Source organism: Diaphorina citri, unplaced genomic scaffold (assembly GCF_000475195.1).
Source record: "Diaphorina citri unplaced genomic scaffold, Diaci psyllid genome assembly version 1.1 scaffold896, whole genome shotgun sequence".
Classification (NCBI taxonomy): domain Eukaryota; kingdom Metazoa; phylum Arthropoda; class Insecta; order Hemiptera; family Psyllidae; genus Diaphorina; species Diaphorina citri.
This window is the reverse complement of record NW_007378327.1, coordinates 1-72,089: the sequence shown is the minus strand read 5'-3', so window position 1 is coordinate 72,089 and position 72,089 is coordinate 1. Positions and strand designations below refer to the sequence as shown.

At 37.7% G+C, this 72,089-nt stretch overlaps 4 protein-coding genes, 1 long non-coding RNA gene and 1 pseudogene across 5 annotated transcripts in view; 5 read left to right on the top strand and 1 right to left on the bottom strand.

Annotated features, from left to right (window-relative positions):
• The window catches only part of LOC103512890 (histidine--tRNA ligase, cytoplasmic), a 12,298-nt gene extending 557 nt beyond the window's left edge, over window positions 1-11,741 (top strand). Inside the window, exons 1-3 of the mRNA XM_017445591.2 lie at window positions 1-893; window positions 11,130-11,194; window positions 11,311-11,741. The exon at window positions 1-893 is cut by the window's left edge and continues 557 nt beyond it. Of these exons, the coding sequence (XP_017301080.1) occupies window positions 1-893; window positions 11,130-11,194; window positions 11,311-11,465 (1,113 nt within the window). The 3' untranslated portion in view covers window positions 11,466-11,741. The remainder of the gene's footprint in view (window positions 894-11,129; window positions 11,195-11,310) is intronic.
• Window positions 2,641-6,785, bottom strand: LOC103512889 (tubulin-folding cofactor B). Its single transcript, XM_008477675.3, has 2 exons — window positions 6,624-6,785; window positions 2,641-3,491 (listed from the first exon to the last, which is right to left on the bottom strand). Exon 2 carries the CDS (start codon window positions 3,489-3,491, stop codon window positions 2,766-2,768), a length of 726 nt encoding a protein of 241 aa, XP_008475897.1. The 5' UTR covers window positions 6,624-6,785; the 3' UTR covers window positions 2,641-2,765.
• Window positions 11,742-14,872: 3,131 nt separating the features above from the next.
• LOC103512896 (clavesin-2-like) lies at window positions 14,873-19,557 on the top strand. Its single transcript, XM_026826234.1, has 7 exons — window positions 14,873-14,967; window positions 16,004-16,114; window positions 16,277-16,383; window positions 16,736-16,859; window positions 17,149-17,259; window positions 17,426-17,570; window positions 19,313-19,557. Exons 1-7 carry the CDS (start codon window positions 14,878-14,880, stop codon window positions 19,339-19,341), a joined length of 717 nt encoding a protein of 238 aa, XP_026682035.1. The 5' UTR covers window positions 14,873-14,877; the 3' UTR covers window positions 19,342-19,557.
• A 5,154-nt stretch (window positions 19,558-24,711) lies between these two features.
• LOC103512894 (protein phosphatase PHLPP-like protein) lies at window positions 24,712-69,900 on the top strand. The gene is made up of 21 exons (XM_026826244.1): window positions 24,712-24,921; window positions 30,452-30,605; window positions 31,528-31,737; window positions 32,865-32,880; window positions 33,597-33,675; window positions 33,934-34,244; window positions 35,867-35,930; window positions 36,973-37,283; window positions 40,365-40,443; window positions 40,702-41,012; window positions 52,953-53,183; window positions 53,535-53,700; window positions 54,938-55,068; window positions 63,755-63,901; window positions 65,468-65,659; window positions 66,128-66,406; window positions 66,643-66,853; window positions 67,953-68,063; window positions 68,453-68,550; window positions 68,910-69,119; window positions 69,647-69,900. The coding sequence occupies exons 1-21, from the start codon at window positions 24,739-24,741 to the stop codon at window positions 69,867-69,869; spliced, it is 3,717 nt and encodes a 1,238-aa protein (XP_026682045.1). The 5' UTR covers window positions 24,712-24,738; the 3' UTR covers window positions 69,870-69,900.
• LOC113468931 lies at window positions 25,258-25,375 on the top strand (annotated as a pseudogene).
• A 944-nt stretch (window positions 69,901-70,844) lies between the features above and the next one.
• On the top strand, window positions 70,845-71,132 carry LOC113468927. The gene is made up of 2 exons (XR_003392506.1): window positions 70,845-70,879; window positions 70,972-71,132. It is a non-coding gene; the product is annotated as an uncharacterized LOC113468927 (long non-coding RNA).
• Window positions 71,133-72,089: the final 957 nt, after the last annotated feature.

Below are 72,089 nucleotides of genomic sequence, written 5' to 3'. Positions count from 1 at the left end.
TATTTAGCCATGAATAAAATTTCCAACATCAAAAGATATCAAGTTGCTAAAGTATATCGTCGGGATAATCCTGTTATGTCCAAAGGCCGCTACCGAGAATTCTACCAATGTGACTTTGACATCGCAGGGAAATATGATCCCATGATCCCAGAGGCAGAATGTGTGAGGGTTGTGAGTGAAATTTTATCTTCCTTACCAATAGGAGACTATGTCATTAAATTGAATCACAGATGCCTGCTAGATGGATTATTTGAATCTTGCGGAGTTCCTGCCAAACAATTCAGAACCATTTGCTCTTCAGTTGACAAACTTGACAAATGGAGTTGGGAAGATGTTCGATATGAAATGACACAGGAGAAAGGTCTCTCCAAAATCATTGCTGATAAGATAGGGATTTACGTACAACAACATGGACACAAGGAGTTGGTGGAGAAATTCATGCAAGATGATTTGTTGAAAACGTCAAAATCAGCATTGGTCGGTCTTGCGGCGATAAAGCTTCTTCTCTCCTATTGTGATATCTACGAGCTCACTGATAAGGTTATATTTGATTTAAGTTTGGCAAGAGGTTTAGATTACTACACCGGAATCATATACGAAGCTGTACTAATTGGGGACAGGAAGAAGGGGGAGAGTGTTGGCAGTGTTGCAGGGGGTGGTCGCTATGATAAATTGGTGGGCATGTTTGATCCACGACAGAGGAATGTGCCTTGTGTAGGAATATCAATTGGCGTAGAACGGATTTTCTCCCTTATTGAATCTAAACTGGCAGCTGAGAGAACCAAACTCAGAACAACAGAAGTGCAAGTCTATGTTGCTAGTGCCCAGAAGAATCTGCTGGAGGAAAGAATGCGGATATGTAGTTACTTGTGGAAAAACGGAATCAATGCTGATTGAATGTTGCTTATTTGAGTGTTCTTCTATTGTAACTTTTACAATATCTTTAACAGTTTAGTCAGTATAGCTGAAAATCGCCAAAAATTTGAGGACTACATACCAAATTTCAAGTCTCTAGCTCATACCGTTCCCGAGATATTATTGAAACCCGAAAACCGCCAAAAAGCGGCAAAATACTGCCAAGCGTTGCACCGATCTTAACCAAGTTTCGTGTCGCATCCTCGTCACATTATTTGACAGCTGCATGCCAAATTTTAAGTCTCTAGCTCTTACCGTTCATGAGATATATTGTTTACAGACAGACAGACAGACCGACAGACACACACACACACACACACACACACACACGGACCAATGGCTGAAACTTTGTAATTAGGCTCTACGGACCTCAAAACGTGTTTTGGCACTAAAAACTGACCATCGAAAATTTGACCTGATTACATTACTTTCCTTCCTATAGGATAAGGAAAGTAAAAATAAGGCATGGTCTAAAAATTATTGTGTCAGAGAGACTAGGAAATTAGGGGTCTGTGGTATACATATGTAAGTATTGTATGTGCATCATGGGGTACGAAGGTACTAAATCTCTGTCAACTGGCTTTGCTCTTTTTATCCTAAATTTTCGTTATCTTTGATGTATTCAGAACCCTTCCTGGTTAGAACTGAGAGACATGTCATCACAAGATGAGATCATGTGCCAGCCTAGGGACGATCCGTTTGATTTGTCAGAAGAGTGGAAGGTGAGAGCTGAAGAACAAATTGAAGAGGATCCGTTAGAGGCGAAGAGGAATATTGAAGCCCTGAGAGATCTACTGCAAGGTAAGTGCTCCCTGCCCTCATAATATTCCCACAATCTCATCATTTTTTCTACCAGCTATCATATTTTTTTTTTAACCAACCAAGTAAATATGTAGGTCCTAAGTTAAGAGTATTCATTAATTTCTTTATGTATTTTTGTAGGAGACAAAAAATTGAAAACCATCAGAACTGACGACACATTCCTGGCAGGTTTCCTCAGAGCAAGAAAACACAATGTTGACAAGGCCTTCAAAATGGTACGTATGAGTATGAATGAAGGACTTTACTTAACTTCATTATCGTCAATGTATGCAGGTGTAGCCTAATAATTTATTATAGGCACAGTTAAGAGGGGACGAAAAATAAAAGGAACAACTGGGCAGACAAGGTCTTCCTGGCAAGACATTGCCTTTTCGTAACAAAGCTCACTAAATTTGAATTTAGTGTGGCGTATCTTTTTTCAGATGAAGCAGTATTACGACATGAGAAGAAATTATCCACGTTACTTCCAAACTATTTTGCCGTCCGAAATGAAATATGTATATGACACAAAAACCCACGCCGTCTTACACCAGAGAGACAATCTAGGCAGAGCCATTCTTTTGGTAAAATCAGGTAAGATTCTGTGTCTTTTGTCAGAATTCTTCTTTCGACATCTCAAACTGTTTCCTGAATCTAGGTTTAAGCTGTAGGGGTACCTACGTAGTGTATGTACTTATCTCTTAAAATAAGAGATCAATCATATTTAAAAGCTTCCGAATTTCCCCAATGTTACCTGTTTATAAATAGGCAGAGGCAGAAGAATATTGAACCCAAGACTGTGGGGTCTACCACCTCTTGTTAAAAGCAGTTGCTTGGTCTTGGTGTTTGCTACCCCTGAGATAAATAATGCAGGGTATGCTAACTTGCTCAGAGAATAACCATTTTCTAATAGTAACATGAGAATCAAATAGATTGAGAGGAGGGGATTTAATAATATTAAATGGAATACAGTAAAAAGAAATGTATATTATCACATTGAACAAAAAAAAAATATTTTTAAACAATGACATCAAAGAAAATGTGTGGATTTAGATTTCATCTAATTCATCAAATGGGTCAAGAACAGGGAAATCACCAATGGTCAATCTTCCAGGCTTTACAAACATGCCATAGTTCTCTTCACATTCAAAATACTTCACATCTTTTACAGTTCCATTGTTCTTTCCAAAAGGTTCATCCAACTTTACACCAACCCACACACCTGAAGAAAATTTTGTTTCTCCTACAAACATGACTGTTCCAAAGCGTACATCTGAATCATTGATCTTACACCTCTTGCCAACCTCAATGTCTTTCAAAATATTCTCTTCTAGACATTTGTCTTTTTCTTCATTATTTTCTTTCAATAATGCTTCTCTCCTTAATCTTTCCTCTTTTTGTTTCATCATGAAATTTTTTAGGTTTTCTTTGTGCTCTTTATACTTCTCTTCAGGTAAAACATATTTTGTTTCACTAGATTCTAAACCATCTGTCAGGTAATTGCCTTCCACAAACAATGTCATCTCATTTTCCACTGGGTATTGTCCTAGGAGCATACTGTTATCAGAGAGATGAGATACAAGATCATGGTTTCTATTATACAGGGAAATGGTCATGTTAGAAGACATCTGGCCTGTTAACAATTCAAGCTTCTGCTTCAACTCTCCAATGGTATTGTTAAGCTTTAATTTCTTCAAATTCAAGCATGACTCATGCTTGTCTTTACTATTGGTGATGTAAAGTTCAACAGTGCCTCCTCCATCCATGATATCCATATATTCTACTTGGGTTAGCATGAGTCAAGATTCAGGTAAATAAAATACGCCTATGGTATCTTTCATTTTACGGCTTCACTTTTTTCAGGATTTTCATAATTTTCCACAGCTCCTTGACGTCCATGGGAAAATACATTTTGCTAACTTCTCATTCCCACAGCAGCTTTTAAAATTTCAAGTCTTATTACTAGAAAATATTTTCTTCTTCATTCAATGCCTCCTTTATGACTTTAGGTACCTATTTTATTTTTGCCCCAATCTAATGAAACCATGGAATCCGCATTCGTTTGAGAAAAGAAGAAGAAAAAGTATTTTCAAAAACCAAATCCATCCATCAATCCAGATATGTACTTGAATCTATGAAATACAGATTTGTTGAAAAAAAAAAAGCAATTATCACTATGAAGACAAAATGCATCATTGGATCATTATCAAAATTTACTCGATTTTTTTATTTAATTTAGTTGCTTGTGAGTGAACATGGCATTACACTACAAAAAGAGTAAGAAGAGACATTATAAACTTTGTCTACACAGTACTACAAAAAAGTAATTACTAAAGTTAGATATAATTGCTTGCCATACATAAGGTCCTGGGTTCAATTTCCAACAACAACAAAAAAAATTGTTCTCATATGAACCTATTGGTGAGAATTTGGCAGAAATCGGTCGGTCGTTCTGTGGTCCACCAAACTCTCTCTACTATTACCTAGGTATGTATTAATAATATTAAGCGTGCTTGCATACTGGCGCTACCTAGCGGACGAAAAAAGCAACTGCGTAAAGTCTGACGTCACACATCTTTGAACTCTTTCATTAGAACGGAAAATAAAAATTGAATTTTCCACTTTTTACAGTTATTTTTTCGGAGTTTTGACCTCGGATTTGCATTTTTCCCAACATTTTACATAGGAATCGACCATTTATTTATAATTTTTACCCATTTGCAACTGCTTCGAATTCGGATTTGCATTTTTCCCAACATTTTACATAGGAATCGACCATTTATTTATAATTTTTACCCATTTGCAACTGCTCCGAAGTAGATTTGGCATATTATGCTAGGTAATAAGAGATCCATTTCTTTAACACTCATACTGATGTTTATGAATTTGACTGACTGTTTCCAACATTTCATGTTTTCTGAGGAAATATACAGGGTGTTAATAAAAAAGTTGCCACCCCTGAAAACTCAAGAACCGTTTGAAATTCGGGAAAACGCTAAAACACGTCATATCGAGTGTTGATTTGTGCTTCAAATAGGTCCCACTAATCACTAATGGTTCATGTTGAAACTAAGACCCAGAAATGAAATTTGGACTTTCGGCCCTAATGGCCTCCGGGGGTAAAAATGGATGATTCGAAATTTTATTTTTGGGAGCGATTTTCAGTGTTAATCATTATTGGGACTTATTTGAAGCACAAATCACCAATCAATATGAATTTCCCATTTTTGATGCTTCCCTAATTGGCGGGAGAACATTGAAAAAGTAAATTTTGAATAGGCCATAACTCCGACCCTGGTTGTCGGATTGAGCTCAAACTTGTACCAAAGTACTACGTTCTTTAAGTCCTTTTTGATATGATGGGTCACAAGTAGGGGGTTCTCATTTAAAATTTTAAAGTTAACCCTCCTGGGGCCGCCCCTGAAAGCGCGGAAAAATTGAGATCCCCTAAAAATAAGTTCCCCTTTAAAATAATTCTTTAAGTCCTTTTTGATATGATGGGTCACAAGTAGGGGGTTCTCATTTAAAATTTTAAAGTTAACCCTCCTGGGGCCGCCCCTGATAGCGCTGGAAAATTGAGATCCCCTAAAAATAAGTTCCCCTTTAAAATAAAGAAATACGTGTTTTAGCGTTTTCCCGAATTTCAATCGGTCCTTAAGTTTTCAGGGGTGGAAACGTTCCCCTTTAGAAATAAGAAATACGTGTTTTAGCGTTTTCCCGAATTTCAATCGGTTCTTAAGTTTTCAGGGGTGGCAACGTTCCCCTTTAGAAATAAGAAATACGTGTTTTAGCGTTTTCCCGAATTTCAATCGGTTCTTAAGTTTTCAGGGGTGGCAACTTTTTTTTATTAAACACCCTGTATGTAGTAAAAAAGTAAGGGACCTACCTAGCCACCTATCACTACAGAATTAATTAGGTCATACTGATAAAGTTCCGTAAAAGTTTATCGGGGAATTTCGATGTTTTTATCTTGAAATGTATTTACCTGTTTATAAATAGGCAGAGGCAGAAGAATATTGAACCCAAGACTGTGGGGTCTACCACCTCTTGTTAAAAGCAGTTGCTTGGTGTTTGCTACCCCTGAGATAAATAATGCAGGGTATGCTAACTTGCTCAGAGAATAACCATTTTCTAATAGTGACATGAGAGACCTATACATACTTGTCTACTAAGTAGCAGTTGCATTATCATGTTTTTGTCAAATGAAAATAAAAATCATATTTAAACTCTTAAAATAGGTGTATTATATTTTTTCTTTAATTTACCTAGTTTTCATGAACTTTACCTCCTATTATGATTTATGGATTTTTTACATAAAGCTAAATCAAAATTTTGAAGGTGTACCTTCAAAATCAAGCCCCCCCAAAAATTCAGGCAAGAACCGCCTATGGCTGCCTAATCAAGGGTTAAAAATTGTGGAGTTAAAAGAAAGGCTCATTCGTATGTTTATAGAAAAGTCCGTTGAACTTTGAACTGCAGTTGAAAAAATACTTGGAGTGATTACGAATTTCAACTCGAAAATCTAGGTCAGTAAAAGTAAAATTTGAACTTACACTATTAAAAGATTAGTGTTGATTTTATTTCTTCTTCTGATCAGAACTACACATCAGTTACAGTTACCTTTACCTATTAGCTATACAGAGATAAGTTAAAAGCTAATTTTATCGCCCTCGTGAGACATTTAGTGAAGAAATTAACTAACACACGTAAGTTTACTATCAGCCTGTATTATCAACCATCATTGTTTTACAGACCTGAGGAAATCACGTCCGAGTTTACCAATTTCCCTACTTGTATTTTTTATTGTTGGTTATACCTACGTAGATACCTACCTATAACTTACCTTTAGAAAATTTTCATATTTACGAATTTACGTAATCTTTACTTGATTAAAAATTGATATCCATTTTGAATATTGAAAGGTTGTTGAAAGCACTTCACAGCAATTACTAGGATTAGAATAAAGTTTGTCTTATTGTTGGAATACTGTTAAAGGTCTAAGCCACTATTATATTGATTAAAAGAAAAGTAAAAAAGAGTTATCAGTTTTGTTTTGAATTTATTTTTATTTGATTAAAAATTACGTGTAATGTAGATATCTAATCTAGGTACATCTTCTCTCATTAGAAAATTTGGTGCATTTGGCACATCCACTAAAAATGGTTTTCGCAAGTATTTGATAATTTAATTTTTAACAACAAAAACAGAAAAGCAAAGGGTAATTGATAATAAAGCGAAATACTTGCGGCAATTTTTATTTCATTTTTAAAATTTTCGAAATCATTAAAATTGACAGCTGAGAAGTTAGCAATGAAATGTAAACACAGCATGCACCATAGTGAATTTGTCTTACTACTGGCCAATATTTTACCACTGAAAAATTATTGAGCCTTGGTCTACCATTGATAGATTTGTACTGAGGCAATAGGGCAGAAAGCCAGAAACACTAATAAATTGGTACTCAAGGGTCAAAGGTTTAAATTGTAGTCTGGAACTTAATTGAACTGGACCAAAGTTTGGATGTGGTAGTAATAGACCTTAAATGAAATTTGGTATGTAGCTGTCAAATGTGACAAGGATGCGACACGAAACTTTTGGTTAAGATCGGTGCATTGGTTGGCGGCATTTTACTGGTTTTTGGCGGTTTTCGGTCTAGTTTAACAATATCTCGGGAACGGTATGAACTAGAGACTTGAAATTTGGTATGTAGTTCACAAATGTGACAAGGATGCAACAGAAAACGTTTATTTAAGATAGGTGCTGCGCTTGGCGGTATTTTGAAAAACGTGTTTTGGCACTAAAAACTGACCATCGAAAATTTGACCCGATTACATTACTTTCCTTCCTATAGGAAAAGGAAAGTAAAAATAAGGCATGGTCTAAAAATTATTGTGTCAGAGGGACTAGGAAATTAGGGGTCTGTGGTTATACATATGTAAGTATTGTATGTGCATCATGGGGTACGTATAGGTACTAAAGTAATAAACCCAATCTTTTTTATCTTATAATATCTAATCTCTCAATAACTTCCAGTCTGATAGGTATACTGTGTCAATGGGCAACTCAAAATATTGAGCAGTTGTAAATAAAGATTTATTTTGTTTCTCTCTATCGCCCTCGTGAGACATTTATAGTGAGGAGCTTTGCTCGGGACATTTGATGTGACGTCATCGCCTACGACAGCGTATGCCGTGACGTCAAAGTTCACGATTTACCGGTTTTTTTTTAATCGATTTATCTCGGGATCTAGAAGTCGTAGAAGAAAAAGAAAAATTCCGTTGGTCCTCATTTTTCCTGCTCTTTGACTTAGAATTCTTAGAAACTTCACCCACGTAAGCGCAACTGTTCTATTCTGTAGGAATGAATGCTGACCTCGTAGTCTCATTTAATTAACACAATGGCAATGTCCCTATTAATGTCATTATTAATGGTGTAAAGCTGTGTCCACACGTGATCGACGAGGTGAATCTATGTTGTCGAAGCATTTATTAATTAACACAATGGCAATGTCCCTATTAATGTCATTATTAATGGTCTAAAGCTGTGTCCACACGTGATCGACGAGGTGAATCTATGGTGTCGAAGCAGTTTACGATTTCAGTCGACATCGATCGCCGGTCGATTGAGCTTTATACTCTCGTAACACTAGACAATACATAATAAAAATCTGGTGTGAACATCACACGACTTTCCTTATCCTAATATTGAATGTTGCTTATTTGAGTGTTCTTCTATTGTAACTTTTACAATATCTTTAACAGTTTAGTCAGTATAGCTGAAAATCGCCAAAAAACGGTCAAAATACCGTTAACCGCAGCACCTATTTTAACGTAGTTTTGTGTTACATCCTTGTCACATTTGAGGACTACATACCAAATTTCAAGTCTCTAGCTCATACCGTTCCCGAGATATTATTGAAACCCGAAAACCACCAAAAAGCGGCAAAATACTGCCAAGCGTTGCACCGATCTTAACCAAAAGTTTCGTGTCGCATCCTCGCCAAATTTGACAGCTGCATGCCAAATTTTAAGTCTCTAGCTCTTACCGTTCATGAGATATAATAACCTATACATACTTGTCTACTAAGTAGCAGTTGCATTATCATGTTTTTGTCAAATGAAAATAAAAATCATATTTAAACTCTTAAAATAAGTGTATTATTTTTTCTTTAATTTACCTAGTTTTCATGAACTTTACCTCCTATTATGATTTATTATTGAGGTATTGAAGTATTCGAAACGTGCAGACAAGGGAAGATTTATCAATGGAGCAGTTGCAAATGGGTAAAAATTATTAATAAATGGTCGATTCCTACGTAAAAAGTAGTGAAAAATGCAAAGAATCACGCCTTTCATATTAGGTCTTACTGTGTTATTGTCATCGTATAATGGACATGACCTCTTTCTTTATCACTATAAGACATAAAAATCTGGTGTGAACATCACACGACTTTCCTTATCCTAATATTGAATGTTGCTTATTTGAGTGTTCTTCTATTGTAACTTTTACTATATCTTTAACAGTTTAGTCAGTATAGCTGAAAATCGCCAAAATTTTGAGGACTACATACCAAATTTTAAGTCTCTAGCTCATACCGTTCCCGAGATATTATTGAAACCCGAAAACCGACTAGGAAGACTAGGAAATTAGGGGTCTGTGTGGTTATACATATATGTAAGTATTGTATGTGCATCATGGGGTACGTAGGTAGAGGATTCCCGCCCGGGGCGGATTTTATCCTGATGGGATAATGTTCGTTCTCGGAACGGCTGGCTTTCTTCTATCCTGTCTTCCTTACCTCTTCGATTTCGGGACGATAAGACCATAAGCCTGTAAAACATCGGTGATAACCCCTAATATTATGGCCATCAAACCGTTTGACCCCTAATTATGGATCCTATTTATTGAGTTATCCGGTAGTTAAGACTGGAGTCCGCGAGATAACATTCCCAGTCTATTCTTCGAGTGTATATGTTGAGGACGCAGGTAGAAGTGGTTCTCAAATTTCCGTTTCACTGATTTCGGTGGTCGCAGCCGGTCGAAGCGTTTCAAACATCTGGGGATGTACGATGTACATACATGGTTCATAAGTAAAGTAGCTAGTAAGCAGTAAGTAGCAAAACATATATACATAATTCTGTGGAAAGATGGCAAAACACGATAACCAACATTTTTCAAATTTTACAGGAGAGCAAAAAAACCTTTTTTTCAACATGAAAATATTTTTATCTAAACCCAATTATGGCACGATTTGTTTCATTTAAGTTTGGCCTGAAAATATCCGCCCCATCTGGGATTCAAACCTGGTACCTCGGGTTTGAGAGTCAAGCGCACAAGACTATACCTTATCTGACACGCTTGTCACCTGCATGAATCACGCCTTTCATATTAGGTCTTACTGTGTTATTGTCATCGTATAATGGACATGACCTCTTTCTTTATCACTATAAGACTGATAAGAAATTCAAAATAAAACATCAAAATTTACGTTTTATTGATGGCAGTGGGTTACTGATAAGAAATTCAAAATAAAACATCAAAATTTACGTTTTATTGATGGCAGTGGGTGTTAAAAATAAAAAATTACACCTATGTATACATAGGTATATGGGTTCAGCCATAGGTATAACTTACCCAATGTGGACAACCTCAATGTCATGGGTATTCAAGTATAGGTACATCCAGCATTTACCTACCTGCAAAACTTATTGGTAACAGCTGTAATGATCTCAGGATTCTCATTTATACATATGTAGGTATATGGGTTCAGCCGTAGGTACTTACCCAATATGGACAACCTCAATGTCATGGGTAGTCAAGTATAGGTACATCCAGCATTTACCTACCTGCAAAACTCATTGGTAACAGCTGTAATGATCTCAGGATTCTCATTTCATATGTAGGTATATGGGTTCAGCCGTAGGTACTTACCCAATATGGACAACCTCAATGTCATGGGTAGTCAAGTATAGGTACATCCAGTATTTATATACCTACCCGCAAAACTTATTGGTAACAGCTGTAATGATCTCAGACATTTATAGTGAAGAAATTAACACACGTAAGTTTACTATCAGCCTGTATTATCAACCATCATTGTTTTACAGACCTGAGGAAATCACTTAATGATCTCAGGAGAAAATCTTGAACATCTTCCTGTATTCTAGGTAATTTCGACACAAAACTGTTGAATGACGAGAAAATTATCTCCGTAGCCAACACCTCACTGCAACTTCTCGTAGAAGATCCAAGGGTTCAAATTGGGGGCGTTATGTCCGAGTTTACCAATTTCCCTACTTGTATTTTTTATTGTTGGTTATACCTACGTAGATACCTACCTATAACTTACCTTTAGAAAATTGTCATATTTACGAATTTACGTAATCTTTACTTGATTAAAAAGTCAATGCTGAACATTCTTACAAGAAGAATCCGAAGCTACTGGCGCAACTGCAATACTGCGAGGACAATGGAATACCATGGGTTGTGATTGTGGGCGACTCTGAGATAGAGCGAAATTCAATGCTGAACATTCTTACAAGAAGAATCCGAAGCTACTGGCGCAACTGCAATACTGCGAGGACAATGGAATACCATGGGTTGTGATCGTGGGCGACTCTGAGATAGAGCGAAACGTTGTTAAATTAAGAGAAGTGTCAACTAGAAAGGAAGAAGAGGTAGACAGGAATAAACTGAGTGAAGTTTTAAAAGGAAAGATACAATCCACCACAAGCATTCTCCAGACTTAATACCTACCTACTCCCAAGGACCGGGGCATCAGGATTCAGAATTGTGGTAACCGATGAGTCACTTTAAACTTACCTACATCTCCGTTTAATTGTTTTAAAAGCTTGTTATACATACACTGAGCCAAATGAAATTCCGACCACCTTGAAAATTTAATTTTTGGTAATTTGACACTAATCAAACCAATGATGACAATTTCAATTAATTACCTAGCTGAGGGTCCAAACCAAACTTTAGTGCAGGTAAAATACATGTTCTATCCGATAACCAACTAGCATGTACGTACATTACATCTAGAACAAAATTTCTAGGTGGTCGGAATTTCATTTGGCTCAGTATAGTTACCCAGATAATCTATAATACCTACCTACTCCCAAGGACCGGGGCATCAGGATTCAGAATTGTGGTAACCGATGAGTCACTTTAAACTTACCTACATCTCCGTATAATTCTTTTAAAAGCTTGTTATACATAGTTACCCAGATATTCAGATGTTATTGTAGGTACCTATACATACTTGTCTACTAAGTAGCAGTTGCATTATCATGTTTTTGTCAAATGAAAATAAAAATCATAATTAAACTCTTAAAATAGGTGTATCTATTATATTTTTTCTTTAATTTACCTAGTTTTCATGAACTTTACCTCCTATTATGATTAAACATTACCCTGTTTTCCTAATTTTGCTCAAATAATTAAGAAGTCCTTTTTATATGTTTCCTAACCCTATACTAAACCCAATAACACAAAAAGTTGATCATTTGTGAAAGATCTTTTCGCGTGCTACCTAACCCTATCATTCCCAGAAAGTTGATCATTTGTGAAAGTTCTTTTTGCGTGCTACCTAACCCTATCATTCCCAGAAAGTTGACCATTTGTGAAAGTTCTTTTCATGTGCTACCTAACCCTATCATATTCAAAGGAAGTTGATCATTTGCGAAAGTTTTTTTCACCTTCTAGAATTATTTCGTGGGATAAATAAGGGATTTTTTCTGTGGGACCAAATTTTGAGCGGTATTTTTCCCCAGTCTACCGGTTATTCCCCCCGGTTTTTCCTGTACGCAAGTAGTACATCTTTAGTACGCAAGTAGTACTGTCTACCTGAAAATTTAGTACGCAAGTAGTAAACACCGATATACTTCAGTTTGTATATCGGATTCTTATCGCCGAAATCAAGAGACTCATTCGTAGGATATTAGGTACATCTAATTATAGGTATTATTTCCACATTCCAGAATGGAGGAATTATGGCATAACCACGTGAAGAAGATTCGTGACTAACCAGAAGGAAATCTATACTATTCCCATTTGTGCTCGAAAGGCGACCTGAATGTCATAGGCCAGTGATTAACAAACTGGGGTCCGCGTAAAAGAATAATTACAATAATAATAAAAAAATGCAAGTTAGTAAATTTGCAAAAGGTCATGACATGGTAACTGAGGTATTGACAATGGGACAATTGTGTCCTGATCACAAATTAGAAAACAAACATTTATAGAGTACCTATACCTAGTAAAAGAATAATTACAATAATAATAAAAAAATGCAAGTTAGTAAATTTGCAAAAGGTCATGACATGGTAACTGAGGTATTGACAATGGATACAGGTTCAACACGATATTTGGCCACATACCATGTTTCACCCCCATTTGGTGCGGTTCCCCCGCCGGCTGGGGGGATGTTTCCTATGGTTCTCTAGATTGTCTCCTGGACGACTATTAGGCGCTAGCACCCTTGAACTCCCTACACATGGGGAAACAACATTAAATCACAGGGGCCCCCTACTAATGAACCCTCCACTGGGGTTATGAATCACCAACTATCCTCTTGTAGGATATTGGTACCATAGGAAACCACTAATACCTCGCAAGGAGGACTTTGAAGATACTCTTACATAGAGACACGACTATTCTGATGCACCTTCCACTGATGCTCAGATTGACAAATTCGGAACGCGCAGTCTAAAGGACCTGTAAATACCTCGTTACCATTCGACCCTGAAAATGGATGGGAAATAACTTATATTTAAACGAAGAGAACATGGAACTTTTGAAAACGAGAACATTAGTTTGAAAGGAAATTTTACTTTCATATGCGACATTTTCAGGTATGGATGGACGTTTCCAAGCTGACACAGTTTGAATTATTTTTAAAAAGACACGGTTCATTATGTGTTTCTACTTAGTTCTCTTATTATAATGACTTTTAGCTGGAAAAAATATTATAGTAAGAAAATTATTTTAAAAAATAAAATAAAATGACCTACAGTTTGAATTATTTTTAAAAAGACACGGTTCATTATGTGTTTCTACTTAGTTCTCTTATTATAATGACTTTTAGCTGGAAAAAATATTATGTAGTAAGAAAATTATTTTAAAAAATAAAATAAAATGACCTACACAATGTTCTCTTCTTTGTTTTGTTCTGTATGGTGGACAATGTGTTCAAGTAGTTCTATAGTATTTCACTAGAGTGAACTGTTGGTGTTTGGTGTAGTGTTCACCCTTCTCAATAATGATAATGATGTTGTTGTCTCATGATAAGTTCTATAGTATTTCACTAGAGTGAACTGTTGGTGTTTGGTGTAGTGTTCACCCTTCTCAATAATGATAATGATGTTGTTAGTCATAACCATGATATGTTCTATAGTATTTCACTAGAGTGAACTGTTGGTGTTTGGTGTAGTGTTCACCCTTCTCAATAATGATAATGATGTTGTTAGTCATAATCATAATCATGATAATTATCATACCTGTTAGTTACCTTGCCTACGCTACGCTACACTCAAATGAAATACGATAGAACCTCGATATAACGAAATACCTACTCAAAACTACGAACGATATGAGCTACTTTGTCTATTTGCCTTTCAAATATTAACGAAAAATTTCGTTATGATGAAAGAATCTTTCTTGAATGTGGTTATATCGATGTTCTTCCGTACTTAAAAAAAGTTACCTTGCCTACGCTACGCTACACTCAAATGAAATACGATAGAACCTCGATATAACGAAATACCTACTCAAAACTACGAACGATACGAGCTACTTTGTCTAAGTATTTGTCTTTCAAATATTAACGAAAAATTTCGTTATGATGAAAGAATTTTTCTTGAATTTGGTTATATCGATGTTCTTCCGTACTTTAAAAAAGAAGATAATAATAAATAAAAGAAAATCTTAGTAGATACCTTTTGGAAGAGCTTTCGCTTTACTTCAAGGCATAAGTACGGTATTCTTTAACATCCATGTCTATTCAAGATCGGAAATGTTTGGTCAGAAAATTTCATCGTTTATTCCTAACTTGGACTCGAACCACCAACCTCCAGATCCGAAGTCTACCACCCATTCATTATACCACTGACTGAGGTTGTATTGATTGCGAACTCAACACCATGACGATGGGGCGTTATCATGATTCTGGATCTGGCAGACTTTACATTTCTGCAACAAATGAAATTGGTCAATCCCAGGTCCGCTTGGATTATGATCAATTTCTTACAGGTAGGTTGACTTTAAAAGTTATCATCTATGTTTCTATGTATAAGTCTCAACAAAAGACAGAAGGCGATATTTATGTAGGTAGGTACCTACATATTTGAAATGTAGTAGATACCTTTTGGAAGAGCTTTCGCTTTACTTCAAGGCATAAGTACGGTATTCTTTAACATCCATGTCTATTCAAGATCGGAAAAGTTTGGTCAGAAAATTTCATCGTTTATTCCTAACTTGGACTCAAACCACCAACCTCCAGATCCGAAGTCTGCCACCCATTCATACCACTGACTGAGGTTGTATTGATTGCGAACTCAACACCATGACGATAACGAATACTGGCTGTTGCGGGGCCCACTCAGCCTCGTGAGGAAAATGAGTAGCTATGACATATAAATGCTCATAGCGACCGGTGCCAGCATGGTATAGGTAAACATTGGATGTTAGGATTATTGAGATATTGGGAAAAATCCTACAATGCTGCAGTGAGCACCAAACCACCAAAGTTGTGACATAATAACACAAAGAAATTGCATTTACATTTTTTATATTTGAAATGTACCTACAAGTAAGTGGATATAGTGTTTAGAGATTATTCTTCAAGCCTCTGTATTCGACTGCGTCGAACTTTGAACATTATGAGGAAGTATGTATGTATAGAGCTAGACTGTAGAGTATCGTTGCAAGCAGAGGTCTGCTAATTCGTTGGATTAACCCTGATTTTTTCCAGGATTCATTCCCAATGCGACTCTGATCAATTTCTTACAGGTAGGTTGACTTTAAAAGTTATCATCTATGTTTCTATGTATAAGTCTCAACAAAAGACAGAAGGCGATATTATGTAGGTAGGTACAAGTACATATTTGAAATGTACCTACAAGTAAGTAGATATAGTGTTTAGAGATTATTCCTCAAGTCTCTGTAATATTCAACTGCGTCGAACTTTGAACATTATGAGGAAGTATGTATGTATAGAGCTAGACTGTAGAGTATCGTTGCAAGCAGAGGTCTGCTAATTCGTTGGATTAACCCTGATTTTTTCCAGGATTCATTCCCAATGCGACTCCGAGAAATTCACATCATCAACACTCCATTCTTCTTTGATGCTTTGTTTGCCTGCTTTTCACCTTTTTTGAAGGAGAAGTTTAGGAAAAGAGTAAGCTTATTTCTTATACTTTTCTCAATATCCACCCTTTTTGCGCGTTTCAAGTAGGTACCTATTTTAGGTAATATTCATTTCGTAGATAGTCACGTAGATTAGGTAAGTATATCTTGGTAATACATCACGCTCTAATACTATGGTTATCCCGTCTTGCAGATAAAAGTCCATGGCAAGAGTTTGTCGTCCTTGTTTTCCTGCGTAGAGCCGAAATACATACCTCAAGACTGGGGCGGCATGGGTCCGAGCTACAACAACAAAGCGATGTTATTCAAAGAAAAAAAAAAAAAAAAAAAAAAACAAGGAAAAAAGTGGATTTTTTTCAGTATTTTTTTCTACTACTTTTGAAGCCTAGCCTGGGCCCTGTGTATAACTACCACCTTTTAACCCAATAGAAAACTGCCATAATGAGACTGAAAAGTCCCTTTACTTATGCAGTAACCTATACATGTATGTAATTGAAGTAGCAAAAACATTTAAAAAATAAATACATGTATGTAAGTGAAGTAGCAAAAACATTTAAATTGGAATTATTTGGTAACTACCTAAATGGATCACTGAAGGCAACATTCTGTGTGGTGTCTGGATGGGGACAATTGTGTCCTGATCACAAATTAGAAAACAAACATTTATAGAGTACCGGGGCGTTATCATGATTCTGGATCTGGCAGACTTTACATTTCTGCAACAAATGAAATTGGTCAATCCCAGGTCCGCTTGGATTATGATAAATTTCTTACAGGTAGGTTGACTTTAAAAGTTATCATCTATGTTTCTATGCATAAGTCTCAACAAAAGACAGAAGGCGATATTTATGTAGGTAGGTACATATGTATTTGAAATGTACCTACAAGTAAGTGGATATAGTGTTTAGAGATTATTCCTCAAGCCTCTGTAATATTCGACTGCGTCGAACTTTGAACATTATGAGGAAGTATGTATATGCATTGTATGCATAGAGCTAGACTGTAGAATATCGTTGTAAGCAGAGGTCTGCTAATTCGTTGAATATTAACCCTGATTTTTTCCAGGATTCATTCCCAATGCGACTGCGAGAAATTCACATCATCAACACTCCATTCTTCTTTGATGCTTTGTTTGCCTGCTTTTCACCTTTTTTGAAGGAGAAGTTTAGGAAAAGAGTAAGCTTATTTCTTATATTTTTCTCAATATCCACCCTTTTCGCACGTTTCAAGTAGGTACCTATTTTAGGTAATATTCATTTCGTAGATAGTCACGTAGATTAGGTAAGTATATCTTGGTAATACCTACATCACGCTCTAATACTATGGTTATCCCGTCTTGCAGATAAAAGTCCATGGAAAGAGTTTGTCGTCCTTGTTTTCCTGCGTAGAGCCGAAATACATACCTCAAGACTGGGGCGGTATGGGTCCCAGCTACAACAACAAAGCAATGTTTACTGCCATTGTACAGTACGAAGATAAAATACGAGGTGAGTATCACAAAAAAAAAATAAAAAAAATAAAAATAAAATAAATCATTCCCAGAAAGTTGATCATTTGTGAAAGTTCTTTTTGCGTGCTACCTAACCCTATCATTCCCAGAAAGTTGATCATTTGTGAAAGTTCTTTTTGCGTGCTACCTAACCCTATCATTCCCAGAAAGTTGATCATTTGTGAAAGTTCTTTTTGCGTGCTACCTAACCCTATCATTCCCAGAAAGTTGACCATTTGTGAAAGTTCTTTTCATGTGCTACCTAACCCTATCATATTCAAAGGAAGTTGATCATTTGCGAAAGTTTTTTTCACCTTCTAGAATTATTTCGTGGGATAAATAAGGGATTTTTTCTGTGGGACCAAATTTTGAGCGGTATTTTTCCCCAGTCTACCGGTTATTCCCCCCGGTTTTTCCTGTACGCAAGTAGTACATCTTTAGTACGCAAGTAGTACTGTCTACCTGAAAATTTAGTACGCAAGTAGTAAACACCGATATACTTCAGTTTGTATATCGGATTCTTATCGCCGAAATCAAGAGACTCATTCGTAGGATATTAGGTACATCTAATTATAGCTATTATTTCCACATTCCAGAATGGAGGAATTATGGCATAACCACGTAAAGAAGATTCGCGACTAACCAGGAGGAAATCTATACTATTCCCATTTGTGCTCGAAAGGCGACCTGAATGTATTAAGCCAGTGATTAACAAACTGGGGTCCGCGCCCCCGAGGGGACCGTGAAGGATTTCGAGAACCCCGGAAAGATCACATAAAACACTGTAGCCCATGTAGAAAAAAAAGTTTGGGAACCTCTGTCATAGGCTTTATTTTGTTTGAAAAGCCAGCCTAGTTAAGTTCTATTTCCGTCCGGGGAGAAATTTTCAATAATCAGGTGAGGTTTGTTTTCGAAACGGCTAGTTTTCTCTTATCCTGTCCGCCTTCTCTCTTATTCCGGGACGATAAGACCTCCGTTGTTACAGTACCTAGCCTCTATTTGCTATTGAAAACCCTTGTGATGGAGAAAAAAAACCTTTGCTGAGGCTTTTTACACGAGCACGAGTATACGAGTAAGCTCAGTCTACTTTTGACACGAATTTCTCCGTAAGCGGAGATACATAAAAACCTTCGAAAAATCCCTAGAGAAAACATAAGATTATATATAATCTACCTAATAGGTATGTAGAACCTGTACTTGAAAAAATAAATACTTTTCAACATAAAAAAAAAAAAAAAAAACTTATCAGTCTTATCACCTTATTAGTCCTGAGAAAAAGAGTATATGTATACTTTTTCGACCCCCTCGGTTTAATAGATTGACGGAGGATGCCCCCTCCGGGGGGTGCTATACTTGGCTGTAGGTAATTTGCGTACTATTTCAATATTAACCTTCTAGTTGCGTACCTACCTACTAAAATGAAAAAAAAGATGTCCGACTTGCGTACTGGGCCTTTTTGTTTATTTTTCAAAAGGTTGAGGGATTTTTTTTTTATTAACATGGGACAAATTTTGAGCGGTATTTTTCCTCCAGTCTACCGGTTATTCCCCCCGGTTTTTCCAGTACGCAAGTAGTACATCTTTAGTACGCAAGTAGAACTGTCTACCTGAAAATTTAGTACCTACGCAAGTAGTAAACACCGATATACTTCAGTTTGTATATCGGATTCTTATCGCCGAAATCAAGAGACTCATTCGTAGGATATTAGGTACATCTAATTCTATTATTTCCACATTCCAGAATGGAGGAATTATGGCATAACCACGTGAAGAAGATTCGCGACTAACCAGGAGGAAATCTATACTATTCCCATTTGTGCTCGAAAGGCGACCTGAATGTCATAAGCCAGTGATTAACAAACTGGGGTCCGCGGCCCCCGAGGGGACCGTGAAGGATTTCGAGAGCCCCGGAAAGATCACATAAAACACTGTAGTTTGCTTTTCAACATGTTGTGATTGAAAAATTCAGAAAGCATCATGTAAATAATAACGGCTAGTTTTCTCTTATCCTGTCCGCCTTCTCTCTTATTCCGGGACGATAAGACCTCCGTTGTTACAGTACCTAGCCTCTATTTGAAAACCCTTGTGATGGGGAAAAAAACCTTTGCTGAGGCTTTTTACAGGAGCACGAGAGTGACCTCAGTCTACTTTTGACACGAATTTCTGCGTAAGCGGAGATGCATAAAAACCTTCGAAAAATCCCTAGAGAAAACATAAGATTATAATTATCTACCTAATAGGTATGTAGAACCTGTACTTGAAATCTTGAAAAAATAAATACTTTTCAACATGTTGTGACAGTTGTGATTGAAAAATTCAGAAAGCATCATGTAAATAAAATACGCTTCCAAATATTGGCTTCTGAAAGGCAACACTGTATTTCTTTATCTAAATACGCCTTGCGTGCTTATCAGCTGGTGGCGGGTAAATTTTGAAAATCTCAGAAAAAAAGTTTGAACTTGGTCGTTGAAGGGGCTAATGACATTCGAAGTCGTGCCCCTTTTAAAATAAATTTATTATTTATGGTCGTTAAAGTTTTTATTTTTTTAAAGACTTTGGCATTTTTGAACATCATTTTATAGTGGGTGTGGACGTTCATAAAGGTTTCAGATTTAGTTCGTGAAACTCAAGATGTCTATGAGTGTTCAGTTATCCAGTATCCACAAAAAAGAGCTTTGTAAGTAAAGTACCACCTAATATCTTTAGAGAGTAATATGGTTTTTAGCTAAATCCCCTTTAGGGGTGAGCTATTTTCGATAAAGCCCTTTAACATACATTTTATAGTGGGTGTGGACGTTCATAAAGGTTTCAGATTTAGTTCGTGAAACTCAAGATGTCTATGAGTGTTCAGTTATCCAGTATCTACAAAAAAGAGCTTTGTAAGTAAAGTACCACCTATCTTTAGAGAGTAATATGGTTTTTAGCTAAATCCCCTTTAGGGGTGAGCTATTTTCGATAAAGCCCTTTAACATGTAAGCTCAGTCTACTTTTGACACGAATTTCTGCGTAAGCGAAGATACATAAAAACCTTCGAAAAATCCCTAGAGAAAACATAAGATTATATCTACCTAATAGGTATGTAGAACCTAAGATTAGTTAATGTCGAAGGCATATGGTTTTGGTCACTCCCTGCATCATCATTTTCTGTAGAATTGCATGGAACATCAGACAAAGTCAACTGAAAGGCAGGGGTGTTAAACTCAAACTGTATAGTGGAATTAGTGGGCCACTTTTTCCTAGTGCTGACTGATAGTGGGCTGCTGGAGATTGTCCCTTTCTACCCTTACCCCACAGATAGATAATAAGGAATATTTGTGGGTATGTACCTAAGTACTCGGGATATGATGGGCTTGGCTTCCAGGGCTAGTTTTTTCTTTGCATAGATTGGTATTGAAGATTGAAGTGGTAACCTACTACACAAGCTTGCATAGGTTACCACTTCAAATCCAAACTGTAGCTTGCACAAACTAAAACATGCAAAATACTACACTGAGTTTGTGGAAAAAAAAAAAATCATTTGGTTTCCAAGAGGGCTGCTCCTCAATCCAACAATTGCTCAGATTTTCGGAATTTGAAATTTGTGGCTTAAAAATTTGAAGAAAAAAAAAAAAAAAAAAAAAAACAAAAAAACAAGGAATGAATATAGGATAAGGAAAGTAAAAAAAGTGGATTTTTTTTTCAGTATTTTTTTTCTACTACTTTTGAAGCCTAGCCTAGGCTCTGTGTATAACTACCACCTTTTAACCCAATAGAATAGAATTCACCCTGCTTATACTGCCATAATGAGACTGAAAAGTCCCTTTACTTATGCAGTAACCTATATACATGTATGTAAGTGAAGTAGCAAAAACATTTAAAAAATAATAGAAGGTAATAAATTGGAATCATTTGGTAACTACCTAAATGGATCACTGAAGGCAACATTGTGTGTGGTGGTATCTGGATGGGGTGACAATTGTGTCCTGATCACAAATTAGAAAACAAACATAGAGTACTACCTACTTACCTAGTAAAAAGAATAATAATAATAAAAAAAATGCAAGTTAGTAAATTTGCAAAAGGTCATGACATGGTAACTGAGGTATTGACAATGGATACAGGTTCAACACGATATTTGGCCACATACCATGTTTCACCTCCATTTGGTGCGGTTCCCCCGCCAGCTGATTGACAATGGATACAGGTTCAACACGATATTTGGCCACATACCATGTTTCACCTCCATTTGGTGCGGTTCCCCCGCCAGCTGGGGGGATGTTTCCTATGGTTCTCTAGTTTGTCTCCTCTGTGGGACGACAACTACGACAATTCCCTCTACTGGGGACGACTATTAGGCACTAGCACCCTTGAACTCCCTACACATGGGGAAACAACATTAAATCACAGGGGCCCCTCTACTAATGAACCCTCCACTGGGGTTATGAATCACCAACTATCCTCTTGTAGGATATTGGTACCATAGGAAACCACTATTACCTCTGCAAGGAGGACTTTGAAAGGATTTGGCCTCGTGAGAACTTCAAAGTTATCCCTTCCACATTTTAATTTCCAACCCAAAGAAACGATCTTCTACTTCCGGTAGTTAAGACTGGAGTCCGCGAGATAACATTCCCAGTCTATTCTTCGAGTGTATATGTTGAGGACGCAGGTAGAAGTGGTTCTCGAATTTCCGTTTCACTGATTTGGGTGGTTGCAGCCGGTCGAAGCGTTTCAAACATCTGGCGATGTACGATGTACATAGCGCAAAAAAGTTACTCAGAATCAATTACTAACTCCATTTTGAAAAAAATGTTGGTTATCGTGTTTTGCCATCTTTCCACAGAATTATGTTGTAAAGTTATGATCTTGTGGAAGATAGAAGAATGATGAGAATGTAAAATTGATAAGAACGTCCCCCGCCGCATAGTAAAGTAGCTAGTAAGCAGTAAGTAGCAAAACATATATACATAATTATGTAAAGTTATGATCTTGTGGAAGATAGAAGAATGATGAGAATGTAAAATTGATAAGAAAGTCCCCCGCCGCACCGTTTCCAAAGGGAGAAAAATGGAGGCATTGGGGGGCCAAGATGTGCGAAAGAAGAGCCATGTATATTACAGGAGACGAATTGTTTTATTATTTATAAAATTGAAGAGAGAAGGAGGGCAGGATATGAGAAAGCCAGCCGTTCCCACAACGAACCTTATCTGCTTCTAGCACTTGCAATACAGACGAGCTACCTTCCCAGCAAATGAGGCTGGCACGAAATGCACTACACGGTAAACTGTAAGAGGCTAAGGGACAGCTTCATCCAGTGTCCTTAAGCTGACACGAAACACGGAGAAAATTGAAGATTGGTCAGTCTAGATGCCCTATAATCGATAAGTCATGGGTTTGACTCTCGCCGGGGTCAACTTTATCCTAAATCCTGTTCGCGAGATAACATTCCCAGTCTATTCTTCGAGTGTATATGTTGAGGACGCAGGTAGAAGTGGTTCTCGAATTTCCGTTTCACTGATTTCGGTGGTCGCAGCCGGTCGAAGTGTTTCAAACATCTGGGGATGTACGATGTACATTCATGGTTCATAAGTAAAGTAGCTAGTAAGCAGTAAGTAGCAAAACATATATACATAATTATGTAAAGTTATGATCTTGTGGAAGATAGAAGAATGATGAAAATGTAAAATTGATAAGAACGTCCCCCGCCGCACCGTTTCCAAAAGGGAGAAAAATGGAGGCATTGGGGGGCCAAGATGTGCGAAAGAAGAGCCATGTATATTACAGGGGACGAATTGTTTTATTATTTATAAAATTGAATAGAGAAGGAGGGCAGGATATGAGAAAGCCAGCCGTTCCCAGAACGAACCTTATAATAATAATAATAATAATAATAATAGTGCTTATTTATACTGCTCGCATAGGACTGAAAAGTCCCTTTACTCCAGCAGTAGGCTACTACTATTATTGTGATCAAATTCTCAAATTATATTGAGGATAAAATTCCATACCTCGGCTGGGATTGAACCCACGCCCTCCCGTTTACCAGGCTTATCTGCTTCTAGCACTTGCAGTATGTCATTATGTAATTTATGTGTATTACCTATATCTTATATGAGGTTAAATAGAAGGAACTGGACCATCTCATGATTACCTACTTTTTTACTCACGGATACTTTTTTTTAGTAATCGAGTATTTCTTGTTGCGATCCGGATCGTACGGATATTGTGATGATCCGTAGTTTAATGAGTAAAGTATTCACTCGTATCCATCTCTAGTTTGTGGTCCATATGTAGCATTTTAAACTTTTCTTGTCTCGTCTCGTAGATCTTTAAGTGTGACGAAATTTTGTGACATGATAACGTAAATGCAAATTTAATGCGATCTTTCAAACCACAGATCTCTAAACTAGGTACCTAACGACTGTATTGCTTTTGTATACCTACTTAGTAAGTGAAATGAATAAAGTACAATAAAAATTATTAATAATACTTTTGTTTATTTATCTAACTGATTAGCTGATTACCTGTTAGTCCTGTCTAAATTTCATTTAAATAACGAACCTGTTCCACGTTATACGCCTTAAAATAAAACCATTTTTCCGTTTTCCGTGATTTCGGTAAGTCATTGTGACCTTCAAAACACCGGTAGGTAAATGAACGCAGAATACAACAATAAACTACTTATGATTACATATTATCTTGAAATTTAAAGTAATGTAATATTAAATTAGGTACTGTAAATAATACGCCCGAATTTAAACTAGGTACCTAACGACTGTATTGCTTTTGTATACCTACTTAGTAAGTGAAATGAATAAAGTAGAATAAAAATTATGTATAATAATAGTTAGTCCTGTCTAAATTTCATTTAAATAACGATTAACGAACCTGTTCCACGTTATACGGCTTAAAATAAAACCATTTTTCCGTTTTCCGTGTTTTCGGTAAGTCATTGTGACCTTCAAAACACCGGTAGGTAAATGAACGCAGAATACAACAATAAACTACCTATGATAACTATGATTACATATTATCTTGAAATTTAAAGTAATGTAATATTAAATTAGGTACTGTAAATAACACGCCCGAATTACAATTTTCAAACAGTATCAAAACAATCATAAGGATTTGAAAATTAAAATCGATTTATCAATGATTTCCCTGTAAAAGTTTCCATCGAAAACCACCATGGGTGTGGAGAGAACGAAAAGCCGAGTCATGTTAGCTGCCCAGTGCGGTTGGATCCGACTGTTTGAGTCGTGGGACGGCCAAGACACAGAAGGCACTTTGGTGTATCTGTCCCGGGAAACTACTGTGAATGATGTCTGTAGAGATTTGTCCATATCAGTGTACCATTCCGTTTGGATTCAGGTAATGAGGATAACTACATATTAATTCATATACTCGTACGTATACGAGTACATAATAGTTAGATAGAGATAAGCCAGTGGCAATAGCCCGTTCAATACTCCAGCTCCCAATGGATCACTGTAGTTAAGAGATGTTGCGCGTGGTTGGTATCCGGTTGGGTGACCATCTGGGCAATCGCATGCTGCTGGCTTTTCCTGGCCCTACGTAGACTTTTCCTTTTTTTTTTTTTTTAGATGTAGGTATAATATCTACATAATTATGTCAAGGTACTTCGGAAATTCTGCACATTACAAGTGTTAAAGCCAATATGTACAAGTGTTGGTTAGATAGAGATAAGCCAGTGGCAATAGCCCGTTCAATACTCCAGCTCCCAATGGATCACTGTAGTTAAGAGATGTTGCGCGTGGTTAGTATCCGGATGGGTGACCATCTGGGCAATCGCATGCTGCTGGCTTTTCCTGGCCCTACGTAGACTTTTCCTTTTTTTTAGATGTAGGTATAATATCTACATATGTCAAGGTACTTCGGAAATTCTGCACATTACAAGTGTTAAAGCCAATATGTACAAGTGTTAGCTGTTGGGACATAGTGCTCTGGACATAAGTGATTTGAATAAGATAGGTAGGTTATGTAGATATCTATGTAGGTACATACTTTGGAAATTCTGCACATTACAAGTGTTAAAGTCAATATGTACAAGTGTTGGCTCCTGGCTTTTCCTGGCCCTACGTAGACTTTTCCTTTTTTTTTTTTTTTTTTTAGATGTAGGTATAATATCTACATATGTCAAGGTACTTCGGAAATTCTGCACATTACAAGTGTTAAAGCTAATATGTACAAGTGTTGGCTGTTGGGACATAGTGCTCTGGACATAAGTGATTTTTGAATAAGATAGGTAGGTTATGTAGATATCTATGTAGGTACATACTTTGGAAATTCTGCGCATTACAAGTGTTAAAGTCAATATGTACAAGTGTTGGCTGTTGGGACATAGTGCTCCGGACATAAGTTTCACGATTTACCGGTATTTTTTAAATCGATTTATCTCGGGATCTAGAAGTCGTATAAGAAAAAGAAAAATTCCGTTGATCCTCATTTTTCCTGCTCTATGACTTTGAAACATCACCCAAGGAAGCGCAACTGATCTATTCTAATTCTTTCCTCTTGATTGAAATTCTGCGCATTACAAGTGTTAAAGTCAATATGTACAAGTGTTGGCTCTTGGGACATAGTGCTCCGGACATAAGTGATTTGAATACGCAATGAGCATATCCTCAATACAGGGTGTTTATTAAAAGGATTCTTCTTGTAGTGCCTTATCCGTTGCGGATGTTTGCGACCAGCTCGGCAAGTTTGATTTTATTTACAGCTATGCGAAATATTTCCGTGGATGTTTTTCCAGTCCATTTTGTCAGCGACCAGCTCGGCAAGTTTGATTTTATTTACAGCTATGCGAAATATTTCCGTGGATGTTTTTCCAGTCCATTTTGTCAAATTGTGCCCAGCTCGGCAAGTTTGATTTTATTTACAGCTATGCGAAATATTTCCGTGGATGTTTTTCCAGTCCATTTTGTCAAATTGTGCATACAAGAGATTCTGCGTCTGCCGCGTCCTCTTTTTCCTTCCATTTTCCCCTGAATGATGAGTTGTAGTAGGGTGTATTTGTTGTCATTCCGCATGATATGGCCCAGGTATTGGAGTTTTCTTATTTTGATGATGTTCATGAGTTCCCTCCCTTTCTTCATTCGTCTTATGGAATAAGAGATTTGGCCAACCTGGCTAGCTAGGAAGGTGCGCTGCCTTGTAAGCTTTATGTCGTAGGCTCGAGAACTTTTAGAATCAAACTGTTTGATTGATTTTTTTGTTTTACTATTAAAGTTAGCAAACAAAAGTTAAACAAAAATCATCTTGTAGGCTCGATTCTCGCCCCGGCGAACTTTATGCTAAAATAAGGTTCGTCTTCGGAACGGCCGGCTTTTCATTTTGTCCTCCTCACTTCGATTTCGGGACGATAGGTAAGACCTCTATCAAACACAGTTACGGTTCCCTCTATAAAACATAAAAAAACCTTCAAATACATGTACTTACTGGGATTCGAACCCGGTAGGCTCGATTCTCGCCCCGGCGAACTTTATGCTAAAATAAGGTTCGTCTTCGGAACGGCCGGCTTTTCATTTTGTCCTCCTCTCTTAGATTTCGGGACGATAGGTAAGACCTCTATCAAACACAGTTACGGTTCCCTCTATAAAACATAAAAAACCTTCAAATAAATGTACTTACTGGGTTTCGAACCCCTAATCTCCTTATTACAAAGCGAGCGGTTGACCACCGAGTTATCTATGTGTACATAAATAATAGGTTTTTTGATGTGTGTGTTCATGATATTCCTTACCACATTGTGGCTGAACATAAGTGAGCCTAATGTCAAGGGCAATCTATACCACCCAAAATAGTTTTTTTGATGTGTGTGTTCATGATATTCCTTACCACATTGTGGCTGAACATAAGTGAGCCTAATGTCAAGGGCAATCTTTACGAACTTTTAGAATCAAACTGTTTGATTGATTTTTTTGTTTTACTATTAAAGTTAGCAAACAAAAGTTAAACAAAAATCATCTTTTTTTCACCAAAAGATGCTTAAACAGTCATGGATCAAACCTCCTCTCAAAGTTCATATTGATCTAAATATCATGAAAATAATCAACGACAAAATCTATAAACTAGGTACCATTCATTCACACCAACATGAATATATCAAGATTCCTCTACTTACCTTCGTCTGAGATGAATTTTAATTCGTATTAAATCCGTAGCGTAATCAGAGCTAAACGTGAACTTCTTGTTCTGGACAGTTTAATAACATCATTCCCCCAAACTTCTGGAACCAAAATGAAAAACTGAACGGGACGCCGGGACACCCCCTGAAATTCGGGACTGTTCCGGCCAATTCGGGACGTTTGGCAAGCCTACCTATAAATACCTCGTAAATATACATACAGATCTACCTTCATAAAAAAGTCTAGTGGTAAAAAAAGGAGACCAATAAAGTTTGCCTTCGGGATTTTTTCTCTATATTTTCACATTATTTGTGATACAATCCTTTGTAACGTAAATGAGCTCACGTCATACCTTACTTAAATTTAATCAAATAATCATTTCCCTGTCGCGTATAATATCTCTAGTAGCGCGGTCAAACTTTCTTGACTTGGCGGGGCGGAGCGCTACCGCGCTCCTTAATTCCCTGGTTGGCTATTCCATAAACTTCATTTGATAGGTCTTTCATTAAATTGAACTTGAAACTTGGCCCTCTTACACTGAGCTAGTAGTAGCTTGAGGGTAACCCGTCTACCATGTAAGCGCTAGGTTGCGAGATCGATTGACGCCTGGGGCGACAAGAGTCCTCCTTTGTTAAAGTTACCTCTTCACAGAAAACAGACGAGCTACCTTCCCAGCAAATGAGGCTGGCACGAAATGCACTACACGGTAAACTGTAAGAGGCTAAAGGACAGCTTCATCCAGTGTCCCTAAGCTGACACGAAACACGGAGAAAATTGAAGATTGGTCAGTCAGTCTAGATGCCCTATAATCGATAAGTCATGGGTTTGACTCTCGCCGGGGTCAACTTTATCCTAAATTGATAAGGTTCGTTATTGGAATGGCTGGCTTTCTCCTATACTGTCCTCCTTCTCTCTTTGATTTCGGAACTATAAGACCTCCGTCTATCAAACCATTATGTGTAATCGATGTTTATGTGTATTGGATTACACATAATCCAATACCAGCACAAAGCTCTTACAAGCCTAATTTCAATTTCCGAAGTTTAATTTCACTTTACGTTCTTTCAGACTCCCGGTTTGCCGTCACATCACAGAAAAAGAAGAAAAAGAGATTTAGGACAGTTGTAGATTCAATTTCAATTTCACGGGTCTTACATTAAGTCATGTGTAATCGATGTTTATGTGTATTGGATTACACATAATCCAATACCAGCACAAAGCTCTTACAAGCCTTCACAGAAAAAGAAGAAAAAGAGATTTAGGACAGTTGTAGATTCAATTTCAATTTCACGGGTCTTACATTAAGTCATGTGTAATCGATTGGATTACACATAATCCAATACCAGCACAAAGCTCTTACAAGCCCAATTTCAATTTCCGAAGTCTAATTTCACTTTACGTTCTTTCAGACTCCCGGTTTGCCGTCACGGATAGTATCGATCTCTCAGACGCCTATATTGAATATTCGGAGACTCCGTCCAAAACAGGCAGATACGTCCTGAAGATATGCGGGATCAGGAATTTATTTCTCAGCTTTGATACTCAAGCAGATCAATCCCTGTGGTTGCATTGGTTCCAAGAGGTAAGATGAATTTTTGCTTGGCACATTGCATACCTACTTACTTAAATCAAGGAGGATGTACAATTTATTACTTTTTTTTACTTTCTATTACTACAGTATAGCGAGCTATACTAGTTTTACGCATATTAGAGGTATTGTATCGACTATACTTTTTAAGCCCTTGTCACTGTGACCTGTAGTCCCAATATTTACTTGCACAGGACTTCTTTCTTCTACTTGAATACATTCGTCTTGTGTTCATGATATTCCTTACCACATTGTGGCTGAACATAAGTGAGCCTAATGTCAAGGGCAATCTTTACCACCCAACCTTTACAGTTGGAACATTCTCACACCCCATAATACCTACGGTGGTTCATCGAATGTTAAGACATGCCTACACTAACCAAATGCGTGCTAATTATTATTCACTGGAGTTCATCACATTAAACACGGGATATATGGTGTACATTGATGAAACAAAGTGAACATTGAGCCAAAAAATTGTCTTGCGTGTTAATGCAAATCCTGCCCGATGGAACTAAGTTCAGTGCCCGTAAATATATCTTCAAGTTCTAATGGTGTGTTGAACATGGCAAATAAAAAGACAGACAAGATATAAACACGTATTATAACAAAATACAATAATGTTTATATGTAGTAGGCATAATCATTACGTGGTCAAACTGTTTTGACTTGACGGGACGGAGCGTTATTGCGCTCCTTGATCATTAATTTGTCTCCCTTCTCCCTAGGTACATGAATTACTAAAAATCTGGTGTGAACATCACACAGGGGAAAATGTTATAACAAAATACAATAATGTTTATATGTAGTAGGCATAATCATTACGTGGTCAAACTGTTTTGACTTGACGGGACGGAGCGTTATTGATTATTTGTCTCCCTTCTCCCTATTAGGTACATGAATTACTAAAAATCTGGTGTGAACATCACACAGGGGAAAATGCACAATAATGTTTATATGTAGTAGGCATAATCATTACGTGGTCAAACTGTTTTGACTTGACGGGACGGAGCGTTATTGCGCTCCTTGATCATTAATTTGTCTCCCTTCTCCCTAGGTACATGAATTACTAAAAATCTGGTGTGAACATCACACAGGGGAAAATGCCATGGTCATGCAGTGAAAATTTCGATTTGGAACTTAACAAATCTAATTTCAATTTCAGATCGATGGTCAGGATCAAAGACCTTTGAAGAAGTGGGAGAAACCTTTGGTGATTCAGGATGAATTTCTGGTGGATCTCGGTTATGAAAATCCTGCTCGCAGAACACGCCTCGCTATTGATCCCACTTTTCGACACCTCTTCAAATATTTCATTGGTAAGCTCTCCAGAACCCAGAACTTCACCTATTTAAATTAAATATTTCACAGGTAAAGTTTCCAGACTCTTCAAATATTTCATTGGTAAGCTCTCCAGAACCCAGAACTTCACCTATTTAAATTAAATATTTCACAGGTAAACTTTCCAGACCTTCTGTCATTTATTCAAAGATTTTACCAGGTTGTTTCACCCATTCAAAGGTTACAAAGGTAAGCTTTGCCGAACTTTTAAACAAATATAACGTGTGTGGGGGCTGCACTCAGCCTCCTCAGGACAATATTTTGTATAATCTCAATTACTTAGTACAGTCTACAATGTAAAAAAAGCAATTTAATGATCTCTCCAGAACCCAGAACTTCACCTATTTAAATTAAATATTTCACAGGTAAACTTTCCAGACCTTCTGTCATTTATTCAAAGATTTTATCAGGTTGTTTCACCCATTCAAAGATTACAAAGGTAAGCTTTGCCGAACTTTTAAACAAATATAACGTGTGTGGGGGGTGCACTCAGCCTCCTCAGGACAATATTTTGTATAATCTCAATTACTTAGTACAGTCTACAATGTGAAAAAAGCAATTTAATGATATTCAACATGTAATGAACACGGTCATCGTACTGCAGGCGATTTACATTGTCCAAATCTCAAAGATTTTACCAGGTTGTTTCACCCATTCAAAGGTTACAAAGGTAAGCTTTGCCGAACTTTTAAACAAATATAACGTGTGTGGGGGGGTGCACTCAGCCTCCTCAGGACAATATTTTGTATAATCTCAATTACTTAGTACAGTCATTCAACATGTAATGAACACGGTCATCGTACTGCAGGCGATTTACATTGTCCAAATCGTGCGATTTCCAGGTACATAAGGGTTTACTTTTTCTGTAAAAACTGCACATGATTTGGTTTCTGTTATCAGGACCATGGTCAGATGAAGGTATCACCAGAGGCGGATCTGTCCACATTCTCAAGGGTTTGGTACTACCTCAGTGGCGGAGACGATATGCTGTCCTCGTGCACAACAAGTTGTTCATTTATCCAGGTAAGAGTTGTATTCAAATTTTGGTACTACCTCAGTGGCGGAGACGATATGCTGTCCTCGTGCACAACAAGTTGTTCATTTATCCAGGTAAGAGTTGTATTCAAATATTCCCTGGTTGGCTATTCCATAAACTTCATTTGATAGGTCTTTCATTAAATTGAACTTTAAACTTGGCCCTCTTACACTGAGCTGAGTAGGTATTTGGATCTAACCTTGACTTTGTTTTAGTACACTCTGTTAAGGAAAGTACTGCGAGTACTCAATGAAGCGAGCATCATTATTAGGTTCCGGTTCCAAGAGGTAAGATGAATTTTTGCTTGGCACATTGCATACCTACTTACTTAAATCAAGGCGGATGTACAACGCGAAATCCGCGAACATAATCGCCAAATCCGCGAACAAAATCGCCAAATCCGCGGATCGCGAAATCCGCGAATTCGCGCGCGAACATAATCGCCAAATCCGCGAACAAAATCGCGAAATCCGCGAACATAATCGCGAAATCCGCGAACATAATCGAGAAATCGCGAACATAATCGCGAAATCCGCGAACATAATCGCGAAATCCGCGAGCATAATCGCAAAATCCGCGAACATAATCGCGAAATCCGCGAACAAACCCCTGGGGGTTTTTTTTTTTTTTTTTTTTTTTTTTAATGTATGTATAGTTATATGAGCAAAATTATTGACGAATGATTTAGTTTGTAAAAAATCTACAAAATGGAAATTAAAAACTTGGAAGGTTAGAAATAGAATAAAATTTAAACAACCGCGTCCCTGGTGAGGATACCTAGCTACTGCTTGTTCTCAATTCATGATGATGTAGGTAGATAATGTAGCAACCAATAGTACATAAATAATAATGAATAATTAGACTCATCTTCTTATGATTAATTAGCATCAGATAAGCTTTATCTGATAAATCACACCTTAAGAACATTGAATACCAAATACACCTGTTGTGAAACTTTGAATCCTTAGTGAATTCTATGTACTTTACCTACTTATAAATTCAATTTACATTGTTCTGTACAACAAGGGTAGAACGCATGTAGATACTTCAAAGATAAACAAAAAGTGCTACCTCTTTGGAATCAAATCGAAATTAATTTCATACAATCACAAGGTACAAGACTACAAGTACATACATCCTTATTGGCTATAAAAGTTAAATATACGTATATATATAAAAAAACCCTCTTGTGGTTTCTCAGGCGGTCAACCGTCCAGGTTCGCTCAACGTTGTTTAACTTGAGTGTTCTGGGGAACCGCAGCGCGGTGACGTAAAGAAACAAATGAATTGGTTGTAAATAGTAGTAGGTACCTATTTGGATCTAACCTTGACTTTGTTTTAGTACACTCTGTTAAGGAAAGTACTGCGAGTACTCAATGAAGCGAGCATCATTAGGTTCCATTTGATTTGTGTTGCACCTGGTAGGTCCTACTAATCACTAATCTCCACTGTACGAGTACTCAATGAAGCGAGCATCATTAGGTTCCATTTGATTTGTGTTGCACCTGGTAGGTCCTACTAATCACTAATCTCCATTGTACGAGAATTTACCGTGGTAATTCTTCCGGTATACCTACCATTTAATCAAGTGCCTACCATTTAATCAGGTGATGGGTCTGTTTTCACACTTGTTACCATTAAGTAGGTACCCTAAACCTCATATTCTACGAGTTAAGTCATGAGGGGTTTTCACATCAAATAATCCAGATGTTCTCATTGATCCATGTAGTAGACGATATTATGAAACATGATTTAGGTCCTATGTAAGAAATGTTATGTTCGAGGGACAATTGATGGTAGGTTAATCTAAGAGAATTTAAATATCGTGCTAAATATAGTCTTTGTTTTCTTAGTTTGAAATGATGAACGTCAAATTAAACACATGAATCTTTTTAAAAGAGTGATAATTATGAACATGGATGTTGATTTAAAGTCCTACTCCTTCTGATTTAAATGACAATAACACGAATGACGTTAGATTCACCATGGAGCTGGATTCTCTGGAATTTGAGGTAAAGAAGGGAAAAGATCTACTAGATAGGTACTTATACTTACCAGATCTTAAGGTGAGGGAATAGTATTTTCTTACCATGTATCAATTTGTAAAGTTGAAATCAGACTGATCCAAATATTCTCTGGCTCCACAATCCTACAATTCATCATTCCAGATCAGATAAATCACAATAAATGAACTCTATTTTACTCATTCTAAAAAAAGGGGTTTTTCGATTTCCAGTTTTTCTTCACGAACTTTTTCTTCGCTTCCCCAGGCAGCCGACTTCGAGCCATGTACAACCCGCCTCGACCTGTCCAATTCGGGCCTCGAGAAGATCCCAGAGACCCTTGTCCAAACCTGGCCCACTCTGGAGGAGCTCATCCTCTCTCACAACCGCTATCTAGTGAGCAGTGCCCTAAGCTTGGAACCAATCGAGCGACTCCCTCACCTGACAAAGTTGGTCCTTTGCAATACGGATCTGACCAATATTCCAAGCAACATCCTCAAGTTGGATCAGTTGAGAAGTTTGGATGTTTCGGACAATCGGATCACGAGTCTGAGCCGGGATGTGCACAAGCTTAGTGGGTGAGTCCCGATTTCTTTGTTCCATAGGGGTTCATTATGACTATAACTAATTAGGTTTTAGTGACAGGGGTTTTGTCCTCCATTTGGCAACAAGCTACCCTCCTACTCACCTAACCTTACCAAGCCTGAGTGGAGCCGGAAAAGCTATCAGCTCGCGACTGCCCAGATGGCAGATGGTTACTTATTCGGATATCAACCACCTACATCGTGTCTTAACTCCAATAATTCTTCGGTAACTGGTGCATTCAACGTTCTAAGGCCACTTGTCCGTATTAATTTCATTGGAAATGTTTACTTGTTTCGACGGACGATACTTTGTTGTTGGTATTTTTGTACCTATAAACTTTAAGGAATTTCCGGAACCGTCTGGAATTTGGAGTTCGTTGCCTGAATCTTCCGATGTTCCTTCCGTATCTAATGTTTTGACTCTAATTTGCTGGTTTTGGTGATTTCCTTGATTTTTTCGGTCATAAAACGCCCCAAAATGGAAAACTGAACGGGACGCCGGGACACCCCCTGAAATTCGGGACTGTTCCGGCCAATTCGGGACGTTTGGCAAGCCTACCTATAAATACCTCGTAAATATACATACAGATCTACCTTCATAAAAAAGTCTAGTGGTAAAAAAAGGAGACCAATAAAGTTTGCCTTCGGGATTTTTTCTCTATATTTTCACATTATTTGTGATACAATCCTTTGTAACGTAAATGAGCTCACGTCATACCTTACTTAAATTTAATCAAATAATCTTTTAAAAATAATACAGAATGTAATTTCGAAGTAAGAAGACATTTCATTGGTCACGTGTATACTATTATTTTATCAATGGGATCCAAAAATACGATATCTAATCGTTTCTCTATGAACCATAGGTACTCGACAAGTCCTTATCCAATCTTGAGCGTGAAATAGGAAGAAACCAATAGAAAATAATTCGCTGAAAATTGTTCCATTTGTACGTTATATGTACTTCTACTGGTCGATGTGTATTTTTGTATAGATAGTAAAGATTTCTACGAGGATATAGTCTTTTCTATTCAAGATCGGAAGAGTATAAGATGTTCATACTCGGTAATACTAGCCCGATGTTCATAGCTCAATTCTCTCCCGCACTTTAGTTTGCGGTCAAAAAGTAATATTTTTAAATTTTCAAGTAAATTAAAATTTAATGACCAATTAAATATATCTAAGAATGCCTAATTCTATTTGTGTGGGCACTATTTAATGATGCCTCATTTGGCTTTCAAAGACCTTGGAAAAAAAATAGGTACCTCTTTATTCACGGTCAGGCCAAATCCCGAATCCTTCAGGAAAACATTGAACATGTTATATGTATTTTACATTTTATTTCACATTTTATAATTTTATGGGGTCGAATGGATTGGAACATTTCACATGTCTTTAGGCATACTCCATTTGTCAAAGGTCTAGATTTACTTGGGATTCATTTAATTTGAAGAAACCTTTTCTTATTGAATAAGTAGATTTCTGAACAAGTTGTGAATCATATTGCTCAGAACAATACCAGTAATACATCCTGCAATGTTGACATATCCTTTCAGTTTCCATTGAGGAGATTTTCGATCATAAAACTTCTCAAATTGATTGATTTTTGTATACAGGATTACAGGGTGTTTGGAGAAAGAACTGCCAGTAGGATTTCGTACGACGAAAAATACAGATCTGGTAGATCCACTGCCTTATATCTGTACCATACGGGGCACCAATTAAAGGCCCTACTCTTACTAGTTTTCTAAATAAATGACACCCCTTGTTATTGGGGTGAGACTCGTCAAAGAAAGGATACCCTAAAAATACATACTGGGTAGGAAAATGGTAATCATAGTGCAAAAATCAGTTTTAAACTTTCCAAGAGATTAATAAATTCAATCTGCCAACTCAAAACATCAATTTAAAAATAATTAAAAGAAGTGCAATTCATTTCACCCTATAAATTATTGTTTACCGTCTTGTAACTTAATTTGAATCAGTTCACTTTTTATTTAGTTCATTACCAGATAAACAATACAAAACTAGGTACGTAAAAATTATGCGTCCTCTCAGGGACTTTCACAGCAGATTACCCAATACCCATTGCTTCTGGGGTAATTCAAAATAGGTGTAAAGAGGTTTTGGGCTAAATTCTGGATTTTATTACATCACAGGACAAGATTCACAAGCTTATTGAGCTTTGGCACATCCACTAATTTGGGTTAGAGGTATTTTCCTCAAAAGTCCAAACCCATACTTCGTTTTTCCTTTGATTTCGGCATGGTTCCATTTCTTTAGTACAGTAGGAATTTTGTTATCTCCACCAATTTATACTGAGAATTTCGTCACATCCACCAATTTAAACGTAGAGTTTTTCCTTCGTTTTTCCTTTGATTTCGGCATGGTTCCATTTCTTTAGTACAGTAGGAATTTTGTTATCTCCACCAATTTATACTGAGAATTTCTTCACATCCACCAATTTAAACGTAGAGTTTTTTTACTAGATAGGTACTTATACTTACCAGATCTTAAGGTGAGGGAATAGTATTTTCTTACCATGTATCAATTTGTAAAGTTGAAATCAGATTGATCCAAATATTCTCTGGCTCCACAATCCTACAATTCATCATTCCAGATCAGACAAATCACAATAAATGAACTCTATTTTACTCATTCTACAAAAAGGAGTTTTTCGATTTCCAGTTTTTCTTCACGAACTTTTTCTTCTCTTCCCCAGGCAGCCGACTTCGAGCCATGTACAACCCTCCTCGACCTGTCCAATTCGGGCCTCGAGAAGATCCCAGAGACCCTTGTCCAAACCTGGCCTACACTGGAGGAGCTCATCCTCTCTCACAACCGCTATCTAGTGAGCAGTGCCCTAAGCTTGGAACCAATCGAGCGACTCCCTCACCTGACAAAGTTGGTCCTTTGCAATACGGATCTGACAAGTATTCCAAGCAACATCCTCAAGTTGGATCAGTTGAGAAGTTTGGATGTTTCCGACAATCGGATCGCCAGTCTAAGCCGGGATGTGCACAAGCTTAGTGGGTGAGTCCCGATTTCTTTGTTCCATAGGGGTTCATTATGACTATAACTAATTAGGTTTTAGTGACAGGGGTTTTGTCCTCCATTTAGCAACAAGCTACCCTCCTACTCACCTAACCTTACCAAGCCTGAGTGGAGCCGGAAAAGCTATCAGCTCGCGACTGCCCAGATGGCAGATGGTATCAAATAATCTTTTAAAAATAATACAGAATGTAATTTCGAAGTAAGAAGACATTTCATTGGTCACGTGTATACTATTATTTTATCAATGGGATCCAAAAATACGATATCTAATCGTTTCTCTATGAACCATAGGTACTCGACAAGTCCTTATCCAATCTTGAGCGTGAAATAGGAAGAAACCAATAGAAAATAATTCGCTGAAAATTGTTCCATTTGTACGTTATATGTACTTCTACTGGTCGATGTGTATTTTTGTATAGATAGTAAAGATTTCTACGAGGATATAGTCTTTTCTATTCAAGATCGGAAGAGTATAAGATCTTCATACTCGGTAATACTAGCCCGATGTTCATAGCTCAATACTCTCCCGCACTTTAGTTTGCGGTCAAAAAGTAATATTTTTAAATTTTCAAGTAAATTAAAATTTAATGACCAATTAAATATATCTAAGAATGCCTAATTCTAATTGTGTGGGCACTATTTAATGATGCCTCATTTGGCTTTCAAAGACCTTGGGAAAAAATAGGTACTTCTTTATTCACGGTCAGGCCAAATCCCGAATCCTTCAGGAAAACATTGAACATGTTATATGTATTTTACATTTTATGATTTGGCTTTCAAAGACCTTGGGAAAAAATAGGTACTTCTTTATTCACGGTCAGGCCAAATCCCGAATCCTTCAGGAAAACATTGAACTTGTTATATGTATTTTACATTTTATAATTTTATAGGGTCGAATGGATTGGAACATTTCACATGTCTTTAGGCATAGGTACTCCATTTGTCAAAGGTCTAGATTGACTTGGGATTCATTTAATTTGAAGAAACCTTTTCTTATTGAATAAAATCTGTTCGGCAGTACAACTCAGAGAGTTTTTCTCAACTTGGAAGACCCAAATGATGAGCAGGCTTATTGAATAAAATCTGTTCGGCAGTACAACTCAGAGAGTTTTTCTCAACCTGGAAGACCCAAATGATGAGCAGATAGTGCGTTACACTCTAGGTATCTTGATGAAGAAGTACTGTAATGGTTTATCCTTCCACTCGTACAACATAACGTACGAAGTAAATCACTTGGATGAGTATGATTATTATATTTTCTGCCTTGACGACCGTCGGAATCGCATGTCCATGGCAGAGGCTTAGCCAACCACATCCATACCATATCCTGGTACCTGCGTCCTCCACTGTACGTTCTAAGTTCATTACAAATTCTTCTGATTACTAATCCTGTAATTTTTCGATTTCATCTTCTCTCGATTATTTCAGTTTCCACTTTGTTTGTAGCCAACCACATCCATACCATATCCTGGTACCTGCGTCCTCCACTGTACGTTCTAAGTTCATTACAAATTCTTCTGATTACTAATCCTCCTGTAATTTTTCGATTTCATCTTCTCTCGATTATTTCAGTTTCCACTTTGTTTGGTTTCCCGATTTTAGTCTTTCAGTTGCTAATCCTCCTGTAATTTTTCGATTTCATCTTCTCTCGATTATTTCAGTTTCCACTTTGTTTGGTTTCCCGATTTTAGTCTTTCAGTTCATAAAGTGTTTTCTTTTGCTATGCTTGAAATTTCGTTTATCGTACCTTCATGTGTGTTTTCCCTTTCCAAGTTCGTAGAATAAATTAGAATGTAAAATATTAATATTGAAAATATCAATATACCTAATCGTTAAAATAATGTTAAAATGAAGTGACTTGGATTCATTTGTGTGTGTGTGTGTTTTTTTTTTTTTATTATAAATTCATAGTATTAAGTAAAGAGCAATGGGTATAATAATGTGCAATAAATATTTTTTATAACTCTTAGATATAGGAAATACTCAGGTACCTACCTAGAGGAACTTTTAGAATCAAACTGTTTGATTGATTTTTTTGTTTTACTATTAAAGTTAGCGGACAAAAGTTAAACAAAAATCATCGTTCTCATTGATCCATGTAGTAGACGATATTATGAAACATGATTTAGGTCCTATGTAAGAAATGTTATGTTCGAGGGACAATTGATGGCAGGTTAATCTAAGAGAATTTAAATATCGTGCTAAATATAGTCTTTGTTTTCTTAGTTTGAAATGATGAACGTCAATTTAAACACATGAATCTTTTTAAAAGAGAACAAAAAGTGCTACCTCTTTGGAATCAAATCGAAATTAATTTCATACAATTACAAGGTACAAGACTACAAGTACATACATCCTTATTGGCTATAAAAGTTAAATATACGTATATATATAAAAAAACCCTCTTGTGGTTTCTCAGGCGGTCAACCGTCCAGGTTCGCTCAACGTTGTTTAACTTGAGTGTTCTGGGGAACCGCAGCGCGGTGACGTAAAGAAACAAATGAATTGGTTGTAAATAGTAGTAGGTATTTGGATCTAACCTTGACTTTGTTTTAGTACACTCTGTTAAGGAAAGTACTGCGAGTACTCAATGAAGCGAGCATCATTAGGTTCCATTTGATTTGTGTTGCACCTGGTAGGTCCTACTAATCACTAATCTCCATTGTACGAGAATTTACCGTGGTAATTCTTCCGGTATACCTACCATTTAATCAAGTGCCTACCATTTAATCAGGTGATGGGTCTGTTTTCACACTTGTTACCATTAAGTAGTTACCCTAAACCTCATATTCTACGAGTTAAGTCATGAGGGGTTTTCACATCAAATAATCCAGATGTTCTCATTGATCCATGTAGTAGACGATATTATGAAACATGATTTAGGTCCTATGTAAGAAATGTTATGTTCGAGGGACAATTGATGGTAGGTTAATCTAAGAGAATTTAAATATCGTGCTAAATATAGTCTTTGTTTTCTTAGGTTGAAATGATGAACGTCAAATTAAACACATGAATCTTTTTAAAAGAGTGATAATTATGAACATGGATGTTGATTTAAAGTCCTACTCCTTCTGATTTAAATGACAATAACACGAATGACGTTAGATTCACCATGGAGCTGGATTCTCTGGAATTTGAGGTAAAGAAGGGAAAAGATCTACTAGATAGGTACTTATACTTACCAGATCTTAAGGTGAGGGAATAGTATTTTCTTACCATGTATCAATTTGTAAAGTTGAAATCAGACTGATCCAAATATTCTCTGGCTCCACAATCCTACAATTCATCATTCCAGATCAGATAAATCACAATAAATGAACTCTATTTTACTCATTCTAAAAAAAGGGGTTTTTCGATTTCCAGTTTTTCTTCACGAACTTTTTCTTCGCTTCCCCAGGCAGCCGACTTCGAGCCATGTACAACCCGCCTCGACCTGTCCAATTCGGGCCTCGAGAAGATCCCAGAGACCCTTGTCCAAACCTGGCCCACTCTGGAGGAGCTCATCCTCTCTCACAACCGCTATCTAGTGTGCAGTGCCCTAAGCTTGGAACCAATCGAGCGACTCCCTCACCTGACAAAGTTGGTCCTTTGCAATACGGATCTGACCAATATTCCAAGCAACATCCTCAAGTTGGATCAGTTGAGAAGTTTGGATGTTTCGGACAATCGGATCGCCAGTCTAAGCCGGGATGTGCACAAGCTTAGTGGGTGAGTCCCGATTTCTTTGTTCCATAGGAGTTCATTATGACTATAACTAATTAGGTTTTAGTGACAGGGGTTTTGTCTTCCATTTGGCAACAAGCTACCCTCCTACTCACCTAACCTTACTTACCAAGCCTGAGTGGAGCCGGAAAAGCTATCAGCTCGCGACTGCCCAGATGGCAGATGGTTACCTACTTATTCGGATATCAACCACCTACATCGTGTCTTAACTCCAATAATTCTTCGGTAACTGGTGCATTCAACGTTCTAAGGCCACTTGCCCGTATTAATTTCATTGGAAATGTTTACTTGTTTCGACGGACGATACTTTGTTGTTGGTATTTTTGTACCTATAAACAAGGCCACTTGTCCGTATTAATTTCATTGGAAATGTTTACTTGTTTCGACGGACGATACTTTGTTGTTGGTATTTTTGTACCTATAAAATTTAAGGGATTTGCTAAACCGTCTGGAATTTGGAGTTCGTTGCCTGAATCTTCCGATGTTCCTTCCGTATCTAATGTTTTGACTCTAATTTGCTGGTTTTGGTGATTTCCTTGATTTTTTCGGTCATTTTTATTGATTCAGCTGTGCCTATCTTGATTACCAACATGTTGTACCTATAAACTTTAAGGAATTTCCTGAACCGTCTGGAATTTGGAGTTCGTTGCCTGAATCTTCCGATGTTCCTTCCGTGTCTAATGTTTTGACTCTAATTTGCTGGTTTTGGTGATTTCCTTGATTTTTTCGGTCATTTTTAATTGATTCAGCTGTGCCTATCTTGATTACCAACGTGTTGGTCGTCCGATCATTAGTATTAACAAACTTTAAGACAATAATTACTATGAAGTAAAGTATAGTTTCTTTATATTGTGAGTCATCTGTAATCCCATATCACACCAAGTGTTGGTATAAGCAGATTGGTTGAGATAATCCATCGCGTTAGTTTTGGCATTTGTACCTACATCTTGCATTCGACTCACTAGGCTGAGTGTTCAGCCAGGTGTAAAGTTTAAGAGTCCAAGTTAAAACTAGTGTAGTGACTACATGAATACAATAGTGAATCAGTTAATGATAGCTTTGCTAGTAATGTCAGTATTCTCTTATGCCTGCCAAATAACTATTATACGCTATACTTCGTTTCTTTATATTGTGAGTCATCTGTAATCCCATATCACACCAAGTGTTGGTATAAGCAGATTGGTTGAGATAATCCATCGCGTTAGTCTTGGCATTTGTACCTACATCTTGCATTCGACTCACTAGGCTGAGCGTTCAGCCAGGTGTAAAGTTTAAGAGTCCAAGTTAAAACTAGTGTAGTGACTACATGAATATAATAGTGAATCAGTTAATGATAGCTTTGATAGTAATGTCAGTATTCTCTTATGCCTGCCAAATAACTATTATACGCTATACTCGTATGTCTATTCTGGAGTAGAAATAGGTATATTTTAGACTAGAAATACATATACATAACTTTATTTTGTCTGTCCTAAACTAGTGGTGTTAAGATTGTAGTCTACTTGTAATCCAAGGACTCGGCTCGGTATCTGCTATGAACCTGTACCCTCTTGGTTACCAGGCAAGTGCGCCTTGACCATTAAGTTCTTGATGGGCGGATTCATAGAAACACCGTGAATTTGACCCAATGTACCTACCCTTCTCTCTTCTTTTATCTATGATGAACTCATACCATGAAACTGCAGCCGTGAATTTGACCCAATGTACCTACCCTTCTCTCTTCTTTTATCTATGATGAACTCATACCATGAAACTGCAGTGTAAGATTCCTTTGTATATCAGATGACCGTGAATTTGACCCAATGTACCTACCCTTCTCTCTTCTTTTATCTATGATGAACTCATACCATGAAACTGCAGTGTAAGATTCCTTTTGTATATCAGATGATGTTTGAACCTTCATTTAAATCCAAAATCTTTGTATGTAAATGGAGGGAGAAAAATCTGTTCTAACCTTTCAACATTTATCTGTCGGTAGGTACGAGAACTTACTCGTAGGTACTTATAATTTAAAACCCTAATACAAGACCAAATTAATACTTATAATTTAAAACCCCAATACAAGACCAAATTAATATCGACATCCAAAATTATTTTTTCTTTGTTTTAAAAAAAATCCTTCATGATACGGCTCTGTTTACAACACCCAATGCTATAACTAACACGGTCCGTAGGCCTGACATTTTTCTTTGTAAAAAAAAATCCTTCATGATACGGCTCTGTTTACAACACCCAATGCTATAACTAACACGGTCCGTAGGCCTGACATATACGTAATTACCTACTCCTTACTCAGTAATGTGTAGCTATTTGGTGTTTACTATGATGACATTCATTTCGTCATATTGCTGTTTGAACCCTCATTTAAATCCAAAATCTTTGTATGTAAATGGAGGGAGAAAAATCTGTTCTAACCTTTCAACATTTATCTGTCGGTAGGTACGAGAACTTACTCGTAGGTACTTATAATTTAAAACCCTAATACAAGACCAAATTAATATCGACATCCAAAATTATTTTTTCTTTGTTAAAAAAAAAAATCCTTCATCATACGGCTCTGTTTACAACACCCAATGCTATAACTAACACGGTCCGTAGGCCTGACATAATTACCTACTCCTTACTCAGTAATGTGTAGCTATTTGGTGTTTACTATGATGACATTCATTTCGTCATATTGCTCAGAACAATACCAGTAATACATCCTGCAATGTTGACATATCCTTTCAGTTTCCATTGAGGAGATTTTCGATCATAAAAACTTCTCAAATTGATTGATTTTTGTATACAGGATTACAGGGTGTTTGGAGAAAGAACTGCCAGTAGGATTTCGAACGACGAAAAATACAGATCTGGTAGATCCACTGCCTTATGTCTGTACCATACGGGGCACCAATTAAAGGCCCTACTCTTACTAGTTTTCTAAATAAATGACACCCCTTGTTATTAGGGTGAGACTCGTCAAAGAAAGGATACTCTAAAAATACATACTGGGTAGGAAAATGATAATCATAGTGCAAAAATCAGTTTTAAACTTTTCAAGAGATTAATAAATTCAATCTGCCAACTCAAAACATTAATTTAAAAATCTGGATATTTTGTATACCACCTTTTCCCATTTTCCCATTTAAACCTGTAGTACACACGTACATACATACATACATACATACGTACATACATACATACATACGTACAGACCATGAGACAAACCGGTCTTGAGATATTTTGTATACAACCTTTTCCCATTTAAACCTGTGGTACATACATACGTACAGACCATGGGACAAAAACTACTTTTTTGTTCTACTTTTTCCCATTTAAACCTGTAGTACGTACGTACGTAACGTACAGACCATGGGCTAAAAACCACTTTTTTGAATCAGGGTCAAAACACGGATATTTCCAACCATTTCCCGATTTTTGAAAATTTGGACCGATTGCAATACTTTCATTACTAGTATAGCTCCGCTATACTGTAGTAATAGAAAGTAAAAATAATTAAAAGAAGTGCAATTCATTTATTTCACCCTATAAATTATTGTTTACTGTCTTGTAACTTAATTTGAATCAGTTCACTTTTTATTTAGTTCATTACCAGATAAACAATACAAAACTAGGTACGTAAGAATTATGCGTCCTCTCAGGGACTTTCACAGCAGATTACCCAATACCCATTGCTTCTGGGGTAATTTAAGAAATGTTATGTTCGAGGGACAATTGATGGTAGGTTAATCTAAGAGAATTTAAATATCGTGCTAAATATAGTCTTTGTTTTCTTAGTTTGAAATGATGAACGTCATCCGGCAGTAGTTTAAGTTCTGGAACAACTCAAGCGTTTGGAAAATGATGTAACCCAGAAGAGATCTGTAGATAGCAGAGACAGGTGGATCGGGTTATCTTACGATGTGTTTTAGTTTGTGCAAGTGCTTTGACCGAGTTGTGAGGTTTTTTTCGTGTGTATAAGTAGAATATCAGAATAGAATACACTCTTTGTTGTTTATCTTGTCCGAATAGAAATAAAATTTTCCCTTTACCCTAGCACTCATAAAGGTCTCGTGTAGGTTAGGTATTTAAGAATTACAATACATAATGGAGGATCTTTTGACACCATAATGTCTAAAAAAAGCTTAGTTAGTTTGGACTTTTTTCTACTCTGAGCAATTGAATATTCCATGTTATATATTTTAACATAATTTTGTTCTGAACAATTTAAATTAAAAAGTATGTTGTTTTGAAGTAGATAATTTCGGTGTGAACAGGTTAAATAGTCCTCTTTTGTAAGAGCTATGTGTTGAGTACCAAGGTACCACAGTGGATAACTTATTCTAAGGACATCATAATGACCAGATTGGATGATAGGTATGTTGATAAGTTTGTATCATTGATATAAAAAAGGAAAAGAAATAATAAGAAGTTTCCCAATCCCTTTTTTGCACTCCGCGTCACGCCGCGCCGCCCATAATAGATTTACTATCCAATCTTTCCTTTTTAAGGATCTAACAAAAAAGCCACAATGATCAGAGTTTACTATCAACGTATTAGCCAATTAGATTGCTTCATCCGAGAGTGTTATATATTTTAACATAATTTTGTTGTGAACAATTTAAATTAAAAAGTATGTTGTTTTGAAGTAGATAATTTCGGTGTGAACAGGTCAAAGTGTCCTCTTTTGTAAGAGCTATGTGTTGAGTACCAAGGTACCACAGTGGATAACTTATTCTAAGGACATCATAATGACCAGATTGGATGACAGGTATGTTGATAAGTTTGTATCATCGATATAAAAAAGGAAAAGAAATAAGAGGTTTCCCAATCCCTTTTTTGCACTCCGCGTCACGCCGCGCCGCCCATAATAGATTTACTATCCAATCTATCCGTTTTCTTTCCTTTTTAAGGATCTAACAAAAAAGCCACAATGATCAGAGTTTACTATCAACGTATTAGCCAATTAGATTGCTTAATCCGAGAGTTAAACTTAAACCAAGATCAAATGCTGATTATGGCCCTGGCTATAAAGAGTGTTCCTTTGAAACATGTATTACAAGGTACGAGTATGTACAATTGTACTCAAAATGAGGTAAAGTTAACTAACAAAAAAGCCACAATGATCAGAGTTTACTATCAACGTATTAGCCAATTAGATTGCTTAATCCGAGAGTTAAACTTAAACCAAGATTAAATGCTGATTGTGGCCCTGGCTATAAAGAGTGTTCCTTTGAAACATGTATTACAAGGTACGAGTATGTACAATTGTACACTCAAAAAAAGGTAAAGTTAATCATACATATTTTGAGTACAAGATCTGAGAAATATAAGTTCACAAGTTTATCTATCTTTTCACGTAGTTTTTCAATAGTTCGAGTTCATTAGGGGTAGAACTTGCAGTATCTACAGCAGAGAATTGCTCTGCCTCCGGGGACTGGAGTAGAAGCGCGGATAAATATTAGTTCGTTAAGATCGCACAATAGAGATAAGGTCGTGATTTCAATCAGCGCGGATTGATTGTTGTAAGTTATTCGTCATAATAGACTCAGAACATAAATATTTCATGTCAGAGATCTAGGCATCTGTAGTACAGATTTTTTTAGTTCGTTAAGATCGCACAATAGAGATAAGGTCGTGATTTCAATCAGCGCGGATTGATTGTTGTAAGTTATTCGTCATAATAGACTGAGAACATAAATATTTCATGTCAGAGATCTAGGCATCTGTAGTACAGATTTTGTACCACAGGATCAGGATCGATTCTAAACGCAGGCATAGATACAAGCACCTTAGATGGCACCTACTTGGAATTCCGTTGATTCTTCATTCAAATATCTACTTGGAAAGCCTAGAATTTCATTGATTCGATGTACAAAAGAGGTCAGTCCCGAGGCCTATTCAACAAAGGAATTCTTACTCCTCTCTTATGCTGAAAAAGTCCTGTTCGTTGTCTAATTTTACCGCTCAAAAAGGTCGAAGTCTGTCTCAAAACAGGGCTCTTATCAATCTAAGAAATCTTTTAAACCCCCAAATTATAAGACTACCTGCCACTTATCGACTAAACCCTCAATTCTTACTCCTCTCTTATGCTGAAAAAGTCCTGTTCGTTGTCTAATTTTACCGCTCAAAAAGGTCGAAGTCTGTCGTAAAACAGGGCTCTTATCAATCTAAGAAATCTTTTAAATCCCCAAATTATAAGACTACCTGCCACTTATCGACTAAACCCTCAGTAGAAAGTAGTTAATTTATTGTCGATGTCACTTTCAATTTCAAACGAAAATGTCAGGACAAAATAATAAACCTTGGAAAATCCAACCAACCTCAGTGATGCAGTGGTTAACGCGTTGGACTTTGGATCTGGAGGTTGGTGGTTAGAGTCCAAGTCAGGTAATGAAATTCAGCGTAGTGTATTAAGCGGGGAACGACATTTGTGACAAGCCTTTAGGCTTAAAACAATGAAAAGTCCTATATTAGGCAACAAACCTCAAGTTCTTCCTTCCGAAAATTGGAATTTCAAACATCTAGATTCATTCATTGATACCTACTAGATGAGTAGGATATGTCTAAAGGAGCTAGTTTCTATCCTGAAATACATACTCGTAATATCATGTCTACCTACTACTTTATCAGTGTCGGACATTGTACAAAAATTAAGCACGACATGTGAAATACACCTATTCCTACATACCGCAGACAGCTGTACTGAGTGTACAGTGTAAGTGCAAAGTAGTATATACGTACACTAAGTCCATGAAAGCCTTTGATGTAAATGTAACCCCCAAATAATAAAAACCTTGGGAAAATGGGAAATCCAAAATGGTGCGTCATACCATCGGGAATCAGTTCCGGTTTCCGAAAGGAAAATACACCTATAACTAACGAGCCGAATCCTTCGCAATTTGCAACCAGGTAGGTCCGATGTTGCCCTCAAAGCTTTGAATGACATTCATCTCAAGCAATCTTTCAGCATACTTCTTTCGCAAATGATTTACGCCCACAGTTATTGTGTATTAAACGATAATGAACGCAACAAGTAAATAAATCATAGAGTGTCCTTCGTGAGTTTTTCGAAACATTGTGATCATTTGAAACTACATGCAAGTACTAGCGGTTTTTATTTAATTTGTGGCTTACCTTTGGTTGTCAACGCGTATTTTGTTCGTTAAAAGTGGTGTATGTAGAATTGTAGATGTACCTATTTTAATTCATCGAATCATATGTAATAAATTAATTTCCATTTGCGTAAGAATAAGAACACTACTGCCTGTTTAGTAGTAGTGTTCTTATACAGGGTGTCCCGCGAACGACTGTACAACGCTTAAGGGTTGATGCAGGACCTAAAGGGCTACCAGAAAAAGCTATCTGGACAGATCCGATTTTCAACAGGGGCGGAGTTATGAAGGATTTTCTGTTTTTCAACATTTTTCATACCTTGTCCCCTTAAAACGCCTTTATCTCTTGAACCAATAAAGATAATAAAAAATCGATTGCACCATTGAAAAAAACACAAAATTTACTAAAAGATAAGATTCCCTGTTTTTGTAAAACCCTCCCTAATCCTAAAACATGTACATAGGTAAATGTAACGCACTCTTCAATTCTTTATAAACATGTATAGGGAGCGAGGATCTGACTCATTGACTGAGTATTTCACTCAAAAGAGAAGTTCTTTTTGAAAACCGTCACAATTTGGTTTTCGAGAAAAAAAGTCTACAAGTGACGCAATACTAGAAATAGTTGAGGGAGTATACCCCACTCTGGACGAGGGAAGGAAAGCAGCATCCTGTATGATGGACCTATCTGTCGCTTTCAATACCGTCTGTCATAACACATTAATAAAAGCCATGTCTCATATAGGAATCAAGGAAATAGGTCTCAAATTTTTCAAAAGCTATCTCGAGAACAGATCCCAGAGAGTCAAACTGAAAACCGTTATCAAAGAGGTCATAAATAACAAAACTCAATCTATCAATCAAAATGTTTTCAGTGACCCTATTATGAATAAGCCCTTCTCAGTCCCTCAAGGGACAGTTTTGAGTCCGGTCCTGTACAACATATATGTAGTTAGCCTTTACAACCTGTCCCTGAACGGAAAACTAGTGTCTTTCGCAGATGATACTGCATTGTTAATAGAGGGTAAAACCTGGCAGGAAGTATTCTCAAGAATGCAAGATGACCTAAGAAAGATAAAATGTTGGTTTCAATGTCATAACCTACGACTAAATGTAGACAAAACTAAAATCTTACCTTTTGCTATGATGAAAAAACAGCTACCTTTATGTAACAAAGTCACAATTCATGAGAGTCCTGACTGCCACGAGCCCTGTCAATGTTCATCTATAGAAATAGTAAACCAAATAAAATATCTAGGCCTTGAAATGGACTGCTTTCTTCGTTGGGACAAACATATAGAGGCATTGACTAAAAGGCTAAGACGATACATTTATCCTTTTTTACTTTCTATTACCCTTACGTATAGGGAACCTATACAAGGTAATGAGAAAGTATTGCAATATCGAATCATTCATATGTAATAAATTAATTTCCATTTGCGTAAGAATAAGAACACTACTGCCTGTTTAGTAGTAGTGTTCTTATACTCAGAAGAAAAGGAAGCACGCTTCGTTTAGTCTGGACACATAAATCCTGACTGTGCTTTGATCAGACTTTGTAGAGACCTTCTGTATACATAGTGCGTTATCGTATTCCTTATGACGGATTTCGTAGCTACCTCCTATTCATTCTTATTGTTCTTTTCATATTTTCAAGACAGCCTAGTTACCTTGGAGGGTAGTTGTAGAGACCTTCTGTATACATAGTGCGTTATCGTATTCCTTATGACGGATTTCGTAGCTACCTCCTATTCATTCTTATTGTTCTTTTTATATTTTCAAGACAGCCTAGTAAGCTTGGTATTTTGTGAAATTCCACTTCGAATCCGTTGAGAAAAAAAGGAAATGCACGGAGGAAAATGAAGTAATACCTACCTACTTATTTAATTTTAAAGCGTGAAATATCCATTTCCGTTGGTAACTTGGTAACATGATTGTTATGTGTGTATCTGTGAAATTTTTCGAAATGCCCGCTGAAGACTTTTACCAGGGGCTCATTTCTAAAATGTCTTTCTCTTTACAAGTTTGGTACTCAAAGTATTTAATTAACTAATTTTAGTAGAACTGGAGAAAAAAAACGAAATTATTGTTTGCAAAATATCTATGAAAGTATGAGTCCAACAAACTAATCGGACCCAGTTATTAAAGGCTTTGATCACTTTGTGATCAAGGGCAAGTGTGACATGTAAACTCTTTTATTCAAAGATTTTAATAACCTTACATAGAAATATTATTATCATCATTGTTTATTTATTTATTCACCTCTAGGTCATATATACGTGTGTACATCCAACTGGTGTAACCACTGCTCTGGGTAATGCTATGGACAGAGTACCTACAATAGTACTAGTAGGTAATCATGTTAATGATACCGCAAGGCACAAGTCAAAATAATAGAAAAATCACTCATCAGAAGAAAAGGAAGCACGCTTCGTTTAGTCTGGACACATAAATCCTGACTGTGCTTTGATCAGACTTTGTAGAGACCTTCTGTATATACATATAGTGCGTTATCGTATTCCCTATGACGGATTTCGTAGCTACCTCTTATACATTCTTATTGTTCTTTTCATATTTTCAAGACAGCCTAGTAAGCTTGGAGGGTAGAGCGTCTACCTTGTAAGCGCTAGGTCGCGGGTTTGATTCCCGCCCGGGGCGGATTTTATCCTGAACGGATAAGGTTCGTTCCCGAAACGGCTGGCTTTCTCCTATCCTATCTTCCTTCTCTCTTCGATTTCGGTATGATAAATAAGACCTTAGCAGTTATAGTATATTCTCGAGTCACTCTGTATCATGGATAAAAATGATTTATTAGTACTTGGCTATTTCAACATGAAGCAAAGAAGTACTAGTCACTAGTCCAAATACATACATAATTTACAACATGCTACCGATGATATAATTGAAGAATTAAACACAATAGCAACCTCATAACGTATTACCTGTACGGTGTTATCTTCAGTTCTTTCATAAAGTCAATGCACTCATTATTAGAAACCTAGGTTGGCTTTTACGTAGGTACTACTTTTCTGAAGAGACCAAAAAGGGCGAGTTTTAAATGACTTTCGTTAGAAATGAATAGCTCACCCCTGAAGGGGATTTAGCTAAAAAGATAAGGGAACAAAAACCCAGCTGTCATTTTTGAAGACGGTCCATGAAGGTTGACGCTGGATACCAGCACGCAGGAAATCTAACTTCACTGTTTAGCGGGGTCTAACGCAAGAAACTCGTGTAACCCAGAAGAGATCTGTAGATAGCAGAGACAGGTGGAGCGGGTTATCTTACGATGTGTTTTAGTTTGTGCAAGTGCTTTGACCGAGTTGTGAGGTTTTTTCGTGTGTATACGTAGAATATCAGAATAGAATACACTCTTTGTTGTTTATCTTGTCCGAATAGAAATAAAATTGTCCCTTTACCCTAGCAGTCATAAAGGTCTCGTGTAGGTTAGGTATTTAAGAATTGCAATACATAATGGAGGATCTTTTGATACAATAATGTCTTAAAAAAAGCTTAGTTAGTTTGGACTTTTTTCTACTCTGAGCAATTGAATATTCCATGTTATATATTTTAACATAATTTTGTTGTGAACAATTTAAATTAAAAAGTATGTTGTTTTGAAGTAGATAATTTCGGTGTGAACAGGTTAAAGTGTCCTCTTTTGTAAGAGCTATGTGTTGAGTACCAAGGTACACCACAGTGGATAACTTATTCTAAGGACATCATAATGACCAGATTGGATGGCAGGTGTGTTGATAAGTTTGTATCATCGATATAATGTAATTTTCATTTTTATTCACATAAAAAAAAAAAAAAAAATCATATAGGAAAAAGAGAAAGAGAGAAAAAGAGAAATGAAAAAGGAGCAACATGAAGCAAAGAAGTACTAGTCCAAATACATACATAATTTGCAACATGCTACCGATGATATAATTGAAGAATTAAACACAATAGCAACCTCATAACGTATTACCTGTACAGTGTTATCTTCAAGTTCTTTCATAAAGTCAATGCACTCGTTATTAGAAACCTAGGTTGGGTTTTACGTACTACTTTTCTGAAGAGACCAAAGTGGTCAGTTTAAAGTCAGTACAGGGATTTGCAGTCAACCTCACAATGTCGAGAGGTGGTGAACCCAGCAGGGCAGTATCCAGGATTTTATCGAGGGGGCCCAAGTGTCAACATGAAGCAAAGAAGTACTAGTCCAAATACATACATAATTTGCAACATGCTACCGATGATATAATTGAAGAATTAAACACAATAGAAACCTCATAACGTATTACCTGTACGGTGTTATCTTCAAGTTCTTTCATAAAGTCAATGCACTCGTTATTAGAAACCTAGGTTGGCTTTTACGTACTACTTTTCTGAAGAGACCAAAGTGGTCAGTTTAAAGTCAGTACAGGGATTTGCAGTCAACCTCACAGTGTCGAGAGGTGGTGAACCCAGCAGGGCAGTATCCAGGATTTTATCGAGGGGGCCCAAGTGTCCACACAATGATGTACCAGTGGGTGAATGCTTCAAATTTTCGGAGTCTGACCTACAGTAAAGGAGAAAACTAAAGCCCAAGAGGGGGTCCCCAACCCCTCCCCTCAATATGGCCCTAGAGGTGATATCAGATGATATCAAAATAAGATGATATCAGAAGAAAGGAGACACTTACAAGATCATTCTGTGATTCACCTGGCATTCATCCACTAATGGGTATATACCTACATAATAGGTATTAATCAAAAGAAAATAGACCCTAGCATTATGGAATGTAAGACATTCAAAAGGGTTATTAGCCCGATTATGTCTAACATTATGTAACATAATAACAGTAACATACGATCAATATCCTGCCACAGCTGTTCCTCCAGAACTCTTCCAAGCTGAAAGTTCTCAACATCAGCAAGAACTGTCTGAAAATGTTACCTAGTTTAAACAACGAGAATCGATATCTGGAGAAACTCTATCTAACTTCGAACGCGCTGACGGATATTGGTCCTCTGAATAAGTGTAGACAACTGAACACGCTACATGTGGCGTACAATGCTATTACTAGTCTACCGGACAAGTGAGTATTCACCAGATAGAATCAGTAGGCATTCAAGTTTTATTAAGTAAAGTTGGGTAAGAGGTCATTTATTTTTGACTAGACTAGGACAGCTTTTTCAGACTTCTTAGAACGTAGTTAACCATAGCTATGTAAGTAAGCATGTATTTAACTTATTTCGTTTCTCAGTCGCTTTTATCTCAAGGACATGGAGGGAGCCAGATATAACATCTGGACGTCCAAAGAGTTTTACTGAACTCCAATCCTTCCACAACTGTGGGATAGGTCTCATCCCTGTTTCACAGACTTACTTACCCTATTTTACAAGGTAAGTTCCGTTGTAAACTCACCATTTTTGGTTTTTATTTGCAGTTGTATATCTGCCTGGAGTGAAATGGAAGAGTTGGTCCTATCCGGGAATGGTATCTCTAGTCTTCCCAATACCATACCTCAGAGCTGGCCTCACCTCAGAGTGCTCAGGCTTCATTCAAATCATCTTACTTCATGCCCTACTCTTTATCTGTCTTCCTCACTTAGGGTGAGTTTTTCCTTCTTCATTAATGGTTATTCCGTCCGTACAAAGTTTTTTTTACCACTGGCTTATATACCAGCCCCGTAGACTTCACGAAGCGGGAGGTGCCAGGCATTTAGGGGCGCTCAAATGGGGTAATATAAAATAGAGACAACTGAACACGCTACATGTGGCGTACAATGCTATTACTAGTCTACCGGACAAGTGAGTATTCACCAGATAGAATCAGTAGGTATAGGTATTCAAGTTTTATGAAGTAAAGTTGGGTAAGGAAGTCATTTATTTTTGACTAGACTAGGACAGCTTTTTCAGACTTCTTAGACTGTAGTTAACCATAGCTATGTAAGTAAGCATGTCTGTACGTGTATTTAACTTATTTCGTTTCTCAGTCGCTTTTATCTCAAGGACATGGAGGGAGCCAGATATAACATCTGGAATAGAGGTCATTTATTTTTGACTAGACTAGGACAGCTTTTTCAGACTTCTTAGAACGTAGTTAACCATAGCTATGTAAGTAAGCATGTATGTACGTGTATTTAACTTATTTCGTTTCTCAGTCACTTTTATCTCAAGGACATGGAGGGAGCCAGGTATAACATCTGGACGTCCAAAGAGTTTTACTGAACTCCAATCCTTCCACAACTGTGGGACAGGTCTCATCCCTGTTTCACAGACTTACTTACCCTATTTTACAAGGTAAGTCCCGTTGTAAACTCACCATTTTTGGTTTTTATTTTCAGTTGTATATCTGCCTGGAGTGAAATGGAAGAGTTGGTGCTATCCGGGAATGGTATCTCTAGTCTCCCCAATACCATACCTCAGAGCTGGCCTCACCTCAGAGTGCTCAGGCTTCATTCAAATCATCTTACTTCATGCCCTACTCTTTATCTTTCTTCCTCACTTAGGGTGAGTTTGTCCTTCTTCATTAATGGTTATTCCGTCCGTACAAAGTTTTTTTTTACCACTGGCTTATATACCAGCCCCGTAGACTTCACGAAGCGGAAGGTGCCAGGCATTTAGGGGCGCTCAAATGGGGTAATATAAAATAACGACTTTTTGCAACCAAAATTAGGGTCCCGTTAACTGAACTCTTTAGCGTTATTTGACGAAAACTCGTTTCTCCTTATGTACAGAAAAACTAGTTTTCTTAAAGAGTTCAATTAATGGGACGCCAATTTTAGTTTACTTATCCGTCGCTAAGACCTTGTCGATAAGACCATATGCTAATTTTATTATTCCTCAGGTATTGGACTTGTCGTACAACCATTTAGAACGGCTTAATCTGAATACTCTCATACCTAAACAGTTGCAATATTTGGATGTTTCGGGCAATCCAAGGCTTCATGTCGATCCGAACCACTTCAAATCATATAGGTAAGTGTTGAAAAGAAAAAAAAATCAACAAAATCCCTTTGTCCCGAAATCGAAAGGAGAAAGAGGACAGGATAGGAGAAAGCCGGCCGATCCGAGAACGAACCTTATCTGTTTAGGATAAAGTCTGCCCCGAGCGGGAATTGATCCCGCGACCTAGCGCTTACAAGCTAGGTGCGCTACCCTCCAAGCTAACTAGGCTGGCAACTTTTACAGAATTTCAAAGAGCAGGAAGTTCGTTCAGTAGTAGTAGTAGTAGTAATAATTGTGCTTTATTATTAAATTTTAACATATCATGACAATTATAACAAGATTAAATTGTGACAGCACTACCACTAGTCCACCCAACCCCCCCGGGGCCAACAGAAGGACGCGTGGAGCATGAGGGTGGCCCCCCATACCCCCCGCCTCCATCCGTCCGAAAACGGGAAAAAAAAAAAAAAAAAAAAAAAAACGAAATTAATAATGTTTGCAAAATATCTATGAAAGTATATGAGTCCAACAAACTAATCGGACCCAGTTATTAAAGGCTTTGACCACTTTGTGATGAAGGGCAAGTGTGACATGTAAACTCTTTTATTCAAAGATTTTAATAACCTTACACAGAAATATTATTATCATCATTATTTATTTATTCACCTCTAGGTCATATGTACGTGTGTACATCCAACTGGTGTAACCACTGCTCTGGGTAATGCTATACACAGAGTATCTACAAAAGTAGACTGCAATATGAAATGTTTTCCCAATGTAAATACCAAGTACCTACATCCAGATAAAGAAGATTGGTATTATTCAAATCTGATTCTCATTTCACTTGTTAACCTGTCTACACAACAGGCTGTTCAGAAAGTAGGAAGCTCATTCTGGTTATCTGAATTTTGGTGATTCTCTTTTGTGTAAAACGGCTTGTTAACCTGTCTACAGAACAGGCTGTTCAGAAAGTAGGAAGCTCATTCTGGTTATCTGAATTTTGGTGATTCTCTTTTGTGTAAATTGTAAAACATAGTTAAAATACTTTTTAGTCACATTTGAAAGTAGCAGATATCGAAAGCCAAGAAAGCTTCAATTTATTTTTGTACTTTTTCGTAGATAGGTACATATGTACCTACTAGAATTTTCATACTACAGAGCTTCCAATAAGTATAATTGCTATAAAAAGAATCCTTTCAAGTCCTCTCTCTAATTCTGAATCAATACCTAATTGAGTGATCAAGTTAGGTACATATGTACCTACTAGAATTTTCATACTACAGAGCTTCCAATAAGTATAATTGCTATAAAAAGAATCCTTTCAAGTCCTCTCTTTAATTCTGAATCAATACCTAATTGAGTGATCAAGTCAAGCGTAGCAACTTTCTGGACAGACTCTACTTTTATAGGTAGTACTACCTAGTAGGTAACTTGATTACTATTCATAATATCTTGCTACTAGACTGACATTATCTACTCACCTCTCTAATTATTGTTCTTTGAGTATTTCATACGTACATAGGTAGTACTACCTAGTAGGTAACTTGATTACTATTCATAATATCTTGCTACTAGACTGACATTATCTACTCACCTCTCTAATTATTCTTCTTTGAGTATTTCATACGTATGTACATACCTACTATTGTTGGTTCTATATTTACTTTTATCTCCGCTATTGTGGTACCTCCTAGAATCTAGATTCATTCATTGATACCTACTAGATGAGTAGGATATGTCTAAAGGAGCTAGTGTCTATCCTGAAATACATACTCGTAATATCTTGTCTACTACTTTATCAGTGTCGGACATTGTACGCTCACCTCTCTAATTATTCTTCTTTGAGTATTTCATACGTATGTACATACCTACTATTGTTGGTTCTATATTTACTTTTATCTCCGCTGTTGTGCTATCTCCTAGAATCTAGATTCATTCATTGATACCTACTAGATGACTAGGATATGTCTAAAGGAGCTAGTGTCTATCCTGAAATACATACTCGTAATATCATGTCTACTACTTTATCAGTGTCGGACATTTTACATAATCGGGGAAGACATGTGAAACGCACTTATTCCTACATACTCCAGACAGCTGTACAGCGTAAGTGCAAAGAAGTTAAGAAGTACCACGCTTGGTCTATGAAATACTTTGAATCCTTTTCATGCAAGTGTAACCCCCAAATTTTTTTATGTAACTACATGATAAATCTATAGCCATGATGAAATTTATTATTATTATTTTTTTTTTTTTGTCTGAGGGTTTTTGCTCCGAGCTTGAACTAAAGTGAACTCCCAGAAAATGGCCCTTTAGTAGGAAGTTTTATCTGCCAGATAAATCTTGCATTCAGTATTTCTCTACGAAAATTAAACAAAAATCAAAATAATAGGTGTTTATTTTTTCCGCCCGCACGAAAAATAGCCAGTAAAATACATCTTTTTTTTTTTTTTTACTGTTTCTTACACCATCTGCTCCCTGATGTTACTTTTTCTCACGGTCACTGGTCCTAGCATATTTAATTATTGCAATGAATACATCATAATAGTGATATGCTTCTCATAGCACAATTAACACTATGCATCACATGGGATATCGTCTATGATCTCAGTTCTCATCTCCATTCATTCATGACAAGATAATCTCTTTAATCATCTTCGGGATAATAGTTTGTGCGGCGGCGTCTCTAAATAGGCATCTCGTACATTTCGTTCTGTGCTTTTGTTTTAGTGCTTTTATTTCGTCGGTTGATTATTTTTTGTCGAGTAAAAGATCTTAATAGATATCTATTCGTCTTTGAATTTGTGCTAGTGCTTTTTTTATGACATTGAATTCCATCTATGTATGTACATAGGAGAGATTCTAAAAAAATGAAGAAATTCATCCGTAAAGTTTTGGCAATTCGTGTATTTTGGCCTTTTTTGAATCTGTGAAAATTAAATCATTACATGGGATACATATTACTTGAAAATTGTAGAGACATAGCTAGGTTTTAATGTAGAGGACTAACGAAATCGTGCGATAGATAAATGCAATGTTACGAAATCACACCCCGACATAAGCCTTGATTCTCACATGAACTAGGGCTGTCCAGATCTAGGATAACCGAAAGTAATTACATAGGGAATGTAGGTTTTTCTTTGGTACCTACACTCCGTAAACAAACAATTAAACCATTTGGTAGCCATGGCAATAGACTCCAGTGAGCCCATCAGCAAGCGTGATGGTCGACGCAAGAGACCTTCCCTTCGAGATTCCCTTCTGTCCCGATATCGGGAGGTGGTGCAGAAATACAAAAGATCCTTGCCACAACCCAAGGCTTGTATAAAACTACAGTGTTACCTCAAAATAAGGGAGCAACATCTTGTGGTACAAGGAAGTCAGTATCAGGTAACCAGAACAGGAAAACTCCGAACTTGGCGCAAAAATGCCGGAGTAGCCGAAGTAAGGGGACTTTTCAGTCCTATTCAGGCAGGATAATAAATGTATAGTGTTGTAATATTGAAATATGTAAATATCAAAATGATTTTCCACAGCGAATAGCTTCCTAGGGACCCAAAAAAGACAACCCCGACCCAAAGTTGTGACTTTCGTTAGAAATGAATAGCTCACCCCTGAAGGGGATTTAGCTAAAAAGATAAGGGAACAAAAACCCAGCTGTCATTTTTGAAGACGGTCCATGAAGGTTGACGCTGGATACCAGCACGCAGGAAATCTAACTTCACTGTTTAGCGGGGTCTAACGCAAGAAACTCGAATAAATAAATAAATAAATAAATAAATGTCTTTTCTTTGTGTTACTATATCACAACTTTGGTGCTCACTGCAGCATTGTAGGATTTTTCCAAATACATATATCGCAATAATCCAGCTCCCAATTACCTACCATGCTGGCACCGGTCGCTATGCGCATTTATATTACATAGCTACTCACTTTCCTCACGAGGCTGAGTGGGCCCCGTACCGTCCAGTCACGGAATCAATCATTTGCATGATACAAATTTCTTGACCCCGCCGGGAATCGAACCCGGGTCTCCCGCGTGCAAGGCGAGCGCAGTGACCACTACGCCATGGGAGCTGACAAGAAACTCGAATAAATCCAAAATGTGCTAAAACTGTTGGCATGATGGGACTTTTTAGTCTTAGCAGACAGTATAAATAAGGTACTCGTATATTAAATAAATAAACTGTATGTTTTTTTCTTGATTTCAGAACCTAACCACGCTAGATGTAAGCGAAAACTCAATAGAATCTCTCGACTTGGGAGCTCTGAATCGACTGGAATCAATCAAGTGCTCTCGGAATCAGCTGAAAACTCTTGTACTCAACGGCTCTAGTCTGATCTCTGTCATAGCTGGCAATAATAGTAAGTTGCACTATTAATATATTACGTAGCTAACGATGAGATGGTGATATAGGATGGGGTGGCACCCATTTTCAACGTCAATCGTACCGGAAGGCGCGCGAACGTCAAAAATCGAAGTGCCTTGACACCCGGACTATACTAACACGAAACAGAGTTTTGTGAATTTTGTCATTTTAAGCTGAATGGGGTGGCACCCATTTTCAACGTCAATCGTACCGGGAGGCGCGCGAACGTCAAAAAATCGAAGTGCCTTGACACCCGGACTATACCTACTAACACGAAACAGAGATTTAAGAATTTTGTCATTTTAACTTTGGTCCACACATAGTCGACTGGAAAAGAAGTTGTCTTTTGTAATTTTTTCACATCCATCGACACGACGGACGTCGACTATGTGTAGACACAGCTTGAGAAATAAAGTACTTAAAGGTACATACATACGAGGGAGGACACTCTTTTAACCGTATGGCTTTTAACTTTTAAGTGAAGTTCTAACGGCATATTTTCCCTATTTTTCTTCCTCAGAACTACAATCCCTCATAGTTTCACCGCGACCCGCAAGACTGCAACATCTAGATATATCTTAGTAAGTAAATTTATCCACCAGTATTGTAGAAAATAGCCTAAATTGTCACAATGTCACCTGTCCTAATTCGCACCACGCACGAAGTGTGTTTAACTCCATTGCCCAATTTATTGAGGACTAATGTTTTTATATACTTCCGAAAACCTGCTGCCCTGTCATCATTTTACCGATGTTTGTTATACGAGTTTATTTATTATTTTGAAATGAAGGGATGATACAATTCACAAGAATCGTATTTAAATGAAAATTCAGGGGTGAGCTATTCATTTCTAACGAAAGTCACAACTTTGGGTCGGGGTTGTGTTTTTTGGGTCCCTAGGAATCTATTCGCTATGAAAACTCATTTTGACATTTATTTAAATATAATTTTCAATTTATAACTATACATTTATTATCCTGCCTGAATGGACTGAAAAGTCCCCTTACTTGGCTACGCCGGCATTTTTACGCCAAGTTCGGAGTTTTCCTGTTCTGGTTACCTGATACTGACTTCCTTGTACCACAAGATGTTGCTCCCTTATTTTGAGGTAACACTGTAGTTTTATACAAGCCTTGGGTTGTGGCAAGGATCTTTTGTATTTCTGCACCACCTCCCGATATCGGGACAGAAGGGAATCCCGAAGGGAAGGTCTCTTGCGTCGACCATCACACTTGCTGATGGGCTCACTGGAGTCTATTGCCATGGCTACCAAATGGTTTAATTGTTTGTTTACGAAGTGTAGGTACGAAAGAAAAACCTACATTCCCTATGTAATTACTTTCGGTTATCCTAGATCTGGACAGCCCTAGTTCATGTGAGAATCAAGGAAAAGGCTTATGTCTGGGGTGTGATTTCGCAATATTGCATTCATCTATCGCACGATTTCGTTAGTCCTCTTGATTAATAGCTAAATATCTACAATTTTCAAGTAATATGTATCACATGTAATGATTTAATTTTCACAGACCCAAAAAAGGCCAAAATACACGAATCGCCAAAACGTCACGGATGAATTTCGTCAATTTTTTTTCATATAGAACCTCTCCTATGTACATACATAGATGGAATTCAATGCCATAAAAAAGCACTAGCACAAATTCAAAGACGAATAGATATCTATTAAGATCTTTTACTCGACAGAAAATAATCAACCGACGAAATAAAAGCACTAAAACAAAAGCACAGAACGAAATGTACGAGATGCCTATTTAGAGACATAGGTACCAAAGAAAAACCTACATTCCCTATGTAATTACTTTCGGTTATCCTAGATCTGGACAGCCCTAGTTCATGTGAGAATCAAGGCTTATGTCGGGGTGTGATTTCGTAACATTGCATTTATCTATCGCACGATTTCGTTAGTCCTCTACATTAAAACCTAGCTATGTCTCTACAATTTTCAAGTAATATGTATCCCATGTAATGATTTAATTTTCACAGATTCAAAAAAGGCCAAAATACACGAATTGCCAAAACTTTACGGATGAATTTCTTCATTTTTTTAGAATCTCTCCTATGTACATACATAGATGGAATTCAATGTCATAAAAAAAGCACTAGCACAAATTCAAAGACGAATAGATATCTATTAAGATCTTTTACTCGACAAAAAATAATCAACCGACGAAATAAAAGCACTAAAACAAAAGCACAGAACGAAATGTACGAGATGCCTATTTAGAGACGTCCAAAGAGGGTAGCAGCATTCCTGGGTCTACCCATCGAAGAGATAGAAGATGGATGGATACAACTGACAGGGACTCACAAGGAGCGGAGTCGCTTTTAGAGACGCCGCCGCACAAACTATTATCCCGAAGATGATTAAAGAGATTATCTTGTCATGAATGAATGGAGATGAGAACTGAGATCATAGACGATATCCCATGTGATGCATAGTGTTAATTGTGCTATGAGAAGCATATCACTATTATGATGTATTCATTGCAATAATTAAATATGCTAGGACCAGTGACCGTGAGAAAAAGTAACATCAGGGAGCAGATGGTGTAAGAAACAGTAAAAAAAGTTGTATTTTACTGGCTGTTTTTTCGTGCGGGCGGAAAAATCAAACACCTGTTGGTTAGATTTTTGTTCAAATTTCGTGGAGAAAAACTGGTTGAATGCAAGATTTATCTGGCAGATAGAACTTCCTACTAAAGGGCCATTTTCTGGGAGTTCCCTTTTAGTTTAAGCTCGGAGAGAAAACCCTAGTGGGTGAATTCTTCAAATTTTCGGAGTCTGACCTACAGTAAAGGAGAAAATTAAAGCCCAAAGGGGGGGGTCCCAACCCCTCCCCTCAATATGGCCCTAGATGTGATATCAAATGATATCAAAATAAGATGATATCAGAAGAAAGGAGACACTTACCAAGATCATTCTGTGATTCACCTGGCATTCATCCAGTTATGGGTACATACCTACATAATAGGTATTAATCAAAAGAAAATAGACCCTAGCATTATGGAATGTAAGACAATTCAAAAGGGTTATTAGCCCGATTATGTCTAGAATTGTGTAACATCATGAAGGAGATAGACAACACTGCAATATGAAATGTTTTCCCAATGTAAATACCAAGTACCTACATCCAGATAAAGAAGATTGGTATTATTCAGATCTGATTCTCATCTCACTTGTTAACCTGTCTACACAACAGGCTGTTCAGAAAGTAGGAAGCTCGGTTATGTGAATTTTGGTGATTCTCTTTTGCGTAAAACAGAGTTAGTGGTCCCGTTAACTGAACTCTTTAGCGTTATTTGACGAAAACTCGTTTCTCCTTATGTGCAGAAAAACTAGTTTTCTTAAAGAGTTCAAGGTAAGTCCCGTTGTAAACTCACCATTAAGACCTTGTCGATAAGACCATATGCTAATTTTATTATTCGAATTTCCATCTGTTCCTCAGGTATTGGACTTGTCGTACAACCATTTAGAACGGCTTAATCTGAATACTCTCATACCTAAACAGTTGCAATATTTGGATGTTTCGGGTAATCCAAGGCTTCATGTCGATCCGAACCACTTCAAATCATATAGGTAAGTGTTGAAAAGACAAAAAATCAACAAAATCCCTTTGTCCCGAAATCGAAAGGAGAAAGAGGACAGGATAGGAGAAAGCCGGCCGATCCGAGAACGAACTATATCTGTTTAGGATAAAGTCCGCCCCGAGCAGGAATTGATCCCGCGACCTAGCGCTTACAAGGTAGGTGCGCTACCCTCCAAGCTAACTAGGCGGGCAACTTTTACAGAATTTCAAAGAGCAGGAAGTTCGTTCAGTGGACCTACTATGATTAAGAAAAGCCTAAGCGCGAATTTATAAGTATAAGTAGTGCTTTATTTAGACTGTCAGCTTAGAACATGTCCATTATACTAACAGTTTAATAGAGTACCTCATTATTGATATAATTTTCTTTCTTGTTAACCTGTCTACAGAACAGGCTGTTCAGAAAGTAGGAAGCTCATTCTGGTTATCTGAATTTTGGTGATTCTCTTTTGTGTAAAACAGAGTTAAAATACTTTTTAGTCACATTTGAAAGTAGCAGATATCGAAAGCCAAGAAAGCTTCAATTTATTTTTGTACTTCCAACTTTTACAGAATTTCAAAGAGCAGGAAGTTCGTTCAGTGGACCTACTATGATTAAGAAAAGCCTAAGCGCGAATTTATAAGTATATGTAGTGCTTTATTTAGACTGTCAGCTTAGAACATATCCATTATACTAACAGTTTAATTAGAGTACCTCTTTATTGATATAATTTTGTTTATATTTATCATTCCTTCTCCCCTACAGATCTCAGCGTGCAATGAGCCTGGTAGATGTCTCAGGTCAGAATAGAGAATGTCTTCCCTCTACACCTCCACACCAAGAAGTGGATAGTCTGGAGCTACAAACGCCTTGGACATTGGGCTTCAGTGAAACTGCCGGCTGTAAGGAAAGGTAAAATTGCCCTAAATGTCGACAAAAGTATGTTGATATTTGTGTCTTCATAGGAGCAGTATGAATAAGGTTAAGCACTATTATTATATTTCAGATCGGCGGCTACTCACTTGTCAGAGGAGCAGCTCCGATGCTGGGAGTACATGCTAGAGAAGAACACCCAGATGTTATTCGATAAGGAACTAGACACTTTGTCCAAAGGTTTCACGCGACCTCATCAGAGGCCAGGCCTGTGGCCCCGTGCCAAGTCTGTGGCCAGCATATCTGGAGCTACAAACGCCTTGGACATTGGGCTTCAGTGAAACTGCCGGCTGTAAGGAAAGGTAAAATTGCCCTAAATGTCGACAAAAGATATTTGTGTCTTGTCTTCAAATGGCCAGCATACCTGAAGTCACTGCACAGCCTCCCATGCCTTTCCTATCTCGGTGAGCTCCTTGGGATTTTTAAAGAGGTTTGATAGAGAGAACTGCATCAACCGAGGTCTTATCGTCCCGGTTTAAACCTCAATCCTTCCAACAGCGTGAGATAAGTGCCATGCCTCTCACGGACACGGAAAGCGGTGATTGCACGTTGAATGCACCACTTCTTAGTTCTTCTATCCACCAGAACACAAATGTGAATTTATTCTGTACCAAATACATAAGATCTTGTTCATACTGCGGGAGTACCACACGGAAAGTAAAGTATCGTCCCGAAATCTAAGAGAGAAAGAGGACAGGATAGGAGAAGGCCAGCTCTTCCGCGAACGAACCTTATCTGTTAAGGGCTTAGGATAAAGTTCGCCCGGGCGGGAATCGAACCTGCAACCTCGCGCTTATAAGCCAAGGGCACTAACATTAACCTACAAGCTAACTAGACTGGAATAGAATAGAATAGACCTTGTTTAATATTCTATTGTAAATTGGGTTGTGCATATTGCATATTCAAGCTATTTACGCGGCCTTCATACAATTTAGAGGTAGTATTTACGCGAAGCGACGTAAGTAGGTACCTTACCTATCCATGTATAATAGAGAGGGAACTGTAACTGCCAAGGTCTTGGTCGGTCTTATCATCCCTAAATCGAAGAGAGAAGGACAAGATAGGAAAAAGCCAGTTGTTCCAAGAACGAACTTTATCTGTTTAGGATAGAGTCCTCACCGAGCGAGAATTGAACCCGAGACCTAATGCAAGGCAGGACTATGCTCCAAACTAACTAGGCTGGCCTACCTTTAATTTTCTACCGCGAGAGACATTTTTAATGGACCTATGTTGTTGTTGTTGTTGTTGTTGTTGTTGTTGTTGTAGTGACCGCTCCTTGTGAGTCCCTGTCAGTTGTATCCATCCATCTTCTATCTCTTCGATGGGTAGACCCAGGAATGCTGCTACCCCCCTTTGGAATCTTTGGATGGGTCCAGAGGTCTAAAGGGGTCAATTGTGTATGGTTGACGGGACATGTGAAGACATGGTTTACATCATGGGGTCCGACTTTGCAGCTTAGGCACTTATTATTTTATCAGTGGACTTATGTATTTTATGATTTCCTTGTTTCTTATGAACTCCTGCCTTGCATGGTTTTTTTTCCAGACTGAACATATCTCAACTGAGGCTGCCCGGGTTTTGCAATTCGGATGCTCTCATCGGCATATTTGACTCGGGGGATAATGGAGACATAGCGAGCACTCTGGTACAATCCATACCACGGATATTACTAGAGGAGAGGACTGTAAAGGAAACCGCATCCGACTATATGAAATACACTATGCTTACGGCACATAGGTGAGAAAAGTAATAGATAGTTTTTGCAACCAAAATCAACACGCAGAAGGTCCCGGGTTCAAATCCAACCATCGACAAAAATTTGCACTCGTTTTTCGATTGCAAATATTTCAACGGGTTACTTTCTGGTGTTCTCGTGTTGACCCAGCACCTAAATGGGAAGTAATGTGTCTCTTCTCGCCCATCTGAAGAGAGGCATACTACGGGATGGGCATGCTACGACACAGGCCACATGCGTCTAATTTAGTTCAATCCGAGGTTAACCTTGCTAGTGTAGGAAATTCCTCGTTTCATCTTAATCCCGAGTTGGTAAACCCCAGCATTAGTAATGTGGTGTATCACAAAAGTTGTGAAGAAGCTCTCTGCTTTACCACAGATACATCATGATTTTTTTTTTTACAATAAGAAATATTCCCAGATTTTCCGATCGTCCATCAATAAAAATTATTCCCGATCCCATTGTTCCAGAGAGATCAAGGACTCGCTACACAGGTACAGTCTGAGTGCCACGCTGTGTCACCTGTCGCTACATCCCGTCACTCATCGGTACATGCTTCACATCGCCAGTGTGGGTGAAGCCAAAGCTATCCTCTGTAGACAGGCCGGGTCTCTCACGTTCACCCATGCTCCTACACTGTCCCCGCCTGTGCCTCCTCAGGGCAGTTGTCCGCTGAGTTTTCCCGACCCTCATGTCACGGAGGTTATGCTTCATGAGAACGATCACTTCCTGATCCTGGCCAATAAGAGGTGAGACATAATTATTATTATGGCCTTTATTTTCACATTCATACAAGAACGGTACACACTACCCATCTATCCGGGAACAATCAATGTTCCAAAGGATAGGTGGGTTGGAAATTCTGATCAACCGTAATTGACATTCAACTTGGAGTCCTCCGGGATGAGAGTCAGTGCTCTTGACCACTCGGCCACAGAAGTGGGCCAGAGGAACTACTAGTATTTTATTATTTTTCTTATTCCAGTGTTTGGGATGTGCTAAGCGGTGAGGAAGCTGTGGCTGAAGTGAGAAGTGTGAGCGAACCCGTCCTAGCGGCCAAGAGGATACAAGATCTTGCCCAGAGCTACGGCAGTGAAGACAATCTGAGTGTACTCGTGCTACGGTTCCAGGGATCGGAGTTCGACTCTCGAACCCGAGACGCGAAATTGTCTTCCATGAGGAAGCTCGGAGTTCAGGTGAGTTGGTGATTGAAAAATAGAGGTTTGATGGAAGTTCGAGGTAAGAGAGACAGGGGAAGACTGAAAATGAAATATGGACAAAGTGATACAGGATTTGAAGGAGAAGAAGTTAGAAGTCAGCCACGCCCAAAACCGAGGTGCATTTAATAGGTTGATTCAAAATGTCAACCCACTTGAGTGGGAACAGAAGTAGTAAAAGAAGAAGAAGAAGATAGAAGGAACTGTACGTAACTGCTAAGATCTTATCGTTCCGAAATCGAAGAGAGGAGGAAGACAGGATAGGAGAAAGCCAGCCGTTCTCGACTCTCGAACCCGAGACGCGAAATTGTCTTCCATGAGGAAGCTCGGAGTTCAGGTGAGTTGGTGATTGAAAAATAGAGGTTTGATAGAGATTTGATGGAAGTTCGAGGTAAGAGAGACAGGGGAATACTGAAAATGAAATATATGGACAAAGTGAAACAGGATTCGAAGGAGAAAAAGTTAGAAGTCAGCCACGCCCAAAACCGAGGCGCATTTAAGAGGTTGATTCAAAATGACCTCACTTAAGTGGGAACAGAAGTAGTAAAAGAAGAAGAAGAAGATAGAAGGAACTGTACGTAACTGCTAAGATCTTATCGTTCCGAAATCGAAGAGAGGAGGAAGACAGGATAGGAGAAAGTCTGTAGTTCCGAGAACGAACATTATTCGTTCAGGATACAATCCGCCCCGGGCGGGAATCAAACCCGCTGCCTAGCGCTTACAACGCAGACGCGCTACCAATCAAGCTAACTAGGCTGGGAATTGTTATTGTTAAGTTAACATCATTGACAACGTTCAGTCACTCATCTTCCAGGTCCAGGAAGGTGGCTGCTGCCACAGAGTTGCCTCCTTGATAAAAGGATATCCCTAACCTTCTTTACAGCTCGAGGGACCCTTGTTAACTTACTGTGATAGAACTAAAAAGAACTGGGTATACTACAGAACAGACCACACGAGACTAATGTAGCAGTTGTTTCATTGTTACAAGAAATAAAAACGGCGATGACACAATCGATGAAATTACATTTTATTAATAGCTATTTAATTTTTCAAGTGGTTTCTTTATATTGTTTTTCAGGATCCCGAGTGCCCATGGACCATAGAGTATGACAGATCCTCACCCAGTGGTCAGAGTGATCAAGCTAGCAGTGGGCACACTGCTGTCATGACAGATACCATCTATAACAAGGTACCTACCTACATTCTGCCCTCCCCCTCAAGGTGTTTAAACTTCCTACCTTGTATAATAAGCTCCTCAAGTAGCCCACCTCTGTGGACGAGTGGTCACGAGCACTAACTCTCAACCCGGAGGTGTTGGGTTCGAATCCCCGCCAGGGCAGAAATTTTCTAACCAGATTTTTCCGTTCTTGGATAGGCGTGAATGTAAAAGAATGTGCCTTGAAGTACCGAGGCACAATTTTTTTTTTTTTTTACTGTAGTGAGCACTTGCCTTGTACGCGGGAGTCCCAGGTTCCATAAATTTTGTGACCGAACGCTTCTTTAAAAAATAAGTAGTTATGAACAGATATCCTCTTGCTTTAATTCCTTCACTAATTCGATAATCACCTCTTGTTTCAGATGGACAAGTATAACTTTGGCGACAGACGCAGCAGTTTGGGATATCGGAGTAAATCTAGTGGCAAATCAATTGTAGATACGATGAGTGCTTCAGAAAGGTAAGCCTAGGTGCCCTAGGTACATCAAGGCAGACGCACTACCCACCAAGCTAACTAGGCTTGCAATAATGATTTTCATCAAATACGTATGAAAAAAAAAAAATCCCTTTGTAGTCCAAGCCCAATATTATATTCTATCAACTCTGCACATTACCTGCCTCGGTGGTGTAGTGGTCAAGGCGCTCGCCTGGTAAACAGGGGGATGTGGGTTCAATCCCAGCCGAGGTATGGAATTTTATCCTCAATATAATTTAAGAATTTGACCACAGTAATAGTAGTAGCCTACTGCTGGAGTAAAGGGACTTTTCAGTCCTATGCGAGCAGTATGAATAAGGTTAAGCACTATTATTATATTTCAGATCGGCGGCTACTCACTTGTCAGAGGAGCAGCTCCGATGCTGGGAGTACATGCTAGAGAAGAACACCCAGATGTTATTCGATAAGGAACTAGACACTTTGTCCAAAGGTTTCACGCGACCTCATCAGAGGCCAGGCCTGTGGCCCCGTGCCAAGTCTGTGGCCAGCATACCTGAAGTCACTGCACAGCCTCCCATGCCTTTCCTATCTCGGTGAGCTCCTTGGGATTTTTAAAGAGGTTTGATAGAGGGAACTGCATCAACCGAGGTCTTATCGTCCCGGTTTAAACCCCAATCCTTCCAACAGCGTGAGATAAGTGCCATGCCTCTCACGGACACGGAAAGTAAAGTATCGTCCCGAAATCTAAGAGAGAAAGAGGACAGGATAGGAGAAGGCCAGCTCTTCCGCGAACGAACCTTATCTGTTAAGGGCTTAGGATAAAGTTCGCCCGGGCGGGAATCGAACCTGCAACCTCGCGCTTATAAGCCAAGGGCACTAACATTAACCTTCAAGCTAACTAGACTGGAATAGAATAGAATAGACCTTGTTTGAACCTGCAACCTCGCGCTTATAAGCCAAGGGCACTAACATTAACCTTCAAGCTAACTAGACTGGAATAGAATAGAATAGACCTTGTTTATCCTGCCAGAATGAGTCGATTTCAAGTTAAATGTGAGGAATAAGGGTATATTTTTTAGATTATTAACAATGTGTATTTCGTATTTCTCCTTGCACACAGGAAGTTTGGCAGTGCGAGATCCTTTCAACCTCCTCCTCTGAGCGCCAACATGAGAAAAATCTCCCTCAACACAGGGCCTCACGCCGCATACTTTGGCAGTCTACAGAGAATCATGCCCTACCAGGCAGAGTATGATTATTCCTTGATTCAAGAGAGACACGATTCCATGGACTTCGAAGATCGGATGAAAAAATACTGGGATGTGGCTACGACGGAATTGTAATTAAGAACTTTTTTTTTACCGCAAAGGCTTGAAAAAACAAAAATCATTTGTAACTGTGTAACATTGGGGTAGCCTCCTCCCCTACCAAAACTTTTGAGAACCAAATTCGGACTATACGAAGTACATAGATGAAGAAATGAAAACTTGAAACAAAAAGAAGAAGTATGTGGCACACAATTTCAATAATAGGTATAAATTAACAAACAAACAAACAAACACATTGAAACCGACATTAAATAATCACACAACCAATATAAATTTATTTTATAAACAAAATAGGCAATATACAAGTACTTGTAATAAAAATATAACACAACAAACCATTTTTTGTAAAATTCAATATGTAAGTATAATAATTAATAAATAAAATAGATGATATTATATGATACATTTTAAAAATTAAATGTAAATTATAATCGTTCTTTTATTTGTCCAATAGGGAGTTTACAGTTCACCTTATTTTACCACCCAAGATAAGAAAAATAATATATCACGTTCGTATTTAAACAGACTATATTAAACCCAGGGTACTCCTGCATGCTATTTTTAAAAGAGTTTTTAATCTTTTAATAGAGAGGGAACTGTAATAACTACTCTGAGGTGAATGAGGTGATTATCCCAAAATCGTTGAAAGAAGAACAGGATAGAACAGGGATTTCTAACTTCCATATGTGTGTTCGGGCCACATGCTAAATTGGCAGGTACTTCGCGGCCACATACACATGAGAGCAGGCCCGTATCCAGGATTTTCTAGAGGGGATGGGGGTGGATGCTCCATTTTCAGAGTCCAATCCATAATAATCAACTATCGATAGCGTTCGATAGTCAAAACTATCGATAGTTATCGATAGTGCTATCGATAGTTCTCCTCCTCTAATTTACAGTCAGCAGTCAGAGTTCTTGCTGTGAGGAGCGCGCATTGTTTGATTGGGACAGAAGTCATTCATTCGGTTTATTCACAGTATTCTCTTCTCTCGGGTCTTGGCATTCTCTCGCTCTGGAACTATTGAGTAGGTATTCAACTATTCACAGGTTACCGAGACTCAAGACTCAAGAGTTCATTTCTTGAATTTCTTCTCATTTCGTCATTTCTCATTCACAGATCACAGTATTCACAGTCAGCAGTCAGAGTTCTTGCTGTGAGGAGCGCGCATTGTTCAGAAACTTCATAGCGACGAGGAAAATCCAAAGTTCGAAACTTTCGTGTCGTTCATTCATAGAAATTCAAGTGAGCTCTGAAATGCGGGAAATTCTTTTCGTCCAATTACCTAATTTATTTGAAAAAAAATTTGAACGTTATTAAAAAGATCGGTGTTTTAAAAGGTATTGCACGACTTTATCACATTTTCGTGTCGTTCATTCATAGAAATTCAAGTGAGCTCTGAAATGCGGGAAATTCTTTTCGTCCAATTACCTAATTTATTTGAAAAAAAAATTGAACGTTTATTAAAAAGGTCGGTGTTTTAAAAGGTATTGCACGACTTTATCATATTTTTCCCTTTTATTTTTCCTTATTTAAATTGTTTTACGCCATCAAATAAAAGTACCTAATAAAAGATAGGTAATTATTATTTCATTTAATCCCCTAATATTTCTTTTTAAACTGTCAACATAACCTTTGTAGTCATCCATGCTTTACGTCGAGTAAAGATAAATCCTCAGCGAAATTTTTAATTTTCCTCCTGAATCCCCACCTGAGTAATTTTCCGCAAAAATGGCTTCGTCAAAAGTGGTACGAGTACGGCCGGAGAGTTTAGCCCGGAACACCTCTTGTTCTGTGGATTTGACGAGTGATTCTTCCGGAGATGAAGACAACACGGAACGGGATCAGGGATTGGACGATTTCGACATCATCAAAACAATCGGTGAGTTTTTGATTGGTCTTACTTTTTTTAAAAGAGTTTTTAATCTTTTAATAGAGAGGGAACTGTAATAACTACTCTGAGGTGAATGAGGTGATTATCCCAAAATCGTTGAGAGAAGAACAGGATAGAACAGGGATTTCTAACTTCCATGTGTATGCGGGCCACATGCTAAATTGGCAGGTACATCGCGGGCCACATACACAGGGGAGCAGGCCCGTATCCAGGATTTTCTAGAGGGGATGGGGATGGGGGTGGATGCTCCATTTTCAGAGTCCAGTCCATAATAAAAGAGCAAAAATCAAGCCCTAGGGGACTCACCCTGACAGCTTTGCGGGCCACAAAATTGTCTGGCGAT

Excerpts from the sequence above, each read along its gene's own strand:
- LOC103512889 (XM_008477675.3), bottom strand. The coding sequence starts at position 3,491 with ATGGATATCATGGATGGAGGAGGCACTGTTGAACTTTACATCACCAAT.
- LOC103512894 (XM_026826244.1), top strand. The coding sequence starts at position 24,739 with ATGGGTGTGGAGAGAACGAAAAGCCGAGTCATGTTAGCTGCCCAGTGC. Across the intron at positions 34,245-35,866 it reads GATGTGCACAAGCTTAGTGG|GATTACAGGGTGTTTGGAGA; the intron begins GTGAGTCCCGAT and ends TTTTGTATACAG. Across the intron at positions 35,931-36,972 it reads CGACGAAAAATACAGATCTG|GCAGCCGACTTCGAGCCATG; the intron begins GTAGATCCACTG and ends TCTCTTCCCCAG.
- LOC103512896 (XM_026826234.1), top strand. The coding sequence starts at position 14,878 with ATGATTCTGGATCTGGCAGACTTTACATTTCTGCAACAAATGAAATTG. Across the intron at positions 16,384-16,735 it reads AGCTACAACAACAAAGCGAT|AAAACAAACATTTATAGAGT; the intron begins GTTATTCAAAGA and ends ATCACAAATTAG. Across the intron at positions 17,571-19,312 it reads GTACGAAGATAAAATACGAG|AATGGAGGAATTATGGCATA; the intron begins GTGAGTATCACA and ends TCCACATTCCAG.